Raw genomic sequence first — 72,089 nt, 5'->3', positions numbered from 1 at the left:
CCTTTTTATTTGGATGGGAGAAAAATTTCCTGTGAGACATTTAAATCTTGGTCTATCCTTCATATGGATTTGGAATTAAGTTATGGTGTCCTGATGGCTTATGAAATTCTAAAATGAGAAATAACATAAAAATGCATTGTAAGCTGTGACATGTTGGGACACATGGCTGAAGGAAAAGAAAACTACTCAGGAGAAATACTTCATTGACCTGTAGTGCACCATATTCTCTTGGGGTTGGGATGAGGAGGGAGAGTCATGCTTATGAACAAGATTAGAAAACAAGCTATAGAGGACAGGGATTATTATCTATTTTGTTCACTTCTACTGACCAGTAGGTAGAACTGTGCCTGGCATATAGGTGCCCAGTATATAAATGAATGAGCACACACATACACGTGCACACAAGAAAATCAGCAAGCCAGACTGATTCAATAAATAAGATTTATCTAAGAACTTGAGATAATAGTGCAATAATCTGTAAGGAATTATAAATATGTTTATAATAATCCAAAAGATAAGAAAATGGAAGCTATTGGGAAATAATAAGACAACTATGAAGGAAGAGGTAAAATTTCAAAATAGGATTTCTAGAGATGAAAAAGTATAGTCGCTAAATTTAAGAGTTGAAAAATAAGTTAAATAATAGATTGGAGAGAAAATGATCAAATTGGAAGACAGATTTGAGTAAATAAACCAAATAATCACAGAGAAACCAGAAAGTGGAAACTGTGAAGGTGAAAGTGACAGACATTGAAGTTAACAATGTTGAACATTGAAGTTCAACATTTAATTGCATACCCAGAAGGAGCAAAAGAGATGAGCTAGAGAAAATATTTGAAGGTATAATGACTAAGAATTTAGCAGAATTCATGAAGGACACAAAAAGTTTTGTATTTAGGAAGCACAATTAGTTTCAATGTGCTATATATAAATGCATGGATGTAGAACAGCTTGTATCTAACACTACATTTCCAATAGCCCTATACTTAAAAAATTGCTTTCTAATATTTGTCCTAAGAAAAATATTTTCAAACAAATTACCTAATGAAGCTCTGATTAGTGAGTATTAAAATTATTATAAAAACTTTCAAATATGAAAAAATTAGGAAAAATTGTTCAATGAACTTACTATATCCATCACTCAGATTATCAGGATTTTGACATATTTGCTTCGTCTACTTTCCTCCTTCCCTGCTTTGCCAATTTAAGGTACTTTCTACACATAACATCTATGAACTTTGGTATTCATTTCTGAAAGAAAAACTATATTCTCACAATAAACATTGAAAATAATTCTTCAGGGGGTGCCTGGGTGGCTCAGTCGGTTGAGCATCTGACTTCGGCTCAGGTCATGATCTTGCAGTTTGTGAGTTCAGGCCCTACATCCAGCTTGCTGCTGTCAGCCTGTCAGTGCAGAGCCTGCTTCAGATCCTCTGTCCCCTTCTTTCTGCCTCTCTCCCACTTGCGCTCTCTCCCCGATAATAAATATTGAAAAAAATAACTCTTTGGTATCATCTAATAAACAGTTCATAATTACACTTCTCTGATTTAAAAAAATCTCTCTACACATTTTTTAAAGAATATTCAAATGAGTTTATGCTTTTGGTGGTTGTTTCTGTTAAGTCCCTTTTCATTCAAAGGCATCTCCTCATTAGCTTTCTCCCCATGCCACTGACTTGTGGTAAGTGCCCTACAGGTTGTTCATGTTCTGGATCTGTTTGCTTTCTTTCAATGTTATAATTGTTCCTTCTTTCCACATACTTCCTATAAATCGAAGTTAGTGCTTGGCATTTGATTTTATTCACATTCAAATTTTGGCCAGATTATTTCCTAGGTGGTCCTTTGTGTTTCCTACTGCATCACATGTGGAGGCACATCAGGTTGCCCCACTTGTTATAAAAACTGAGACTGATCAGTGGTTTCTGGTGATGACAGCCTGTTGCCTTCCATTGAAAAGTTCACCATCAAACTGTTAAGTAATGGTTTCATCCATTAATGAGTATTGCTTGAATCAATTTTTCATTTGGGTTGAAAAATGGTGATATTCTAATGTTATCATTCCTTTGGTGTTTATTAGCTGGGATACTTCTTTTTTTGTTGTTGTTATATACTCTTATTATTTATTTATTTATTATTTTTAAATTTACATCCAAGTTAGTTAGCATATAGTGCAACAATGATTTCAGGAGTAGATTCCTTCATGCCCCTTACCCATATAGCCCATCCCCCTTCCCACAATCCCTCTAGTAACCCTCTGTTTGTTCTCCATATTTAAGAGTCTCTTATGTTTTGTCCCCTCCCTGTTTTTATATTATTTTTGCTTCCCTTCCCTTATGTTCATCTGTTTTCTGTATTCAAGTCCTCATATGAGTGAAGTCATATGATATTTGTCTTTCTCTGACTGACTAATTTCAATTAGCATAATACCCTCTAGTTCCATCCATGTAGCTGCAAATGGCAAGATTTCATTCTTTTTGATTGCCGAGTAATACTCCACTGTGTGTGTGTGTGTGTGTGTGTGTGTGTATGTATGTATATGTGTGTGTATATACTTGAGCATAAACTCCTTCAATATATACACACACATACATAGCATAATACCCTCTAGTTTCATCCATGTAGTTGTAAATGGGAAGATGTCATTCTTTTTGATTGCCAAGTAATACTCCATTACATATATAAATAAATATATATATATATATATATATATACATACACACACCACATCTCCTTTAACCATTCAACCATCGATGGACATTTGGGCTCTTTCCATTCTTTGACTATTGTTGATAGTGCTGCTATAAAGATTGGGGTGCATGTGTCCCTTCAAAACAGCATACATGTATTCCTTGGATAAATACCTAGTAGTACAATTGCTGGGTTGTAGGGTAATTCAATTTTTAATGTTTTGAGGAAGCTTCATACTGTTTTCCAGAGTGGCTGCACCAGCTTGCATTCCCACCAGCAGTGCAAAAGAGATCCTCTTTCTCCACATCCTCACCAACATCTGTTGTTGCCTGAGTTGTTAATGTTAGTCATTCTGATAGGTGTGAGGTGGTATCTCATTGTGGTTTTGATTTATATTTCCCTGATGATGAGTGATGATGAGCATTTTGTCATGTGTCAGTTGGCCATCTGGATGTCGTCTTTGGAGAAGTGTCTATTCATGTCTTTTGCCCATTTCTTCAATGGATTATTTGCTTTTTGGGTGTTGAGTCTAAGAAGTTCTTTATAGATTTTGGATACTAACCCTTTATCTGATATGTTGTTTGCAAATATCTTTTCCCATCTGTGGGTTGCCTTTTAGTTTTGCTGATTGTTTCCTTTGCTGTGCAGAAGATTTTTATTTTGATGAGGTTCCAATAGTTCATTTTTGCTTTGGTTTCCTTTGCCTCTGGAGATGTGTTGAGTAAGAAGTTGCTGTGGCCAAGATCAAAGAGATTTTTGCCTGCTTTCTCCTTGTGGATTTTGATGGCTTCCTGTCTTACATTGAGGTTTTTATCCATTTTGAGTTTATTTTTGTGTATGGTGTAATAAAGGGGTCCAGGTTCATTTTTCTGCATGTCACTGTCCAGTTTTCCCAGCACCACTTGCTGAAGAGACTGTCTTTATTCCATTGGATATTCATTTCTGCTTTGTCAAAGATTAGTTGGCCAGATGTTTGTGGGTCCATTTCTGGCTTCTCTATTCTGTTCCATTGATCTGAGTGTCTGTTTTTGTGCCATTAGCTGGAATACTTCTATAGAGAAACACTTTCTCTTATATTAAATAGAACTAACTTTCTTTCTTTCTTTCTTTCTTTCTTTCTTTCTTTCTTTCTTTCTTTCTTTCTTTCTTTCTTTTTACAAGAGAACAAATCTATACCTTTATGTATTTACTTTTCAGTTAGTTTAAATCCTTGAAGGGGGGGCGCCTGGTTGGCTCAGTCGGTTAAGCGTCCGACTTCGGCTCAGGTCATGATCTCATGGTCCGTGAGTTCGAGCCTCACGTTGGGCTCTGTGCTGACAGCTCAGAGCCTGGAGCCTGTTTCAGATTCTGTGTCTCCTTCTCTCTGTGACCCTCCCCCGTTCATGCTCTGTCTCTCTCTGTCTCAAAAATAAATAAACATTAAAAAAAAATTTAAAAAAAATAATAAATCCTTAAGGGGGACATCATCACACGGATTCTGTGGCCAATAGCTTTAGCGGGCAGGTTGCTTCGGAATTTGGCATGAACCATGCCACTGTTTCCATGAGCACGAGGTACTTCTTCCCAGATTACTCTGATTTTATTCGGTTTGCCACCAGGAGTCACTGTGTTGTTGTTTGCTTTGTATACATAAACACATCTTGCTTAGATAGAATTCAGTTTCCTCTTGAACATGAACTCCTTCAATTTAAAAAAAAATTTTTTTAACGTTTATTTATTTTTGAGACAGAGAGAGACAGAGCATGAATAGGGGAGGGTCAGAGGGAGAGAGGGAGACACAGAATCTGAAACAGGCTCCAGGCTCTGAGCTGTCAGCACAGAGCCCGATGCGGGGCTTGAACTCACGAACCACGAGATCATGACCTGAGCCGAAGTCGGACGCTTAACCGACTGCACCACCCAGGTGCCCCATAAACTCCTTCAATTTTAAGAAGAGCTTAAAGTCTGGTTCCAGAGACCCCACTTATAGCCACCAAAAATGGCTTTGGACCACAACCTTACAGACATATTTGTTGTTTTAGGAGTCCTGTTGTCAGTAGGCCTCCACAGATTTCAAGATGATGGAAAGAGCTTGAATAGAACTTTCATAAATATTTTAATACAATATAAAGGAAATATAATCTGATATTTTTTATTTCTATGAAAGTATCTATGTTTATCTTCAGATTCAACATTTAGATTTATGATGGAGTGTTGGAGACTTACCTTATCATGAGTTCAACTACACATTAATATCAGAATTTCAAATATGCATTAAAAGAGAATCTAGCCTTGTCACTTGGTATAGTGTTTTCCTCTGATTCCATTTTTAGAACTGTTCTAACTTTTTGCAAATCTATCACTTTTCCCCCTCTAAGATGCAAGGTGAAAAGCAATCATCCTTAGCTTATTGCCATAATGCTTATACAAAGGGATATGGAAACCAGATTAATTGGTTAGATTAGCATCTATCATTTTTCTCTTTTGTCTCCCAGCTGTCTTCTCATAGAGGGAAATATCCAGCATTTTTGCACCACTGCTTCTAAAACAGCTCTGCTAACAGATGGTGACTTGAAGGAATACCATAGTTCATCATTAAATGTGGATGTCAAAATTTCTGAACATGTTGTGAGGAAATTGTTTAATTTTTTCCATTCGTAGGTGCTAACTCAGTTAAGAAAGTGCTGTAGGTCAGTGCTGGGAGCATCTTAGGGAAAGAAGTGTGAAAAATATGCCACACCTCTGTTCAGAGACCTGATTTTATGATCCCAGCAAGTGCTGTCATTCATCCCTTGCGTGACTGAAGACACACTTTGAAGAAACTTCACTGTTCTTTGGAATCACCAATGTCCTTAAAAACAGGTGAATGGATGAGTGTTTGAAATGTTCCAATGATGTCATGGATAAATGATATTGGAGATAAGACAATACTCTACAAAAACTTTTTAGTGCATGACGGTAAATTATCAAAAGTCAAGTGAATGACCTTTTAAAGAAATGAAATGCTTCCAGATAAATAAAAGGCTTTAAAATGAAAGTTTATGGATATTAACTGCATTGCTTACTTTTGTGGCAGTGTTCTGCTCTTCCTAATTATCTGGGCTTCAATCATACTGGCCATTTGTGGGTCCTCAAATATGTCAGGCATTTTGTCTCATGGCTTTTGTGCATACTGTTTCTTTAGCTTAAAAGAAAGATGGTTTTGTCCAAAGCATGGTTTTTTCCCACATTTTATTTAGGTCAAATGTCACTTCCTTGGAAGTGGTAAGGTATTCCCTTACCTTATTGTTCTATTCCCCTGCTTTATTGTTCTTTATAACACTCAAAATCCTTCACTTGCTTATTTGTTGAATGTCTTTTCCATGAGAATGTGAGTTCTGTGAAAATGTTTGCTGTATGCACCGGAGTTAGGAAAGTGCCTGGAACCTGGCTAGCACATGTATGAGTTTGAATTGTCTTTTGATTCTGAGTTACAAAAAATGCAGCCAAGGGAGCCTTTAACTATAAGGACATTTACCTACACTTTACAAGACTGCTGAGTGTTGACTGTCACAAGGTTAGAGTGGACTTTTCCCTCTATATCTGCACTGCCATCTTTCATGTGTTGTTCTTTGGTCCTTAGGTTTTTTGACGGTCAGACACAAGATGGCTGCCTCAGTTCTAGGCATTATGTTTATAATCTAGGCAAAAAGAGAAGGAAAGGGGTGACACTAGCAACCTTTGTCACTTTTATCAGGCAGTGGAGATGTTTCTACAGACTCCCAGGTGACTTTTGCTTACATGTTATTGAACAGAATTGTGTCATATAGCCACTCCTAGCTGAAAAGAAGGAGTCTGGAAGGTAAATATTAAAAATGTCCAAATGCTTTAGCAGAGGTAAGCAAAGGGGAAGAGGGTCTTGGGAATGGCCTATGGGATAGCTAGCTAATAGCATCTACCACAGTAGTCAACAAAAATTCATTGAATGAATGTTAGTCAAAATGATAAGAGCAGGAGTGCAGTAAATGGCTAAATTCCTGTTTATCAATATTAACTTCTTTAAGGAACTTGGATTTTTGGACAGTTAACTAAACCTAAGGAGAGCATAAGTATAGAATCAAATACAATGAAAAAAGCAAATGAAAGAAAATGATAACAATGATAAAAGTGGGTAGCCATCATTTATTAAGGGCAAAACTTCCTCATAAAATTTCATAATTTAAACTATTAATTAGCTCAGGGAGGTCATACAGCCTAGTGATTAAATGAATCAGTAAACCTAAGTTTGAATTTTAGCTCATCTGGGTGAGTTGCTTAATTTTTCCAAGCCTCGGTTTTTTCATCATTAAAATGAAGATAATGAAGTAAGTCTTCAATTAGAAAATCCATGTGAACTAGGAGAGCCTAGCACTTAGCACTTTACTGAAAAAAGCCCAAAATTTACATATAAAACTAAGTAAAAAATGCATGCAATTACTCAGATTTACTTTTCACAATCTTAACTATTCTTTAGAAAATAGTATTCTGTTTGGTGTGGTACTTAGCCTTTTTAACCTCTCAAATAAAATCTGGTCATATTTCCATATTCCTCATATGCTTACTTTCAAAATGGCAAAAAACACTCGAGTAGATTATTGGACAGTCTCTTAAGGTAATTCTGCTTAAAAGAACAAATGGCTTGAATAGTTTAAATTATGAAATTTTATGAGACTAATACAAAACTGTAGTCTGTCATTAGTTTTTTGTGGTTCATTAGTTACAGTGCTTAGAAGTTGAATGCCACCTGGGTAAGGACGCATTAGATTATTTTCTGCAGGCATGTCTATCTTGATATAGTGCTGACTCTGTTATTCTTGCATCTAATGTATTCAAGTTGGCGTAGAAATGAAAGACATAATTCTCATTACATGTGCTAAGCCAGGCAGCAAGGGAAACAAGCCTGACTAAATGCTTGGATTTCACCCAATGGTGCAGCAAACTAATGTTGTTTCTGAAAATGAAAACTGTGTCTGTATTTGTCAGCTGGAAATGTCCAGGGCTTTGGAGAAAGTATGCAATAAATGGAGGACATTGTTCACTAAGTTAAACCCCTTTAACTCAAAGGCATTGAAATGAAGTTCTCTGTGAATAATAAAGGTGCTTGTGTTAATAACATAGAACACTTTGGTGATTTTATGCTGAAGGACACATTGTATGACATTTTTATTTTAACATGATGCATTCCTTGGCAGCAGCAGCTAATAAAATCAGATTTTTTTTTAAGTTTCAGAAACTGCTCAAATAGCTCTTGCAGGTCAATTGCATTGTCTGTAGTTTAAAAATTGGCATCTTTAGGGATTTCAGTTGTCTTTCTTTATTATAAACTTTGAACTTGACAGATTTTTTCTGTGATTAAAAAAATTAACCCACTGTATTTTGGTTAGATTCACTCTTATTTTAAGTACTAACCTGATTTTGAAGTAATCGCTTCACAATTCCACACTTCTATTTCCTTCTCTGCTCAAAGCTTTCCAACCTTGTTTCTCACTATCTTGTTCTCCATTCAGTAAGCTTGTAAAATGCATGATTATTTATTAGAATATGTGATGGGTCAAATGCCTGTTATTAATAATTACCTATTATAAAGTTGTAGGTTTTATTTATGATATTACAATGAAAACTGATTTCCATAAAAATTCTTTGTATTTCCTTCAAATATGGAACAATCTCACAAATGAATATTGTGTGAGAATAATTAACTGTGCATTAAGTAGCTGATGCTGGCAATAGGATTAAGACTACCTATTTCTTCAGGCAATTTTCATCTCATATTAATTTAATAAATCTTTTCTTTTAATGTACCTAAAACTCTTTTTCCTAAATAAAGTGTTCTGGGGTTTCATGCATAATTACTAACACAATGAACATTTCTATCTAGAAAATGGGAAAGACACAAATGTTCTTTGACGTGTGTGAAAAGAGTCCCAAATTTTATCTTTCATGGAATAAAGTGTTCATGGAATTATCATTACTGGTTGCCCATTCATTCTGGAAGGTTCTGAGTAAGTAAATGGAGTAAATGATTAAAGTGACTCATTACACGCCACTTTATGGAGTTTATTGAAAGTTAGGATCAACATAATTCCACTATGTCTGACTTTCAGTTGGGGCCTTTGGTGTGAAGGATTGTAGGGATTAATATGACTTTTGTAGTAGTACGTCTACACACTTAGAATTCAATAGTATTTTGTCAATGCTTCCAAAATCTATATTTCATGGTCAGGTTTAGGAATGGTTGTTAGGACTCAGGCCAGGCACATATTTAGTCACCTTTATTCAATCAACAAACACTTACTGAGCATCTACATTCATCTATGGACTCTACTGAACCTGGCACTCTTCTACGATTTCTCCCATCTATGCTTTCTCATTGTGAATTCATGGAGTGTTTATTTGGGAACTTGTGGTAAATTGTGCCTGAGTCCCACGCTTTAGTCTCTTCTCCCTTAACTCCACTGATAGGACAGTCACAGGAAGGAACTGGTAAAAATTATTGTAGATGGTAAGAACATGAGTTTTGAGATCAAATACTTTTTGCAGGTTTGAGGATTTTGGAGTTCCATTTCAATTCTTATTTAATATTTTGAGAAATATGCGTGTGCCTAGAATCTGCTGTAATTTAAGTACTCAAGAAAAAATAAAGCTAAAAAAATCAGAATGCCAATATCCTTCACAATCTCTTTTTTTGTTTATAGCTGTTTGCAGCAGCTATGTCAAAGCTCTGCCCCACCACATCTTACCTCCTCTGGCTCATGACCTTAGAGAATGCTTCTTGACTCTGCCACAGTGACCTAATCATCTGCTTTGGGATCCTTTGCAGCCACTTTCCTTCAGATGCAGTTGCTGCTTTCTTCAACCCAGAATTATCCTTTCTTCCCCGAGCTCACGTTCACATGGACGCATATTTCTATTTTCCTGGCAACCATGGTCTGGGAAAAAGACCTGGGCCTTCTCCTTGTCCTTGTGGGTCCATATCAGCCCCCAAATAAGCCTACAATGATGAACATAAATTAGAAAATGTATTTATTATGTACTTTTTGTGACTAAGAAAAAAATTTGATGAGTTCAAATATTACTTCAATGATTGACATTACTCTGGTGAGGTATTTAGGCTTTACCAGATTTTTTGGTACTTACCTTACAGATTGGAAGAGCTTAAAGAAAACATTTAATCGTAAAACATCTTATCTAAAATTTTAATATCTCTCCATCAATTCTGAAAAGAGAGTCTTTTAGAAAATGGCCTACCTGTAGTTTGTCTATGTGTGCCAAAGTCTATTAAAATAACATCAGGAATAAGCGTGAGGAGCCAAGTTTCCAAAGGCTTGTTGTTGTGCAGTATGAGCCAAAACACAGTCTTTTAAAATGAACAGATTTATTTAATAATAGGATAAACAGAACAATAGGAGTCTCAGCAGGAGATAAGTAGAGAATGGTGGCACTGAACTGTATGATCACTTCGCCAAATGAAGGTTGATGATCTTACTAAATCACCAGTATCAATCAGTGTGGGAGCCATTATAATCTGTCACACTCCTGGAGAGGGAAAAAACCCTGTTAAGACATCCATCTGAAAGGGATGTTGCTTACTTGCTGCATATCCTTTGGCCACAAAATATTGACTGCAATTGTCAGGGAACTACAGTGCTTTCTTGTTTACTTTTTTATAACAGCTTTATTCAGATGTAATCTACATGCTGTAAATGTTACCCATTTAAAGTTTACAATTCAACCATTTTTGTTATATTTACAGAGTTGTGCACAATTTTAGAATATTTTCATTACCCCATATAGAAACTCTGTACCAATGTAGCAGTCATTCCCCATTTCCTGCCAATGTTCCAGCCCTAGACAATCACTAAATCTACTTTCTGTCTGTATAGATTTACCTATTCTGGAAAATTCCTTATAACAGAACCATGCAATATGTGGTCTTTTGGGACTGGCTTCTTTAACATAATGTTTTCAAGGTGTTAGTAGAAGCTAAACCTGAGCAGTGGAAGGAACCCCAGTGACAGAGTCCCAAGTCCTTGAGGGGGAAAGATAGAGACGTGAGCATGAGGCAAGGACCGTGATAAATAAAGTATACATTAAAAGGCCGGAAGCAAAATCCTGACCTTGTGGATTCCAAAACCTTGGGGCTGACAGATCAAGAGCTACCTCTACCCTAGGGTAACCCCTAGACTCACAATGCATTTGCATCACAGGCACAGATCCCTGCCCTCCCCACCCAGCATTGAGAAACCACCCACTGTACTTCTCTTCTCCAAGCAACCCTGAGAGACCCAATTACATCCAATTCCAAAACAACCTATGGCCCAGTCCCATTTTGCAGATCCTGACAGCTCTCCCACCTGGAGAGTATACTTTCTCTTAATAAACGGCTCTGTGCTTGCTACTTTCCTTCTGGGCCATCTTTATGGCCCAAGTGAGGATCCCCTAAATCTCATGGGGAATCCAAGGATTGAGACTCCATTCACACAACGCTGGCACCCTTTCATCCATCCCTGACAAAGGGTCATCATGGTGTAGCATAAATTTGCAGTTTATTCCTTTTTATTGCCGAATAATATTCTATTGTGTGGATATATCACATTTTATTCATCATTTGATGAATGTGGATGTAAATGATGAACAGAGATATATTCTTTCTGTAGTAAATTGAAGTAAATGTTTAAAGTTGTGCTGTAGCTTGTACAGAAAGTGAAATGGTTGAGCAAAAGAGTGGAAAATTGGAACCTGAGTTGTAAAAAGTCAATGGATTTTTTTTTTTTGCAAAAACAAATGTCTAATACTTCATTTTAAATCTTCTGCAATGTTGATTATGTTCTCCCCTTCACTCTTACCTCCAACTGTCTGTTGAAAGTCAGTCACTGGCAGCTGACTCATGTGTTGAGAGTAGGTGGAAGAAATCAGAGAGACAGGCTGTATCCCTTGTTTGGGTTGACAGCATTGAACAGACTTATGGTAATCATAGAAAGCAGAGAAGAGAACAAGAATTCAGATGCAAGAAATGATTCAGAGGCACCTTAAAGGAAACTAAGCCTCTCAGACTTCACAGAACTCTTAGGGAGGACACTGGAAACCCCAAAGGCCACGAACAAGAGTTCTGATGGTATTCATCTCCACTTTTAGGTGCAGGGAACCCCTATCTGACATGCTTTGCTATGAAATATGACCAAAGTTTTAAAAAAACATTTATAAGTAAATGGGTCATTTAAAAAAATCGTGGTTTTGGGTTTTTTTTTTCTTTCTTTCTTTTTTGAGTAGATGATCTTGTTTGGCTTTGAGCATGCATAGGCCTGGATTTGGTTTAGGAAGAGTATGAATAAATGCAAGGAGAACAAAGATAGTATTCAAGTGTTCATATTTAAAAATAAGATTTTGCAGATTTAAAAGCTAAGCTATTATCTTCAGAAAGGATTCTCTAAATTCATTTATCTTTCTTTTTAACTTATCATAATCTAGGTCTGTGATTTATCTCTCTATATACAACTATTATCTATTATTAAAGTATATCATAGTTCTGATACGAATCAAATTTTCCTTACCAGGTATTTTGAAACTTTGTGGGGATATACCCAAGGAAAACCTTGGCTCCACTTTGTTCTGTCATTATATTTTCCTCTTCAATTTACTAATTGTTGTCCCTAGTTGTCTAGAGCCTAAAGAAACAGGTGGCTGGCAGTGCTGGTGTCCTGGGTATGAGAGGGGAATTTCATTTTTTTTTTTAAGGTTTTTTAATTTGTTTTTGAGACAGAGCAAGCGAGAGCGAGTGCATGCATGTGTGAGCTAACAGGGGAAGGGCAGAAAGAGAGGGAGAGAATCCTGAGCAGGCTCAGCACTGTCAGCACAGAACCTGATGTGGGGCTCAAACCCACAAACCGTGAGATAATGATCTGAGCCGAAACCAGAGTCAGACGCTTATGCTTAACTGACTGAACCACCCTGGTGCTCTGAGAAGGGAGTCGCTTTTCTTTCTTTTCTTTTCCTTTCTTTTCTTTTCTTTTCTTTTCTTTTCTTTTCTTTTCTTTTCTTTTCTTTTCTTTTCTTTCCTCTTCTCTTTTCTTTTTTCTTTTCTTCTCTTTTCTTTTCTAAGTGTATTTATTTATTTTGAGAGAAGAGAGTACAAGCAGGGGTGGGCCATAGAGAAAGGGAGAGAGAGGAATCCCAAGCAGGCTCCACACTGACAGCACGATGCGGAGCTCAAACTCACGAACCCGTGAGATCATGACCTGAGCTGAAAACAAGAGTTAGCTGCTTAACCAGTTGAGCCACCCAGGCATTCTTCTTCTTCTTCTTCTTCTTCTTCTTCTTCTTCTTCTTCTTCTTCTTCTTCTTCTTCTCCTTCTCCTTCTCCTTCTCCTTCTCCTTCTCCTTCTCCTCCTCCTCCTCCTCCTCCTCCTCCTTCTTCTCCTTCTCCTCTCCTCCTCCTCCTCCTTCTTCTTCTCCTCCTCCTCCTCATCCTTCTTCTTCTCCTTCTTCTACTCCTCCTCCTCTTCCTCCTCCTACTTCTTTTTAATGTTTATTTATATTTGAGAGAAAGAGTGCAAGCATGGGAGGGGCAGAGAGAGAGAGAGAGAGAGAGATGGAGAAATAATCTGAAGCTGCCTTCAAGCTCTGAGCTGTCAGCACAGAGCCCTACTAGGGCTAGAACCCAGGAGCCGTGAAATCATGACCTGATTGGACACTTAACCTACGGAGCCCCCCAGGCGCCGCAGCCCCCACTCCCAGAAGGGAATTTCAAATGAAATACCTCTCCATTCCAAGACTGACTCTTCATTTCCAAAATAGCTTGACCTATTATTCTGATGATATTAATTAGACTTTTTACTTTAGATTGCATTTCTGCCTTGTATTATTTTTTATCCATCTAGGATAAGTTTTTCCACTCTACCCTGTTAGTTTTCATTAGATATCTGTTGAGTTTTGTTGCGCATTCATATTTTGGAAACAGGGAGTATATGGATTCATATAAATACCTGGTATGGAATCTCTTTTGTAAAAGGTATATCTTTAATAATGGGATACAAGACTTTAGGCTGCAGTGGTGGCAATTGGTAGGCTAGCTTGGAACTGTCACAATTTTCAAAGCAGTGGAGATTTTACTGGGGCTGATATGGTAGTGATTGTATTGGTTTGTTACAGCTACCATAACAAAGCACCACAGAAGGCTGACTTAAGCAACAGAAATCTATTTTTCACGGTCCTGGAGGCTAGATGTCTGAGATCAAGGTGTTGGCAAGGTTGCTTTCTTCTGAGGTCTCTCTCCTTGGCTTGTAGATGGCCTTCTTTCCCCTTTTCCTTAACGTGGTTTTTTCCTCTATGTCTGTGTCTTGATTTCCTCTTCCTATAAGGACACCAGTCCTATTGGATTAGCGATCACCCATAATCTTAACCGAATTACATCTTTAAAGACCCTATCTCCAAATACAGTCACATTCTGAAGTACTAGGGTTAGGTTTTCAACATATGGGTTTGGGAGGGACACAACTGAACCCATGACAGTGATCTTGACTGAGTTTTTCTCCCAAGACAAACTGTCATCCTTGTTTTATTCTTGGGTACCTTGACTTATTTTGGGATTCTTGCAGACTTGCTCTGCCTATGTCCCCAGCCCAAACACTCTAACTAATAATCCTTCCCAAACAAATCTTACACTGTTTTTAGTGGAAAGTTCTTGCAGCTCCAGCTGGATGAATACTACAGCCCTTCAGAATGTGTATCTGTTTCAACAAAAAGCCCCCATTACAGCCTCCTCACTTATGTAAGCTGAACTGCTTTGGTTTTGGAAGACTGGGTTTATAAATATAACTCCTTTCTCTTTCCATCTTCCAGAAATTTGTGAAAATACCAGATTTCCATTAGAAAGCATCCTTTCTTGACTTCACAGGGCCATGGGTTTTGTCTTCTTCTTCTTCTTCTTTTTTATTTGTTTACCTTTGTAATTTCAAAGGGAATTTGGGAGGGAGAAGAGGAATACGTTTGCTTTGTATGGCACATTGAACTAGAAGTTAACTATAACATTTTAAACTATTATATTTTTATTTTCCATTTGTGGCTTATATGTATGTTGGCATATGTGGCAATGTTACATATGTTGTTTTTTTTATTAAAAATTTTTTAATGTTCATTTATTTTTGAGAGAGAGAGAGAGAGAGAGACAGAATTTGAGTGGGGAAGGGACAGAAAGAGAGAGGGAGACACAGAGTCTGAAACAGACTTCAGGCTCTGAGCTGTCAGCACAGAGCCCGATGCGGGGCTCAAACTCACTAATCGTGAGATCATGACCTAAGCCGAAGTCGGATGCTTAACCGATTGAGCCACCCAGGTGCCCAACATATGTTATTTCTTAATCCTTGGGACAATCTTGAGAGTTAGCTATGACCTGGCTTGCCCTCCTGGATTCCTGGAGATCTTCATTGACATATTAAAGGTGATGACCATGATGGTACTCATATCATAGAGATTTTAGGGTACAAAGAGATCAGGTATGTAATTTGGATTACAAATTACATGGCTGGCTCATAGCAGATTCTCTGAAAATATTAGTTTATTTGTCCAGTATTTTTAAGCTTCAGGCAACTATGTCCACAGCATAATTACGCAATTAGGGCAAACTGCAATGTCCATTCATTTTCCTTCCTGAAGTGCTTTTATGTATAGTTCCCTATGCTACTGGCTTATTTTCAGGTTACTAGTATGTAAAATTCCTCTCTTAAGGATTCACTTATATTAAAAATATTAATTATAGTTTCATATATTTATATTATATGTTAAAAATATTAAAAGTTCTGAGACTGGTTCCTGCAAGACATTGTTCAATAGAGTATGTTCAAATGTTTTTTCCTTATACAAATATATCCCTTTCAGTTGACTAAATGTATTGTTTGTGGGCATTAAACATAAGGGAAAAAATGTCCTATTTTAGTATTTTAAGAAAATCATATTTAATTCATATGGTTTCAATGTTCAGGGATCTTGCAGAATTGAGAATTGTGGATTCATAGTGCAATAAAATCCTTATAATGCCCCTGTGCCATTTTTGTTTCATTTGTCTCTTTTGCTTTTTTTCTCTATTACCCTTTATTGTCTGATGTGTCTCTTGGGCTTGAATTACAAATATGAGTGTACAGTGTGGATTTGGTGCATCAGATATTTTTATGTGTCCAAGTCACTGATCTGTTGCGATATGTGACTAGTATTTCCAGACCAGTTCCTAATCCTAGGTGAGGGAGAGATCTACGTTCAGGGTCGTTGAATTTCACAAGAATGGAGAATTGGATGAAAGCTCAAAGCACATTATCTGCTAGTTTTTAAAACCCTGAGAATTTCAAGGGAAACATAATCCATATGTATCTCATCTGTTTACAACTTTCCTTATCAAAATATTATGCTATTGAGCTCAGAGGTGCCCAGGAAGTCAGTTAAGCCTTTTGAAGACTCCTCACTTAATTATGTAACCGGATATCATGTTTTGGCATGGGAAAGAGGCCATGTCCCTTCTAAGTTCTCTGTCTTTCAACATTTAGTTGTCTTTATCATCCCAAAATTGAGGGATTTAAGACAGATTTATTTTTATGTTATTATGAAAAATGAGCTAATGGTATTATAGGTATATAAATAAGAAAAGAGAGAGAGGCTCTCACTGCTGTGTTGACTTGGAATCTTAAGGGGAAAGGAGAAGGCTGTAGAAAAAATAATTTTCCTTTATTTCTAAACGAATAACTTAATTTTTCAATTTCTAGGGACGTAGCTTTTATTGAAGTTGGAGGATCTTATTTAATAAGTGGAAACAGTGCTAGAAGGACCTTAAAATTTTTATGGTAAAATCAACAAGAATTTGCCTATGTTACAATTCAAAACTGATTTGTAATAATTTGAATGCCCACCCCCACTTTATGTTCTCGGATGTTAAATGAGACATGAGCTGTAGATGAAAGATATCCTGTAGTCATTGGGATTGCTTCCAAAAGGATTCTCTCATATCCACTGTATCTTACTGCCAATACAAGTAAAAAATAAATCAGAAGTAGAATTCCAGGAAACTAGTGGTCAGCTTTCAAAGTTTTACTATAAGTTTAGCCTACTCTTGCTACTTTTCTTATGCATAAATGATTTAAAATCTTTCAAATGGTAATGTAACATATGTGAAGGAGATAAATGGAACAAAGCTTGCTTTACATTGATGAAATTATGGTAAAAAGATATTACCTAAACTTTTAAATATAAAAATAAAATTCTCAATCATGTTGATAACTGTTTATCAGATGACTTTTGTAAAACTTTTTAACTTAGCTGTTTTATCCTGTGGAATAGTTCCTGTGTATGATTGTATTTACACTTCACAAAAATGGGTGTTATGGGTTAATGTTTTCACTTACTGTATTGTCCTACAAACTATGTGCTCAAAAACTGTACCAGAAGAGATGCGATTTCAACTAAGTGAAATATTTTTTTTAGTCTGTTGTTTTTGGTGAAATTTTAAGACTTCCAATGATACAGAGTTCAATACAGAATTCATTTGTCTGACTTTCTTCTTGCATTCAGGCCCTCCCAGTTGTATATGAATTTTTATTTTGGCTCTGCTATGTGACTTTGGGCATTAAGCAACCTCTCTGAACCTGTTTCCTGACACATAAAAAAGAAGGATAGGAACTATATGCCTCACAGAGTGTTGTGAAGATTAAATACGATTTCCAGTGTATACCGCCTGGGTCATTGATGCTATTACTGGTGATGATGGCAACAAATTTCCCCATTAAGAATAACTTATTAAAAAATTAAAAAAAAATTTCAGTGTAGTTCACACACAGTGTTACATTGGCTTCAAGTGTACAACATAGTGATTCAGCTTCTTTGTAAGTTATGCTGTGCTCTCCACAAGTGTAGTTAACCATCTGTTACCATACAATGCTATTATAATACCATTGACTATATTGCCTATACTGTACCTTTTATTCTGTGACTTACTCATTCCATAACTGTAAACAAATATAGCTATATTTGTTTTATTGCTGGGGTACCTGGGTGGCTCAGTCAGTTAAGTGTCTGATTCTTGATTTCAGCTCAGGTCATGATCCCACGGTTCATGAGATTGAGCCCTGTGTTGGACTCTGCACTGATGGCACAGAGCCTGCTTGGGATACTCTCACCGTCTCTCTCTACCCCTCCCTGTCCACGCATGTGCCCCCACACTCTCTGTCTCTTTCTTTCTCTCAAAATAAATAAATAAATAAACATAAAAAAATAAAGTTGTAAATAAAGTTTTTTTAATGTTTATTTATTTTTGGGAAAGAAAGAAAAACAGACCATGAATGGGGAGGGGCAAAGAGAGAGGGAGACACAGAATCTGAAGTGGGCTCCAGGCTCTGAGCTGTCGGCCCAGAGCCCAACACAGGGCTCGAACTCATGAACCATAAGATCATGGCCTGAGCTGAAGTCAGACCTTAACCAACTGAGCCACCCAGCCGCCCCAAAGTAGTATTCATTTTATTGCTGAATATACTGTTATCTGAAAGTCCTACTATTTATTGGAGAGCCAAATTTTGCCTTCCTTTCCAGAGATTTTTTTTTTAGTAACTGTTAATTGTTTTTACTTTGTTGGTGATGTTTAAAAAATAGCTTCTATGATAAAATCAAGTTGAAATCTATCATTATGATGAATAGATTCAAATATAGATGGAAAGGTGATACCATTTTTAAGAGTATCGTTTCCATATCTCTGGGCTGTAGCACAAAGTGTTCCCTGTCAATGTGGCATGAGTTCCACGAAGTTAGGGCCCTTTCCTCCTCTCATAACCAAAGGACGATTTAAAAGGAAGTGTTAAAGTGAGAATTTTTCTTTTTATAAAAGGAAAGGAAAAGAAAAATTGAATAAAAAATTGCTGCCAAGGGAGAAAGAGAATTGAAGAGCTGTGACAAATCCCTATGTGGTCCAGATTGTTGGCACAATGCGGAGAAGTTAGAGTGAATGGAACAATGGGAAATCATTCATGAGCCTGAAGCTAATCACTTGGCTTCTGAACAAAATGGGGGAAGAACCAATATTTTAGAGAGGGTAGAAAGCCCAGGGAGCTGGTGCAGAAGTAAGTTCCTTTATTCAAGAACAAAAAGTCAAAGAGAATTAATAGATGATTTACTGGAACCTGTCTGGCATCTGAGAATGACTTACATGTTATAAAGAGGCTTCCTTTTCCAGATAGGTGAAACACTGTTTAAAAAATATTGCTTTTAAGAAAATATTTGATAATATATTTTCAGCCTTTTGAACATATTATTTAATTTCCTTCACAATTATAAACACAGGGCTCTCTCTAAATCCAGTGAGTATCTCACTGAAGCTAAAGATGTGTTGTTTTCAGTACACCTAAATTGTATTAATTATAGTAGAGCTGGGTGTGTATTTTTTTATTTTCCATTTCCTATGCTGTGGGAGAGGAGATGTGATAAAATCTTTAAATTATTGCACAATAGTAAATAAACATAACTGTTGTTTAAAAGGCTGCACTGCTATTAGCTAACTTGAAAGGTGTGCATATCTGCTATAAATCTGAGTTCTATGAGTGGAAGGTGTTTTGAAGGGGTCACAGTATAATATAGGGAAGTACAGGTTGAATGAAAGTTGAAGAATACCTAATGTACTAATGTCCCTAATGTACTATAAAGCCCCTTTCCTACAAAATTATTGAGTGAATTCCTTGCTGGATTTCAAAATCAGCATTGTTCAGCTGCCAATAAAGCAAGATTTTCATTATGCTAACATCTAAATAAAATAATTGGCAGGGGGTTGCACCTGGTGGCTCAGTTGGTTAAGCGTCCCACTTTGGCTCAGGTCACCATGAGGTTTGTGAATTTGAGCCTCACATTGGGCTCTCTGCCATCAGCACAGAGCCCGCTTCGGATCCTCTGTCCCCCTTGCTTTCTGCCACTGTCCCATTTGCGCTCACTCTACCTTTCAAAAAATAAATAAACACTGAAAAAATTAAAAAAACATAATTGGGAAAGGGTAGGTAAAGATGAGATTTAAGTATCTGACTAGGAAAGTGTAGGGAAAGTCAGTGCTGAAAATATCAGATTTAAAAGTGGTCTTTTTTGGGGCGCCTGGGTGGCTCAGTCGGTTAAGCGTCCGACTTCAGCTCAGGTCATGATCTCGCAGCCGTGAGTTCGAGCCCCGCATCAGGCTCTGTGCTGACTGCTCAGAGCCTGGAGCCTGTTTCAGATTCTGTGTCTCCCTCTCTCTCTGACCCTCCCCCGTTCATGCTCTGTCTCTCTCTGTCTCAAAAATAAATAAACGTTAAAAAAAATTAAAAAAAAATAAATAAAAGTGGTCTTTTTTGTTGCTCAAGACAGAGTGCCCAAATTTAGTACCCCAATTTTTGTCATCGTCTTTATAGACTACTTTTCTCCTATTTATGGGCCAAAACAGAGGGCATGCTGGAGCAAGAAGAAAGAAAAAAGAGAAACCCAGTCAATTCATGGCTACCTTATGCTATGCCAGACATAATCATAACTTAAGACTTAGTTGACCATTCAAAAAGTTTGCCATGCAATATTTTTGTTACCCAAAATATTTAACCACTAATTCCAAATAGGCACAACTCAGTGTAAATAGATCAGGGACCTGGGATCCTGGATGGTGCCTGGCATCTGGTCTTTATGCTATATCTAACTCACTGCATAAATTGAAGTATATCACATAATGTTATTGGACCTCAGTTTCCCCATTTGCAAAGTAAGTTGAATGAGGCATTCTTTATGATCTCTTTGAATTCTCAAATTCTCTGATTCTGTTTTTCATATTCAAAATATTAGAAAGTGATTGTGATAGGCACGCCTGGGTGGCTTAGTCAGTTAAGTGTCCAATTTTTGATCTCAGCTCAGGTCATAATCTCATGGTTTGTGAGATAGAGCCCCTCATCGAGCTCTGTGCTGACAGTGCAGAGGCTGCTTGAGATTCTCTCTCTCCTCTCTCTGCCCCACGGACCCTCCCCCCCCCCCCCCCACTGCTCATGCTCTTTCTCTCTCAAAATAAATAAATAAACTTAAAAAACATTATTTTTAAAAAGAAAGTGGTTGTGATAAATAAGGTACAGGTAAGACACTGTGGAATGTCAGAAGAAATTGCTTCTAATTTTGAGCTTCAGGGAATTCCTTGTAGATACTAATTTCATATGTGGAGATGAAGGAACATACCTTCAAGTCAGAAGGAATGGCAATGATATGAAGCAGAAAATGGTAAGGCTATTCCTGAGAACAAGTGGTTAAACTTCTCATGAGCCTTGTTCCTTTTCTTTTCAAGAGAGGCAACTTTTATTAAAAAAACACAAGCACAAAACAAAAGACCTCTCTAGCAAAAAAGTCTTAGGTAAATCAGAATCAAAGATCAAAGTAAAAAGAAATTTTATTTCTGATATCTAAAAAAATATGATCTCATTGAGTAAAACTTGTGCAGCACAAAAATTATAAATATGGAAGTAAAACTCACATGTAATTCCAACATGCAGAGATAATTACTATTAATATTTTCATATCTTGGTGTACTTCCTTCTAATCTTTATTTTATGCATAAATATACATATATTTGTATAATTTTGCTCCTATTGTACACATGATTTCATTACCTATTTTAGGTCTTAATATATCATACAGGATGGTTCCTACCTGGCTCCTTTTTGGGAAAATATAATTCTGGGCTCCTTGGTCTGCTTTGTCAGGAATCAGCTTTGTCCTTAATGATACTCTAATCAGTCTCAGGAGAAAGTGCATGTTAAGGTTTGGTCATAATAGGAATATTTCTTAGGACAGGTATTTTTTTCCCTGGAGAATCTATTCATTTGGCATTATGTTCTAGATTGCTGGAGGGCAAGGGTGAGACTCTGGTACTGCCAGGGCACAGTATTAAACTTGACATGGAGTAAGCGCTCATGTTTGCTGAACTGCACTTTCAGTGTAAATGATGCTTCCAGAGGAAGGACGAATGCAGAACGTCTTCTAGGGAAAACTTTTGTGCATTTGGCAATTCCCGATCAAAGGCACCATTTCCCTACTTGCTGGTATTTTCCTATGTATAGTATACATAGTATATAAATAGCATAATATATATATAAAATATACTATCTAAACTATATATACATATATATGGTATATAGTACCTACAGCTATATATATATATATGTTTGTGTGTGTGTGTGTTCGTGTGTGTGTGTGTGTGCGTGTGCATGTATATATATGGTATCTACTGTGTATATATACACACACATATAATGTAAAATATAGGAAATATATACAATAAAAAATCTATATCTATATCTATATAGTATATATATAGGAAAAACAACTTAGAGAAAAATGTTAAGTAAATAATAGGACACAAGAATGATGAGGATATGGCAAAAACTGTGAAGGTTGAACCTGAATGACAAATGTTTAGGAACACAACTCTACCAGATTTCCTGGACCAAGCAAAGAGTGTGAGTTCCTTTTGTACTTTCTTTTTCCTTTCATGTGGGAAGAGGTACTCAGTATCTGTATGCGGATTATCCCAGATTGAAAATTTTCTTTGCATTCCAGGTTACTCCCATGTTACCATTCAGCAGATCTGAAGGGTTTGTTTTCAGTCTCTTCTGAGGACTCAACCAGTTACAGTCAACATCTTTTCAAGCACCATTTGCTGTTCCCTTGTTTTTATTTGTTAATTATGATACTGTAATTGCATTTGCCTTTTCATCAAGAATTGACAAGTGTTCTATGGGAAAGCTGTGCTGATCTAGTAGTTTAAACTATTTAGCAACATATTACAGAATCATAGGTTCTACTTTGTACCCTCCATTTAATAAGCTATTAGATTGGAGTTAGACAACTCCTCTATTGATAAAATGAAATAGATGATCTCTCTAAGGTTTTTTATAGCTTTAAAAATTTTTTTATGTTCCTGGATGTCTGATTTCTTTGTTTCAATATACTATGAGGTTAAAGTTGTCCTCCTTTCTACTCTATGGTCAGCCATACCAAGCTACTTAGAGTTTTCACAAGTCACTGTGATTTGTGTGATTTCATTTTGCTCCATTTACCCTGATCTGTGAATATTAAATTGAAATCCCATAATTTCTATCTAGAGCACTGGTTTTAGATGTGAGACAATTAACAAGAATGCACAATCACCCTGCTCATTCTGTGCTATGGAAGGTTCATTCTTAAACTTTGATAAAAATAGCAATCAGGGTTATAATTAACCCTGAAGTTTTTTTTTTTTTAATTTTTTTAACGTTTATTTATTTTTGAGACAGAGAGAGACAGAGCATGAACGGGGGAGGATCAGAGAGAGAGGGGGACACAGAATCTGAAACAGGCTCCAGGCTCTGAGCAGTCAGCACAGAGCCCGACGCGGGGCTTGAACTCACGGACAGTGAGATCGTGACCTGAGCCGAAGTCGGATGCTTAACTGACTGAGCCACCCAGGGGCCCCAGAAGTTTTTTTTTTTTTTTTTTTTTTTAATGTTCATTTATTTTTGAGAGAGAGACAGAGTGTGATCAGAGGAGAGGCAGAGAGAGGGGGAGGCACAGAATCTGAAGCAGGCTCCAGGCTCTGAGCTGTCAGCACAGAGCCAGATGCAGAGCTCAAGCCCATGAGCTGTGAGATCATGACCTAAGCCAAAGTCGGATGCTTAACTGACTGAACCACACAGGCACCCCCAACCTTAAAAATTATAATTCCCTAGGAAGGATCTTCCAATTTCTACACTACTAAATCCAAAATGCTGACATGAAACTTTTGGTGTTATTCAATATGACTTTTATGTGCACAGAAGATTATTCACCAGTTTATTTTTGGTTTAAAAAATACATGATACCTAGTTTTTTTGTTAGGCTTTTAAGTTTAGCTTACATATCCTATCAATTGGTTTGTACATTTAGAAAATGTGAATCACATGTAAAGATTCTTGATTAATACTTTGTCTAATTTATATATATTCAAGCATTATACAGTGCTTTTGTAATTTGATATACTTTATTTTCTTCATATATGTTCTTTTGACTTAATACTCCCCAAACACTGTTTTTTATAACTCTAATAATTCAAACGTGGAAATATGGTGAACCTAGGAAGTTCAATGCTTTGTATAAACTTAGTAATATATTAACTTAAAATCAGTAGTCTAGGGGCACCTGGGTGGCACAGTAGGTTAAGCGTCCGACTTTGGCTCAGGTCATGATCTCGCGGTTTATGGTTTCAAGCCCCGCATTGGCCTCTGTGCTGACAGCTCAGAGCCTGGAGCCTGCTTTGGATTCTGTGTCTCCTTCTCTCTCTGCCCTCCTCCAGTAGCACTCTCTCTCTCCCTTTCAAAAATGAATAAACATTAAAGTCATTAGTCTAAACCAATCATTATATATTTTAAATTAGAATCATAAGACTGTCACTCTATTAGGCCTAATTCTTTTAAACATTAAAAATACAGAAAATATTTTCATCCCTAGGATGAATCCTTGGTGTAAGAAAAAAATGTGATTGGTTGGGAGAGACTCCAGGCTAATAATACTTCTCCTCCCTTTTTAAACTGAGGCTATGTAAAACAAAACAAAACAAAACAAAACAAAACAAAACAAAACAAAACAACAAAAAAAAAACCTTTAAAAAAAAAAAGGTGTGTCTGGGTGGCTCAGTCAGTTGAGTGTCTGACTTCGGCTCAGGTCATGATCTCGCAATTTGTGAATTCGAGCCCCGTGTCGGGCTCTGTGCTGACAGCTCAGAGCTTGGAGCCTGCTTTGGATTCTATGTCTCCTTCTCTCTCTGCCCCTCCCCCACTTGTGCTCTGTCTCTCTCTGTCTCCCAAAAATAAATAAATGTAAAAAAAAAACCCAAAAAACAACAACAAAAAAAAACCTTTAAAGTGAGGCTATGTAGAAGCACATTGTCTAACTGAATTACTGGTCCTACACCAGGGCAATCCAGCAATTACTTTCCCCATTGTTTCTTTAGAATAAACTAATTAGAAAAAAATATAAGGATGTACAAATAATGAGAATGTTGTATGTTTCCCAGACTCTTCTTGATACTTAGTAAATGACAAATAAGATTGTAAAGGTTTATTTTGCTCTAACAATAATTAGCTGATTTATACACTAAGATGTTGTTTTGGGGTATTGATGAAGGCATTGGTGGTGGCATTGGGTCTTCCTCTCTTACTATCCTACATGTTTGGAAGGTGGTTGATATGATTTGGATTTAGTCTGAGGTTGTGGAAGGAACTGGCTGACTTGAGGCAGAAACATCCAGCCTTGATTATATAAGCATCAGGCTACCCAGCCAGACTCTGTAATGCAACCATCTAGTCCATCAGAACACAACTCTTTGTCTAGATTGATTTTCCTTCTTTCTTACAGTTTTCTATTCTTTATTTTATTATTTTAAGCCCTTGCATTCTTTGATTTTGTTGTTGTTGTTGAAGAAATCAACTTGAAAAATTTGTCTTTTCTAATTTGGGACTAATTCACCCCCATTCCATCCCACCCCCTATCCTTCAGAGAAAATATTTTCTGTGTTTTACTTAGTAGTTTTGATGTCTTTGAATTCACATTGCATAAGCATAGGAAAAATAGGATGTCTATGTAAAACCTCAATTACAGTGTATAAATTTACAACTTTCCTCTTAATTGGATAACATTTTGTTCTAATAAAAGGTAAGGCTTCATTCATTTCAAGGGCACTCTCTGGGTGATGCAGATTCTTGGATTCCTCTCTGTTTTGTTGAAATTCATTATGTGCCTGAATGACTAAAGGGAGAATGGATGTTTTTATATTCCTCAATGGGTGTCAGTTGTAATCAAGTTCAAGTAGCAAACAAAGCTCAAAGTGAATGAACACAAGGGTGTCATCTATCAGTGGCATCTTCATTTTTGAGCTATTGTGCCATTCACAATAAAAGCAACAGACAGACACTGTTGTAAGCAAACACTGAATATCTTAGTTTAGTTCATTCATATTATTGTGGATGTATCATTAACATAGGAGTGACCTGGAAAGGAGCCAGTTTCTCTGTTCTGTATCTAAAAATGGATCACTGTACTGCTGAGAATACTGTGAAAACATTGTAGAAAATCATTTACTTTGGAAAGATACAGTCTAAAAGGCTGAAAATCCTCACTCTAGGTATTAGACAGAAAATGATTGAGGACTTGTTTGCAAAGTCTCCTTGACTAAAGGACTAGTTTTCTTTCCCTGGTCTCTTTAACTAAATGATATTCTGCTCACTTTTTGGTGGGTATGTTCTTATTATGATATTAATAAGAATCAAAAGTAAACATGATCTTTATACCATTTTTTTCCAGAAAAGACTCTTAGTTGTAAGAAAAGTAACCTGTTCAAATAGCTCAAGTGAAAAGGGAAATAGTGTTCACTGGAAAATATTAAGGCCTTATGGAATCTGAGAAGAGTAAGTAAAGTGGAGATTCTAAATCTGAGGTCAAGAACTGAGCTTCCTTGCTCTGTATCTCTTTCTCTGTGGGTTTTGTCTCCATTTGTCTATCTCTGAGTCAGCTTCCTGAGCTTATTCATCTTGCACGGGGACCTATCTGGCCACCTCACATTGACTTTACTAGATCTTTTATCTCAGATGTCTATATCTGATGGGCTCAGATATCCAGTGCCTCAATTCCAAAATCTTTACAGGTAAATCTGATTGATTATTAGTAATATACTGGCTGGACTTAGTTCAGGGTCGCATTCCTGACTAATGTTCTACAATTGTGGAGTAGGGTCATGTAGCCTAGCGGGTGGTAGGCTGTAACGAAGTAGCTGTGGATGGAATAGGCTGTGAGAAGCATGTCTATTATAGGCTCCATGGTGTGTCTAGATCAATGGCCTTAAAACTTTTTCCACCATGGTCCATAAGAAGAAATAATATTTTTTCATTCTATCCCAGCATTCATCAATGTGGTAATTTTTTTTCTTCCAAAGTTTGGGATAGTCTTTATTGGAGCTTGGAATGTCATTCACCTTAATCAGAGGCAGACGGTGCAAAAATGAGCAGCAACAGTGGCAGACACCCAGCAGGCTCCAGCAGGGCTACGTTGGGAAGCCTGCTCGCCCGCAAGCAATACACAGGTACACGCACACATGCACGCATATGTGTTAATTCTTGAAGCAATACTTCCTCTTATTACGCGTGATACACTCTAGCATTCCCTTTTCTATTTCTGTCTATCCCAGCTCATTCCGTTAAATAAAGGCATGCTGCTCTGTCTCACTAAATTGATTTCATGCTCCACTAATAAGTTGCAACTTTAGTTTCAAAAGCACTGGTCTGTACTTTTCTTTATATTGTTTTCTTTTGTAGCACTTATTATAATTATAATTGGCTTCCCTGTTAAATTTTGTAGTTTCCTTTGTAGGAGATATCAGAATTAAATTGCCTTGTTTGTTAAATTGTAATCCACATTAAAGCAGAGACTGTGTCTGTCTTGTTTACTACTGCATTCCCAGCACCTAACAGGGTTCCTGGCACATAGTAGATGCTCAATTGAGTAAATATTGATGAATGAATAAGTGAAGACCCAAACAGATGGCACCCTTAATGGGCTCACCTGGTTCTTTGCAAGGAGATTCAGATACGTATAAAACTGGCTAATCTGATATAGCCCTGCTGATAGAAAAAGCAGATGGAAAAGCCCAGCAAGAGACTCAGTGGAGCAAGGAGGGCAGGCCAAAGAGCAAGTTTCCATAGAGTCACCGACAGCTGCCTGAAATTCTTCCACCAGGGAAAATTTACTATGATAGGGGAAGAATCGGTGTCAGGTCTGAGCTCAGATATCCTGGTTTTTCATCTAACATGTATACCACCATTTATGCCTTGTTGGTTAAATTTTCAAAATTTCATTTTTGGTATTTTCATTTTTATCTTTATAGCTCATCATAGGGAGAGACAGAGAAAGAACCACACAATATTTGGATATAAGATACCATGGTACCTGCTTTCCAATGAGACAAAGACATCTGGTTGGGAGATTAATAGCACAGAGAGCTCTACTCCCTCTCTTCTTACTAACCTCCTCCTGGCAAATCACTGACTCCCATCACATCAAGATTCATTTAACTCACTTCTGCAATTTATGGCTCCTACTGGTCTCTAGCAGTTGTTTCAAGAGCTATTTCTTATAAATGGCTATTTTTAATGGTGTCACATGCTTTCTTTTCCTGTTTGCCAAGAATCTGAATCTACAGGACAATTTAACAAATTACAATTACAGTGGTTTCATCTATAGGCCTATTGAATGATCCGGTACATAGCTGTATTTATATAAAAAGCAATTCATAGGGGCACCTGGGTGACTCAGTCGGTTAAGCATCTAACTCAGCTCAGGTCATGATCTCATGGGTCATGGGTTTGAGCCCCTCATCAGGCTCTGTGCTCACAGCTCAGAGCCTGGAGCCTGCTTCAGATTATGTGTCTCCCTTTCTCTGTGCCCCTCCCCCACTCATGCTCTGTCTCTCAAAAATAAACAAATGTCAAAAAAATTTTTAAAAAAAGGGAATTCATAGACTGATAAGCTTCCTATCATAGCTCTCTGGCATCCACAAAACAGGGCTGAGAGGACTATTATTTTAACACTCAGACAGTTCCATATGCTCCAATATATTAATTTACAAGGTGAGAATACTACACTTTTCAAAACAGTCAACCTAATATTGAGTTAACACTACAAAGTACCATTTAATTCATTATACATATGATCTGATGTATAAATTTAGCATCCATATATATTTACAATTTTTGAGATGGAGAATTTATATCTTAGCTCAGTTGTTGTTAACCCTTTTTAGTATGCTATATGCATTTGCAGGGCATAGTAGAGGGAGGAAGGAGTTTCCTTCTGCCGTATTCACCCATTCCAGCTTTAATCAAATTAATATGTAAACACATGCAGCAGATATGAAGTTTGTTCACAGTACTTGAATGAATGCAGTTCAAAGCTTTTGGGGAACAGTCTTTTGCTCCTCAGTTCAATCCCATTTGGATCCTTAAAGAGAGTGGCTCTACACATTTTGTGCCTACCTGAGGGTGGTGGTTTTGGCTGGGGCTGGAATGCTCGGCCTCTAGTGTTCAATCTCCCTAGAACCATCATGAAGCAATTTTCACCTGAGGTCCTACCAATTCTCCCGGCACTCTTTGGGAGTAAGGTTCTTTTCTGCTCCATAGATAATCCACAAAACTGCCAATATATCCTAAGACCTATTGGGAAAAAAAACCACCCACATTATTATTTATTATTCAGAATGCAATAAAACCTTGGTTTGTAAGCATAATTTGTTCTGGAAACATGCTTGTAATCCAAAACACTTGCATATCAAAGTGAATTTCTCTGTAAGAAATAACAAAAACTCAGGTGATTTGTTTCACAACCTGAATATATTCTTATATAAATGATTACAATATTGTAATATAATACAAAATATACAGAAAATACAAAATATACAGAAAATACAAAATATAAACAAAAATAAACAAATGAACCTGCACTGACCTTTGAAAATCTTCTTGGCTGGTGTCAGGGAGACCAGAGAGAGGATGACTTTCATTATCACTAACAGAATAACTGCTATCTATTGGCTCAGTGGAATCTTTTTCTTTTCATGCAACTTTAACAAGGAACCTATCCAGTGACTAGAATGAAGCAAAGCATTCCTAAGCTTACTCTTGAATGGAGAAGCAAAGGGCTATTCATAGGTGCTTTGAAGTGACAAAATATACACTAGTGCCAGTTGTGGGCACCTTCCAACCTTCTGAAAAATCACTGATTTCTGCCAAACATCACAGCCTGAGACTGAGCATCTGAGCATGGGAGATGATCACCCACAATCCTGCAGCGAGAGAGAGAGAGAGAGAGAGAAGAACCATTGACTCAGTTGTGATCGTGTGACGTTTGATGTCATGTACTACTCGTATTGTAAGACATTGCTCATTTATCACGTTAAAATTTATTAGAAACATTTGCTCATCTTGGGGGAACACTTGCAGAACCATTTACTCACAATCCAAGGTTTTACTGTATATTTGAAGTAAAGAAGTAATGACTATATAATGACTATTTCTATACATATACATACACACATGTACACTTTATTATGTTTTTTCTCTCCCTGTATATAATCTATTACTCGACAAAAACTTTGCCATTGAAGGTCTGTTTAGCTAAATGAGTTCTTTTAATTCATGAAAAAAATTCAAGATACATGTTTCTAGGAATTATTTGTTGATTATATCAAGCATAGTTATAGGAGTCTTGTAAAAGTTAATCTAATACTTCAAAAAATATTGTGATAATATTGCAGTTTATTTTAAAAACACCTAAATTTTAGAGATATATGCTAAAATGTTTATAGAGGAAATAATCTGATGTATGGGTTTTGCTTGAAAAATGATTGGGAGTAGGGGGTAACGAATGGGGTTATAGATGAAACAAACCTGTCCATGTTGCTAGTAATCTCTTTCTATATGTGTTTGAAAATTTCCTAATAAAAAGTAAAAAGCGTATATATTTGAAGAACATATACTTCTACCCTCCACCGCACACATAGGGGAAATTGTTGGAAATGAAATGCAGGTTTCAGGGTCATGGAATGCTGCCAATACATGTTATGCAGTGTAAACATGGGGGCCCTTGTGCCCTAAGTTGCCAAATCTGCCAATCACTCAGTGGCACTAAAGTGCATGCATTTATTTTCAGGAGTGTGTAGCCCATATTTCTATTTATTTCTTCATCATTAAATCTCAATTGCAATAGCACAGGGTGCCACAAGCTGAGAATCAGGTGAAACTTCCTATGAAAATAAATGCAGAGATTCCCAATTGTGTCTATCCTAATAAAAGCAAAAGGAACACCTAATTACCTATTTTCTTTTAGGAAATAAAGTCATCAACAAGGTTATAGCCCTGCTTTCCAACCTGCCTACCGATTACTTTGGGTACAAAGCAATTTTTTTTTCTCCAGCTAACTCCACAAGAATTTGCCTATACTGCCCTTTTGGATGTTGTTTTTATCACACTAAGCTTTAACCCGTGGAACCCATTCTTTCAGAGACCCCCTAGACTGACCATGTATACAAAACTGCAAATATTTCTGACATACTGCTAAATATGTGTACATATTGTTTGGTCATAAAAATTTTGTAATTGAAGACATGTTTACTAAAATGTATTTCATTTACAAATGTTTAAACTTTAGTTAATTGAACAAGAGGTTTGTTTTACATTTAACATTATTAGAAACCCAGTTTTCCACGTAGACTTTTTCACCTAAAATGTCACAGGGACTGAGAATTGTAAAAAGGAAACTTTCCATATTCTTTCACATCTTGAGTTTTCCACATGCATTCTCTTTGTTTTGTTTTTGTTTTTCTTTAAAACGTTTTTTTAAATGTTTACTTATTTATTTTGAGAGACAGTGAGCGTGAGCAGAGGAGGTGCAGAGAGAGGGGGAAGGAGAGACTGCCAACCAGGTTGTACCCTGTCAGCACAGAGCCTGACCTGGGGCTCAAACCCACAAACCATGAGATCATGACCTGAGCCGAAACCAAGAGTCTGACGTTTAACTGATTGTACCACCCAGCAGCCCCTCTCATGCATTCTCTTTGTCTGAAACCCTGTCTTCATCTCTCCTTTCCCAGGGAGTGAATTCCTGTCCATCCTGTGAGGGCTGACTCATCCCAAGTCACCACTTTTCTCATGTCTTTCCCAGATGCTAAATGACCTTTGCACTCTGGATGTCTCCACTATTATTTTTACCTCACTGTGTTGTAATAACAGTTTTTGCATTTTTCTTCTCTACTAGACTATAAACTCCTGGAAGACAGATATTTAATAACATTTATTAAATTGCTGCATTGAATTGGGTGTTTAACAAGCTGGTAAAATAATGGGGAGATTTCAAATAATAAACACAAAGAAGTAAGAAAATGTCAGGGTTGAGGGAAATGCTAAGTGAAAAATGACCTTCCCCCACAGTAACCACTAAATATAACTTGCTTTTTTGGGAAAGGGGGGGAAAGATGAAATAACCTTGAAAAGAATCATTGACAAGAATATTCTCCATGGTCACATCCAGTTGGAAAACTGCATCATAGTTTATATTCAGTACAAAACTCAGACTTCTTCAAAAGATAAGTTGATTTTCTTCTTTGCAACAAGAAACAAGTTACTTTAGTACTTCATACTAGAATAGAAAAATGATTCATGTTCACAACATGAAAATATGCTAGGAAAGAAGAAGATTTTACAGATAAACTACAATCCTCCACTAAAGCCAAAGCCTTACAAGATGCTCTGACCGGTGAAGGGTAATATGCTCCCTGTACTGAATGCAGTGTGTGCGGTTGATCAGTTCCAGTGGCATCATAAACAACAAAACCCAAGTTCAAATCACTCACATGAACTTGTAATTGAATTTTTCAAGACGTGATTTAATGTAGGAAAGAGAACAAGGATAAAATGTTTCAAATATAACAGCTATTGAACAAGTTAGAAAAATTAGTAGAGTGAATATTAGTTCTGGCTAGCCTTCAAGAATCTCAAGATAGCAAAATTCCTCACTTGCTTAATTTAATAGTGAGAGACAAATGGATAATACCATCCTTGGAAAGAGGACTAGTCAGCAAGGAGGACATGAGACAACTTCTTACATTTTAAACTGATAATATGAATGATATTGCTGAAAGCTGTAGGTATAGATTTTTTTTTCAAGAGTGCTAAATTAAAGCTTTAGAGAAAATAATGATGAAGCCCAGCTCATAGGTAGAGGCCTAAACAGGTCTCCAACCTGGAGACTCTCCTTTTATGATAAAGTGTCTTTAATTTCATGAGTTATTCAGCATCAGACTACCAAAAGGATTTATAAATTTGTTGACTTGTGAACTTCTTTTACCAAAGAATGAACTGAGGATTCTAGGAGACTAGCAAGTCTGTTTTTGTGAACGACCTTTGGATTTTCCAATGTTGAAGTTCAGTATTTGTTGTGGGATCTGGAGTAGAAGCTATTGGGAGTTTTACTGTTTTATTTCAATATGCCGGTAGCAAAGCAGAGAAACACTTGGTAAGACGAGATGCAATTGAACTCCATTAGTTCTACAATATCAAGTGCTTTTTAGTGGACCCTGAAGGCTTTGAATGGGGGTGTGCTAACGGGTGTGCTAACATTTCCATGTGTGCTGGATGAAGGTTTTTCTGACCTTTGGAGTTAGCTCTGAAATCTTACCTACTTTCCTTGGAGCTTAGAATTTGAATCTGTTTTCAGATATAGCCAGCAGATGGAGCAATTTACTTTATTTACACTCTTCATCTGGTACAAAAAGGCATCAAAGACTCCTTTATAAATATACACGTGTATATACACGTATATATGCAAATTTAACTGTGTGTGCACATTTAACGGCATGTTAAAACTGTTCGTATGTTTGGAAACAACATATTAAGCATAATTTATTTCACTTTAGAATAGCAACATTTATCTGTTGGGGTTTTAATCCAGACTTGCATTTTATTAGGTTTGTACATGTCTGTGAAAGGACGACATGAGAGGAGAACAGTAGTTGTAGCAAGAAGCACATCACTTTTTTTTTCATCAGTTCCCTTCTGCAATTCAAAACCACATATCCTGCAAGATGGGAGTGAAGCTGGTTTTGAAGTCACCATGGAATTCAGCAACACTTAGCCATAATTTTGACAGTCCTGTAATAACAAACTTGAAAATTCTGATTTGGATAACAGAGCTCTCATGTTGAAATTTATGGAATCATTTCAGGTATTAGACTATCCATCTTACAGCTTGTCAATAGAGGATGATTTCCTGTAGGAGATAACTAATAACTTTATAGAATTTGGGGATGTAATAGAATGATATTGTCCCCTGGAGTTCACACTTACCAACCAAAGGGTAATAACTTTTATTACAAGCATGAAATAGTCTATAAATGTTTCATTAAATCCTTAAAAATGTGCAGTTATTAATTCTCTCTCTTCTCTGTGATTTCTGGCTACCACACTGAGATGGACATAGTGTTTCTGGGAACCTGGAGACAACGTGATTTTTGGCAACTTACCACCTGTACTATTTCCTAGTGGAATTATTTGAATCCATGTGGATTTTAGTAAGAGTCTTCTCAGAAGATTTCACTATTATTTTAAATGCTAGGCCCTGCTCTAAGGCCTTGATCTTTCCCTCTTCCAACCTCTTCCTACTGATTTGCCCTGCTTTAGGCCCCAGGCAAAGTGGGGAGGGAAGACATTGCATCTTCTGGCCATCTCAGTCGATTCAAAAGCATTTACGGAGCACCGATCGGTGCAGGGCACTGGTGTGGTGTTGAGCTGATTGAGTTAAAAAAGACATAGACAATGTCCTTGAGGCAGAGAAGCTGCCAATCGCTGACTCCAGGGAGAAGTATTTTTATTTCTTCAATATGGGCAAAGTTGCTATGGAGGAGGTTATGTGTATGTCTGAACAGGTAGGGGATGGCCAAGTGATTCCTGTCTTTGTAGAAAACAGACAAAAATCTCACTTTACCAGACTGCAAGGAAAGAAACACAGTGTAAATTTATAAGAAATTAGAATTATAGAATACTTAAAAACATAATACAGTTTTGACTTTCAGGTTAACATTGTAACTAACAAAATATTGCAAAATCGAAGTCCCTTTGGGGCTCAATTTAGTGGATAGAGAATAGAATTTGAAAAGGTAATAAAACAGATTCTCACACAAAAGGTGCTCAGGTTTTGCGAGCATCTTTTTTCTTCTTGAACCGTGAAAAAGGACCTTGGCCTTTTGCTCTTCACTTCTCTTTAGCATCATGACTGCATAATATGTCATCTGTATAACATTTGTGCATTAGCAGTGAGCATGAGGATATTTTGGGTTTGACCCATTTACTTGAAGGAAATGTTCTATTCTAGGTTCTTTGGTTGCAAGGAAAAGGAACCCAGTCAAATGGTTCAAGAAAAAGTTATTTAAAAAGACAAGACTCCCATGGATATAAAATACAGGAACAACAGCCAGGTCTTACAACCAGTATCAGAGTGCTATTTTCTTCTTCCATTTCCTATATAAATGACTTTTAATAAGTGGCCCAAGGTGAACTTGAAAAGATAGGGTAAGGTCGGTCAAAGCCAGGCCTTGAGGACATGGTGAGGGATAATCCTGTGGTCATATGTGACAAAACCCTCCACTGAACTGAGCTGATTGGATTCGCTCTCAAAAATTTGACCCGAGACACCAGTTAGTTTGAGATTGGCTTTTGAAATACTAGTAATAATATATAATACTTGTCAGGAGCTTAGTGTATATAAGCTATTGTTCTAAACATTTTTTGTGTTCTAAGTCACTCATCCTCACAACTACATGATATGGGTCAGTGCCATTCCCATTTTACAGATGAAGAAATTGAGGTACTGAAAAGTAAAATAATTTGCACAAGTTGATAAAGGTTGTAGTAAAGCTGGTGTTTTAACCCAGATGATCTAATTCCAGAACCTATACTCCTAACCACTGCATAACTCTGCCTTCAAAATGTTGGTGCTTTTGGTAAGTGCCAACCAAAGAGTTGGTTCTACGGTAAGCCAAAACTACATGTGAGTCGAAGTTCTAGGGGGAGGGGAGCACAGAAATAACGAGTGAGCAGAAAGAACAAGGATGTGGAGAAGAACATGGTGCAGCTGTTCGTGTCAGTATCCCCTCTTTAGACTGAACAAGGCCTAGTATACAGCAGATACTTACCAAGTATGTGCTGAATAGGGAACGAATGTTTTCAGCTGGGTCTGTGGGTATGACATACACCCTGAGAAGTTTATATGTGCAGGGAAGGAATCTCCAAATGATTTATTTCTCTCTCTCTCTCTCTCTCTCTCTTTTTTCATTTTGTTTTTTGAGATAGAGAGGGTGCATGTGAGTGGGGGATGGGCAGAGACACAGAGAATCCCAAGCAGGCTCCATGCAGTGCAGAGCCCAACGCGGGGCTTGATCTCACAAACCATGAAATCACGACTTAAGCCAAAAATCAATAATCAGATGCTAACCGACTGAGTCACCCAGGTGTCCCTATCTCTTTATTTTTAAAATTAATTAAATTATACATATACTGCATGAATACATTGTCCATTTTTAAAAAGTAAAGCTTTACAGGGAGGGATAAAGTTCTTTTTTGCCCACGTCATTTCTATTTCCCACAAAATGTCCAGATTTTATTGATACATTTACATACATATATAGAATATATTGGAAATATAAAGTGTTGTTTTGTTATAATAATATTTATATAAGTATGATGGTGTTTAATATTTTCTTTCCTCAGTTAATAATGTATCTTAAAGATCTAGCTATATTGTTATAATAAACATTTAGACAATTTCTAAACTTCCTGCTATTATAAATTATGTTGCAATACAGATGTGTGTGTGCCTGTGTGTGCATGAGTGTGTGCATATGTTCTTTTACACATGCATTTCTCTTGTGTACTAAGAAGTGGAAATGGCCGAGTCATTGTCTACACACATTTATTATTTTAATAGACAGTGGGCATTGGACAATGGACATTGCTTTCCATATCCCCGACATTATTTATTGTCGAACCCTAAAATTTTGCTGAGATACCAATGAGATACCACCTCACACCTGTCAAAATGGCTAATACTAACAACTCTGGAAACAACAGATGTTGACAAGGATGCAGAGAAAGGGGAACACTTTTGCATTGCTTGTGGGAATGCAAACTGCTGTAGCCACTCTGGAAAATAGAATGAAGGTTCCATAAAAAATTAAAAAAAGAGCTACCCTCCAACCCAGCAATTGTACTACTAGGTATTTATCCAAAGGGTACAAAAATGCTGATTCAAAGGGGCACATGCATCCCAACGTTTATAGCAGCACTATCAACCATAGCCAAATTATGGAAAGAGTCCAAATGTCCATTGACTGATGAATGCATAAAGATGTGGTGTATATATATACAATGGAATATTACTCAGCAATAAAAAGAATGAAATTTTGTCATTTACAACAAAGCAGAAAACTAGAATGTATTATGTTAAGTGAAATAAGTCAGAGAAAGACAAATATCGTATGATTTCACTCACTTGTGGAGTTTAAGAAGCAAAAGAGATGAACATAGGGGAAGGGAAGGAAAAATAAGGTAAAAACAGAGAGGAAGGCAAACCATCAGAGACTCTTAACTACAGAGAACAAACTCAGGGTTGCTGGTTGTGTGTTGGGTGGGGATATGGTCTAAATGGGCAATGGGCATTAAGGAGGGCACTTGCTGGGATGAGCACTGGGTGTTATATGTAAGTGATGAATCACTAAATTCTACTCCTGAAACCATTATTACACTATATGTTAACTAACTTGGATTTAAATATAATAAAAAAAATAAAAATAAATTTTTGTGTGATGTAAATAGTTGAACCTCAATATTGTTTTAATTTCTAGTTGTGTTTGATGTTCGTCATCTTCTTAAATATCTACTGATCATTGATATTTTCTCTAGTCATAAGTTTTGACCACTTTGGTTTGTTTCTTTTTAAATTGGTATATATATATATATATATATATATATATATATATATATATATGAGAAGAACTTCTATAAGAAGTTCTATATATAGTCTCACAATGATATTCTGAAGTATTTTTGATACATATGCAATTTTATTACTTCTGAAACTTCTAAGATTGAAAGGAATTGAAGTATCTGAGATATTACCTAACCCAATGACTTTAAAGTAATATGGACATGGTGGGGTGGTAGTGGGTTTACTTAAACCACCTAGGAAGCTCTTTCAAATTATACCCTCTTTGTTTTCTGGAAGAACTCTGGTATGGCAACCATGTTATAATAGCAATAGGAGTGGGGAGTTGGGGTGAGTAAGGACCTGGGTGTTTTGATAAACTACTTTCCCACATGATTCTGGTGCATAACCCCCATAACTCCCCAAATACATAACTAATTGAAGATAAAACCATCATTCCATGCAAAAACTCTCTCTAGTTTTAGTCCAATCTTTTCCTAATCACACCAAGCAATTTTGTTTTGCCCCGACAGTTCATTTTAATGGAGTTTTCATGATACTTATTATGTCCAGATGAAAATGATCTTCTTCAATTTACTTAAACTGTGTTCTGGGAGCTCCCTTGCATTCTTCTGTTTCACTTAAAAACAAATAAGCAAATTAATGAACAAACAACCACACAAACTAAAAAAAAAATTAGGCAGAGATGACCAATTGTTCACTAAAACTCACTTTCTCCTTTCATATACTGGGTTTATTGCTGGTTTTCAGCTTCCTAGTGAGGTATTACATTTTTAGACCATTTTGTATCTAGCTGTGGCCATGTAGCCAGTTCCAACCAATAAGAGTGAAAGGGATGTATATCATTTTTAAGTTGGGGTGGGTTATTTTTCATTTTTTAATTCACCTTCTCCAGTTCAGAGAACCATAAGGCCTATGCCTAGATGATGGTAGAGCCTAGAGACAAGGATACTAATCTTTGCATCACCTCACAGAGGAAAGCCCGCTGACAAAAACAATCAAATACCCAAGGACCCCAACCATTACTTAAGGTGAAATCATGTTCTATTGTGTTTAGCCACTAATATTCTGGGCATATTTCTTATGGTGTCTAGGATTACTCTAGTTAATACTCTCCTCACGGAACTAAATACCAATCACCAATCAAGCAACTCTTCTTCGTGGCTAACCAGAGAAGATGTGGTCCTTTGTCGCAAGAACTAGCCAATCATTGAGAAGGTGTGTAGTATAAAAACTCTGCTTAGATAGAGATGAGCCTGACAAATAAAATTCTACCTTACTGACTGTTTGAATGTGAGATATATACAGAGTTGTCATTTGGCTGTGGGGACAGAAACAAAAAGAGAGACCTGAGGTAAGTTTATATATTTATTTTGAGGGAGAGAGAGAGTGTGAGAAGGGCAGAGAGAGAGAGAGAGAGAGAGAGAGAAAGAATCCCAAGCAGGCTCCGCACTGTCAGAGCAGATCCTGATGTGGGGCTTGAGCTTACCAACTGTGAGATCATGACCTGAGCCAAAATCAAGGGTTGGTCGCTTAATCAACTGAGCGAGCAGTGGGATATTTAGGCCTGGGAATGTGTTGGAGCATTTTATGAGATGCATTCCATCCTCTGAGAGACTCAGTCAAACTCTGTGCAGGATTTCTGTGTGGTTTCCATTTCCTCTGCTTCCATGTGTTTCTTTACAACAAATCTATTTTTCTTGAGGTAGTCTGGGTGAGTTTCTGCCAACCAAGCTTGCAGGCAGAAGAGCCTGACATATTTTTCCTTCTAAGTTTTCATTAATTAGTATGTATTAGATTTCCAATATAATTAAACATAAAAAATATTAATTAAAAAGTAGGCATTGCCATTGTGAGAGATTTTGGAAATATTTTATGATTATAAAATTAGGTTCAGTTTACTATTTTTTGGTCTTTAATTCTTTCAACAAACACATTAAATATTTCCTGTTTGCTGGATTGTTACAGAACAGAATAGAGAGTGGGAATCAAGACTGGATTTGAGTCATTCCATTTTTAAGTTCAATTATTCTCCCAGTATACTTCTTATTCATTATGCCTGCACTTGATTTGGAATCATCCATGTGTATGCTTACATCTGTCTTAGGTTGAGTCCTCCAGAAGCAATTTCAAGATGCTCTCCCAGGATGCTCTCCTGGATTCCCCTGGTACATATTAGCCATGTACTGCAGCACTTTCAGTGAACAATCTCTTTCTTCCTTTAGCAGGGCCATGCTAAGTTTTGACTCTATTATTGGTCTTGATTAGGGAGGAGAAATGGCCCAGATCTTGAGGAGGACATATACTGTTTTGTGAGGCGTCTCCCTCAGTTGAGGCCTCAGCATGATCTTCAGGAGAATGTAGTAGAGTCTATCATCCTCTTACAAGGGGGAATGGGCTTCTTATGTAGGCCCTGAAGGTTCTAGAGGAGTCTAAGAGTAATGTTCTTGAGTGTACCCACCTGGATATCCCTACTTTTAGACACCTTGGAAGGTCCCATTCCTTCCTGATGATGTAGAAGGCTTGCTGGGGCTGTGATTTCAGCCTTATCTGACATTTCCTACTCTTACAACTGGGTTCTGGCCCTGGTCTTCTGCATGGTCAGTCCTGTGCCTATAGAAGAGAAGGACCTCCATGAACACTGCCCTGGGAGCCTTCTGACTTTCACAGTTTTGCCTTAAGTTACTAATGGGTGGAACTGAACCTGTCATTTTCTCTCTTCAATGCATCAGTACTACTCGACAATAACCAAATAACACCCCCAGTCCCTGTAATTACTATTTTCTCCACATTTCACAAATGCCAAAGATACCACAGAAGGCATTGCATTCCTCTGTTATGTAGTCCATTCCAGGTCACCACAGGTGAGATCCTTGGTCATTGCCAAGCTGCAGCATGCCAGAAGCCTTCAGTATTCACTTAACCCAGAGACAGAGTCCTTGCTGCCATCTAGCAAGGGAGTGATCCAACTTCAGAATCACATCCCAGCACTGCTGGCTCCTCCTTCTCTGCCCAACAATTAATTTGTGGTGTGCTAGGAGTGGATAGGTGGTGAGGAATTAGAGCCAGCTTGGTCTTGAAAGGAAGGTAAGAAGTAGAGAGGTGGATAGATGGGAAAAAGGGAGCAGGGCCTGAAAGAGAATTGATTAAATTTATGGGAGAGAAAACAGGGCAGAAAAAAGGGAGAAGACACAAGACCCTGAGCTGGTGAGAGTAGATGGAATGCCAATTCATTGGAGTGCTTCTTTTGAGATGCGAGAGGGGAAAAGAAAGAAATACATATAGATGAGATTGTCAGTGGGAATAATATAGAGAACTGAGCCCTCACTGTGTATTTGGCACGGTTCTAAATGCATGGACAGAATTTGGTTTTAATTTAATAACATCAAAGATTATTTTTTAAAGCTTTCCACCAGGTCTTTGGCATCATTGAATACAGTAAAATGGGAGAAAACAACTCAAGTGTTAACAATATGCCATTTCTTGCTATTAAGCCCCATTTCTTTCTGTACTTTTCTGAAAAGAGTTGGGATTTATATTTTTATATCTTATGACAATATCCAAAAAAACCACTCATTTTATAAAGTTCCTGTTGTTTCGATCCTTTCTTTCCATCTTTATCCCTTTACTTTTAATTTAATGGGCAGACCTGAAATTAAAAGTCATCTTGTCTGTGGCACGTTGAATATAGAACGTGAATGAAAAGCTGGGAATGTTTGTTTTTCACAAGACATCTTGATTTGATAGCCTAGTAGGCAGCGATTTATTGCAGTAGTTTCAGCAGAGATCTTAAAAATGGTGAGCTTTGCCCTGAGCAAAAGGGCAAAGTTAACAAGAAGCTATATAGTGTCTCACCACTGCAAATAACGGTGGAAGGGTACAAGAGATAATGTCATGGGGCTGGTGCAGATTGAGGGGTCTTTGGAGTGTTCTGTTGTGATGGAGATCAAGCAGTATCTTGTCATTCCCTATATCTCTATGTAATTCCTTTTAACCAAAGCCTATGAGAAGATCTCTAATATGTATACTACTCCTTTATTTGATGAATGAATAATCTCATGCTTATTGCAACTGAGTTATTGCAAGTATGAACGTTTTTCACTAAAAAAGGCAAAGGTTCTGAGTCAACTGCAAGGGTTTTGCTCTCAATCTTACCTAGCAATATTATTCAGTTGTTTCTGATTTTGAGATGATGGAGACTTATAAGTTTTCACTGTACAAGATGTTTTTCTTTACAAATAGCAGTGGTAGCCAATTTTAGCACATTGAGAAGAGATCAATTAGGTAGGAACACTTGACCTCAGGATAATTGCATTTCTTATTTCAAGCAGCCTTAACTGATAATTTAATAAAATAGAACCAGTGGGATGTACATTTGCTCATTAACATTATTAACAATTTTCAAAATCAGTCCATACTTTGTACTAAAAATTTATCACGTACCATAGTTTAATGTATAGCTGGTCAATTTTGAACTCTGTTTGAGGAGGTTCAGTTACTGAATACTTTCTTATAAAGTTTAGTCTGCAGTATTGACTCTGGGAATAGCATTAGAATAAGGTTTCAGTTTATTTCCTTTCGTTCAGTCGATAGATGAAAAAACTTCTGTAAACAATTATATAAGGGAAATAATTAAACATGGTTTGAATTTGTGTTCCCAAATATATTAATTAATAGGACTAGGGAATGGGTCTTATGTTAAGGAAACTTGCAAATCTGCTGCTAGGCATTTTCTTTAAACCAGTGAGTATCACCCACTAAAAGACCAAAGACCGTAAAAGGATTTAGGTAACAAAAAAGTTTATATCAAACACTTTTAGCCAATCATTTGGAATCAATCAACTTGGATGCTACTTAACTATGCTCACTTAGAATTATCATTATGCTGTGTTCTTTTAATTTAATGATTTGATGTTAGTGTACTTAAGGTAGCTTTTAATAAGATCAATTATTAGAGAATGTACTAGTCAATACCTTGTTGGCTACAAATGGCAAAAGCCGAGTTAAGAGTTTAAGTGAATTTAGGAATATGGCAGCAAGTGGAAGCATTGTTGTGAATATCTTCATAGTCCCAGATAAAAATAGAGGATCTAGATAGCAAAACTAATAGCCTATTTAAAAAAATTTTTTTTAATGTTTATTTATTTTTGAGAAAGAGAGAGCATGCAAGCAGGAGGGACAGAGAGAGAGGGAGGCACAGAATCTGAAGCAGGCTCCAGGCTCTGAGCTGTCAGCACAGAGTCCCACGTGGAGCTCGAACTCAGAGACCAGGAGATCATGACCTGAGTCGAAGTTGGATGCTTCACCCACTAAGCCACCCAGACGCCCCAAAACTAATAACCTACTGACAATATTTACCACAAAACTTTATGACAAGCTATCCCCACAAACATGAAAGATGGTAAATGAGAACAAATCATGTGACTCACAACCTGCACAGCGTCTCAACATCCCTGTGGCAGAGAACAGAAGGAAGCAATCCAGCATCTAGCAGCCAAGCGTAGAACCCAAACCCTGTAGGAATTCACTACAAAGTGCAGCAGGCCAATTTGAAACAGCAGGTATATCTGAGAGGGGTTTTGTCCAAACCAATATTGGGTGAGTACAGGGGAACCATGGCAAGTAGGAAGGATCTGGAACAGTCTAGCCCTTAGATTCACACTTGAAACTGATCTGCACAGATTCTCCGCCACAATAGGGCCCCACTCTGAGGAGAAACTCCTTGGAATAGAATCAAAACAAGTCAACCAGGATAGAGACACTTGAGACAGAAGACAGAAGGTCTAGGAAAAAGTGCAGGAGAGGAAGAGAGACAGGAAGTGTGAGAAAGCAAGCCACCATGTTTCCAAGCATCATAAAGAAACATCAGAAGAAGAACCTCTGGGATGTTAGAAAAGCTATCCTGAAACTTTCATCTTTCTAAAGGCTCAGGAAAACATGAGTGACCAAAAAGTATCAAGGCCAAATTTCATACAAAGTTATTAGAAGAAAAAAAGAATAAGGAGCAGAAAAATATTTCTGTAAAAACAAAAGCACATCAGAATAATACACCCACAGAATAAAGTAAAACAGTAACCATTTATTTCAAAACATGATATCAAGAAAATAACACATGAAAGAGTAAGAGTCAGAATTTGAAAAATTCAGAAGTGAGGTGATGTGGTCATAGAGCTTATGTAAGAATTAGAAATAAAAGGGGCACCTGGATCAGTCAGTTAAGCATCCAACTTCATCTCAGTTCATGATCTCACAGTTCAAGGGGTTGAGCCTTGTGTCGGGCTCTGGGCCGACAGCACAGAGCCTGGAGCCTGCTTCAGTTTCTGTGTTTGTCGCCCTCTCTCTGCCCCTCTCCCACTTGTGCTCTCCCTCTCTCTCAAAAATAAATAAGCATAAAAAAATTAGAAATAAAAAGAAAACCCTTTTACTGTTTTGTTTTTAGCAATGAAGACTAAACTGGAAGCAACACAAAACCAAATAAACATAATGGATAGTGCCTTAAGGGAAAGGAGGTATAAAAGAAGAAAATTTTAAAAATATGAAAGGAATAAAAAAAAAGACAAAGTGACAGATATTGAAAATGGAGAAAGAAGATCTGACATACAGATAAAAGGAGTTCCTGAAAAAAATCCAGAGCAAAGGAACAGAATGATTACTAAGAAGTATAAGTCTAGAAAACTCTCATGAGATTCAAAAAAAAAAATTGATTATCTACTTAAAAAATAAAATCGAGACTTCATATTGAAAGAGTGGCCCATGTACCTGAAAATATTGACCCCAAATGACCAATACCAAGACATATTATAGTAAAATCACTGGACCTTAAATCAGCCCCTTTTAAAGCAAAACAACATCTTGGTGCTGGGAGGCAAAAACAGCCAATGGCTAATAAAGGAAATGATTAGATTGTTATCACATTTTCAACAGTGATACCACATGCCGGAGAAAGTGGAGTAACATATTTTAGATACTTAAAGGAAAAAAAAAAGTGAGCTAAGGATTTTATATCCAAGGAAATCATTAAGTATAAAATGTACAAACTATTACTAAAATGTAAAAGCTCTGAGTTCTTTCTTTCCCCTGAGCCCTTCTTGAAGAATCTACTGCAGATTTGTACTTCAGGGACCAACAGGAATAAAGAGGCATTGACATTGACGTAAGAGTTGGTGGTGAAGATGGCACAGGTGGTTTACTCGTAGAGTTAAAACTATATGAGAGTTAAAAGGAGAGAGTATGGTTTGTACTGGGTGGGTGCTTTCAGAGAATACATAATATACCTGGAAAGATGAATGGACGAATGTGGAGAGCACCCACAAAAGTTTTTAACAGTCTTTGCAACTATTGGGGGTATTTGTATTGGTATTTTGAGACCATTATGTATGCAACTTGGGATAAAGTAAATGAGTTACTATGGGGTATTGTAATTCTAGTATGCCCAGTGCCCTGAGAACCAGGATACTCAGTGGAAAAGAAGGCATACAGATGTAATATAGAAAAGATTAAGTGAAAACCAAAATAAAACAAAACTCCATTATCCCAAATTTGAATTGAAAGTGTCAGTGTGAATTCATGAATATGGAGAGAGAGAGCAAGACCTGATTAGGTCCAAAAACAATGACCAGTTTAGGAGCTATGATATTCCTAATGCCAAAGATGAGGTCTTGAAACAACATTTCCCATTAAAAGAAACCAGAGAGAAATGGCTGCTTCCAAGATGAGATGTGAGTTCAATAGCTTCTTCTGTCATAATAAGAAGACAGAAGCAAAGTTTCAGGACTGGAGTATATTTTATACATCTACATATGTATGAAATGTATATACACATATAGACAAAATTCTCTTTGTCTTGATTCCTGACAGGAAAGTGCATTTTGATTTGTATTTTTAAAAACTTGGTCTTAATTTAGATATTGAGGTAAAGCTATGAGCAGATGAAGAGCAGGAACAGAAATTCCAATTTATAAAGATATTTCAAGAATTAGTTTCACAAATCCTATTCTGCCCATACCAACTGTGATGTATTCCAAAAGTTAGTTGGTAACATGTAAATGCCAACTTGATAAGCAACTATATCTATATCTATATTTGTAGGAATGAGTATTTAAAAATGCGTACCAAGGGCTTACCCTTTTATCCCTAGACACCTATATTCTATATGCATATGGAATACTCAGTGAATTTAAATCTTCAATGGCAGTTAATTTATTTTGTCTTCTGTGTTCACGGCATTTAAGTAAATCTTGGGGGGAAATCTCCCGCAGGATCACAGCAGGATCTCAATATGAACATACTGATTTGGGTGACATATAAGTTAAAATTCTCTTACTTGCACCTGGCAGAAACATCATTCAGTATAAAATAAAAGGATGCCTTTTTGGGGAAAGATTCTTAGGTACAGCCAGAAAGGAATGAATGATCAAGGAAGGACTAGGATTCAACAAATCTTTAAGAAGAACATGTTTTGAACTGTTGGAACCTTTCATCTCCCATCTGTACCACTCAAGTTTATCTGCATCAGTATTTTGCTCTCAGCAAATTGAATTCTTTTCATTGTTCTGCTCACTGGGCTACTGACAGCTTTCAAAATCAGCATATTAAAGTTTCAGGCACTACAAAGAGGTAAGCTCAATCTCTTGGAAAGATACTCACTGGCTCTCCTTGGATCAGCTGTGAACTGAACCAGTTAACAGTGGCAGTTCATATAGAAACCACAAGAATAGAATGTGAGTTTGTGTTGGGGAGAATGGACACTTCCCTAGAAGACAGTGTTTGGAATGACACTCTCAGAAGAACAGGATGGTGCTAGAAAATAAAAAACAAACAAACAAACAGTAGTCCACTATAGAAATGAAAAATAAATACCAACATTTAACCTCAGTATTGCTGGAAACACCACTGTGACTCTACATATGATTTTTATCTGATTTATTAAGGTATAGTTTACATAAAGTACAATTCAACATTTTAAGTGTACAGTTTGATGGGTTTTAACAAATGGATATACTTGTGTAACAACCACCATGATAATGATGTAGAATAATTTCAGCACCCCCCAAAATTCCCTAGTGCCCCTTTGCAGTCAATCTCCTCTAAATTGTTGAATGTGTTGGCCTGTTTATAATATCACTTTATTATTCTTTTAATGCATATAATATCTCTGGTGATGGTCTCTTTTTCATTCCTGATATTGAAAGTTCTCTTTTTTTCTTGGTAAGTCTGACTAGAGATTTATCAATTTTGGTATTTTCTAAGAATCAGCTTCAAATTATAACTTTAAGAATAAATTAATTAAAACCTTTAAATTAAAAAAATTAAAAAACCTTTAAAATAAAAAAATTAAAAACATTAGGCTTTTGAAATTATAATTGTGATAGAGATATTTGCTAATATGTTTGTAAAATACAAAAACAAAGTTCCATAGCTTCATCCTGTGTACCTGGCAAGGTTAATTTTTTGAAATTTTCCCACTTTTGCTTATGTAATCATCCACAGAAGTGAAACATTTCTTCTTCTTGTCCAAGATGTTGTGTCTCTTCCTCTTTAAAACTCAAGCCAGGCTTAATTGAATTCCTTGTATGTGCCACAAGTAATTCAACTTTCTTTTGAAACCACCAACAAAATCGTTGACTCATTTCATTTATTTGAAATTCTTCTTACAGTGGTTGGTGCATGTATGTGTTTGTGTGTGTGCACATATGTACATATGTCTATGTACAAAACAAGGGTTTTCCCCACTAGATAGCCCCAGATATATTGTCCTGGAGAATACAAGGGATTCTCGTAAGAGTTCTTTCTTATAAGTAGTAATATCAAGGTATTACTTAGGTCTTTTGGATTAAGGGAAGACGTATTTAGAGATTACCACTTTTAGTAAAGAGGCCCTTGGCAGTCCAATGGAAATATTTTAAAGGGAAGCAGAAAGGAGTGAAAGGAATAAATATGATTTTGTATGATAATGTAAATCAATAACTCCATTGTGAAAGGAGAGTTTTAAATGGAGAAAACTCCTTTTCCTCCTCTTTATAGGAATATTCTGCTTTTAATAATTAATACTTCCCTGTGAAATATGTGTTTATATGTGTTGTGGGTGTGTGTGTGTGTGTGTATCTATGTGTAACTTGCATCGAGACAGAACTGCATAGAAAACCAAACCTGGAGTGCCCGTACTGATCCAGGACTGTTTTGGGAGACTTGGATAGTCCAACATCACCATAAATTGTCCTGTTGGAGCACCAGGAATGTCTACTGGATTCACTGAAAAAAAAAAAAAAAAAAAGAACATCTTGAGAGAGAAGAACAGATCATGGAATAGTTTGCTTCCAGTGGGTATTAGGTAGAAGTTTTCTGAAAATAGAAAAGGTTGTGCTACTCTCTCAGCCAGTAGCATAGACCACATGACAAGGAAGCAAGATAGAGAACTGGGGATTGATGAATGTGACATTTTGTTTATCTTTTCCTTGTACTATGGAAGAAGTGATGTTCAGCATTCATTTTAAATGGTTTTAACATTAATTAACCAACTCAAGCCCCATGTTGGGCTCTGCACCAGGTGTGAAGCCTACTTAAAAAAGATAAATAAAAAATAAAAGCTACAAACTCTGTCTTTAAGAATTTTGTAATCCAATAGAAGGGATAAAACACTAAGGCACATAGTTCAATAAAAGCATGAGTATGCATGTATGTGCGCGTGTGTGTGTGAAGAGTAAAGCTTCCCACCCCCCGTTCTTCATATACTATATGACCAGAGAGCATAATGTTCTTATAGCCTTCATGGGTTGTCTACCCTAAAGTTAGTCCTCTAAATCATACATCCCATGTGACAATAACTATGTCATGAACCACTGCTCACTTTACTGACACCTCGAAATTCCTGAACACAGCATTCTTAGAAGCTGCTACCCTATCTGCATGGCCCCTTACCATGGCTAAATGGAGGTAGACCTTACATCCAATCAAACCCATTCATTTATTCTCCACAAATTTGCTATACACAATTGTATAAATGAATCCCTTCTATTGGATTATGAAATTCTTAAAGACAGAGTTTGTAGCTTTTATTTTTTTATTTATTTAAGTAGGCTTCACACCTAGTGCAGAGCCCAACACAGGGCTTGAACTCATGACTCTGAGATCAGGACTTGAGCTGAGATCAAGAATTGGATGCTTAACCAACTGAGCCACCCAGGCACCCTGTAGCTTTTATGTGTAATACAAATACTGCATACAGTTCTATATAACCTGAGGTATTTTAATAAATACCTGATTATCGAGTAACTGTTCTTTATAGTATTTGAAGGAGCTGCTTAGTTCCTATTACTGCAGGATTTCCTCCCTTCCTTCCTTCCTCATCCCTCCCTCCCTGCCTTCCTTCTTTCCTTCCTACCCCCTCCATCCTCTCTTCTCTCTCTCCCTCTCCCCACCTTCTTTCTAACTTTTCTACTTAGAAGAGTTATATGTTGATTTAAATTATGTTTTGTAGAATTAGCTTTGTATTTCTTTTTTGAGTTTTTATGTCCTAGTAAAGGATAGCATTTTAAAAGTCTTTTCTGAGAGGTTGTAGTTATGTTATTTTCGAGTTCATCCCTTGATTCAAGTAAATAGAATTGCCTTTATTTTTTTTAATGTTTATTTACTTTTGAGAGAGAGAGAGAGAGAGAGAGAGAGAGAGAGAGAGAGAGAGAGAGAATGATCACAAGTGAGGGAAGGACAGGGAGAGGGAGACACAGAATCTGAATCAGGCTCCAGGCTCTAAGCGCTCAGTACAGAGCCTGACACGGGGCTTGAAACTCATGAACCGTGAGATCATGACCTGAGCTGAAGTCAGACACTTATCCGACTGAGCCACCCAGGCGCCCTTAGAATTGCCTTTAAATAGGCTATTATTTGATATCTGCCAAAGGCATTGAAGAGTCTTAAAATTATAGCTCAGTGAACTCTCTTGCCTAATATTACACCAATGTTAATTCATAGAAAGTCAGGAGGTTTCCATGTGTAAATTTGATTTTAAATGAAGTTTTACTGAACCCACCTCACTCCAAATTTCTTGGCTTGTGAGATACCACATGAATTTCTTTCCCTTGGAAGAAAATGAAAAGAGTGCTCTGAACGAAAATAAATTTATTTTATTCTTCGGAATCTTACTTGCTGCCCTGTGTAGTAAGGGCCATGAACTATTGTATTCATTACTTGTATGGTTTGATATTTTTGTGAAGTAAAATCTTTTCAAGACAAAATTTACAAATATTTTAACATTTAAATTCAAATATTAAAAATTTTAGTGTAATAACATTTTAATCACTACTTTCCTTTACAAAAAATACATTTATATGGTTGGTGCAGACACAAGGAAGTGTGGGAAAAATGCTTACCTCAGTGCTGGCTCAAGCAACAGTGGTGAGTAAGGAGAAGGTAACAACATAATATTAAGTTCAGGGCTATGAAAGTTAATGAAATACTGACCCCTGTTAAAAGGAATTTCACTCCTGAGGGTTATTGCATGGCACCTGCAGGTTGGGGAGCTATTACTTGGGTCATGGGTGTGTGTGTGTGTGTGTGTGTGTGTGTGTGTGTGTGTGTTTAAGTTTACTTGTTCATTTTGAAAGGGGGGGTTGAAGGGGTAGAGAGAGAGAGGGAGAGAATCCCAAACAGGCTCTGCACTGTCAGCGCAGAGCCCGACATGGGGCTTAAACTCAGGAACTGTGAAATCATGACCTGAGCCCAAATCAAGTGTCGGAGGCTTAACCGACTGAGCCATACAGGCACCCTTGCTCTTCCCTTCTTACAGATCTCAGGGACTTGATTTCCTTTCATTTTAACATTTAGAAATATGTATCTTTAAAATTATGAAAGAAATTCATGTTTAATACTAAATAAATGTAGAGTAACTTGAAGAGTATTGAGAAGAAACTGGAAAAAAAATTTACCACAGCTCCACTGCACAAATTAAAAAAAAACCCTCTGCTGACCCTTTTTTTAAAGTCTTTTTAATACGCTGAGAAGCTGCAATTATGGTAACTTCATTAGGGCACAAATAATAAATTAGTAGTATATCAGCTTTTGCCTTAGGCTCTATGTTCTTGGGATCCCATGTAAGGACACATAGCTAATTTCAGCAGAAAAATAATTTTATTAAAGCTATTAGGTCATTCACAAAGTATCTTGGAGAGACAGAGAATCAGACTTGGATGCTACAGTTGCAAACAATGCTCATACCATACTCCTGGCCCTTGTTTTAGAGACTGTGGGGCTGCCGCCAGGCATAGACACTGCAAAGTTTGTCACTGAACCTGTGTCAGTGTTATTTCTACAGCTGGGTGTGGCCACTCTCACCTTACTGGAACAGAGCCTATGAGATGCCTGTGTCTTCACATTGCATTTGAATTAAAGACTTGCAGTAGTGATTCTGAGTATTCATAGACCAAGTCTATGCCTGTACCCTGACTGCAAGGGGAACTGAGAAAATGAGTTTCTGGCATGGACTCAGAATATGGCAAATTCTCCAAACATAACAAGACCTTTAGAAAGTACCAGTGAACTCAAAGCATGAAAAATGTCCACAAGTTTCCTCCTGGCTGTGCAAGATCAATATACCCTCTTTCCTATTTTCTAAACTTTCAAACAAGATCAACAACAGCAATGACCAAATGCTTCAACCTAACTTAATGCAACAAACTCTTGAATGGATAAAACCTGATGCACCCTCTCTCTAAAGGCAAGACAACATAAAATCTCATTGGTCTTTGCATCCAGTTTCATATCCAGTGTCTCTAGCTTATAGCATTTCTACTCTAGTTTCATCGTGATACTATCTTGGTGGTCTATAACATGGACTAAATTATTAAGTAAAATGCAACAATATGCCTTAGATAAAAGGGCAGGACAAAAATGGAAGAGAAAAAAATGAAAAATTAAAACTTTAAATATCACAAAGCATGGGAAGATATTCTGAATGTATATATACCATAGTCCTCATTTCTGCAAAAGAATTTGAGGCAATGATATTTTGATATCCTACTTCCCCACACATTTGATTTTTTAATTAACCACCAATAGTAACAATACCCATTTTGTTTTTGAATATCACCATTAAAGTGGGAAACCAAGCCCTTCTAATCTTCAGAATCTAAAGATGATTCTGAATCAGTTTTAGCATTTTACATCCTGGGGATGCACAGGGAATTTTGCCTCTGAATGTTCTCTGATCTATTCCAGAAATAGGTGTCTAATCTTTTTAATTGCAGTCCTGATGTAGGACTATCTTCAACAGCTAAAAAATAACTTTTACTGTTGCATCATGTGTGATTCTTTGAAGACAGAGCAGCAACAATATGGGGTCCACATAGAAGTTAAAACTAAACCTGCTGTGGAGATACTAATACAAAAAACTCCATGGAACGTGATCATCAGAAAACAGATATACTTGCCTGCAGGGCTCAGGATATGTACTGGGACTATTTTAATTTATCCTTAGTGATATTGGGCAAATTTCCTTTGAAAGGAGGTTATGATAACAATGCCAAGTTAAGATAGTTTAAAATGTGGAAAGCATGCTCATAAAGAAGTTAACTAAGGCATCATTAATATTAGTCTGTTTTACCCATCCTTACCTCTAACAAAAATTCTTTTTATTTATTTTAAAAAATGTTTATTTTGAGAGACAGAGGGAAAGAGGGAGAGAGTGAGAGAGCATGCACACATACGCTGGAGAGGGGCAGAGAGAGAAGGAGAGAGAGAATTCTAACTAGGCTCCTCACTGTCAGCTCAGAGCCCCTCTGAACCATGGGATCAAGACCTGAGCCTAAATCAAGTCAGATGCTTAACTGACTGAGCCACCCAGGTGCCCCCCAAAATTCTTTTTAAAATAAAGGGTTCAAAGTCCACATAAAACTTAATTTTTTTCCTTTTTAAAAAATGTTTATTTTGACAGAAAAAGAGAGAGAGAGAGAGAGAGAGAGAACGAGAGCACTTGAGTGAGGGAGGGGCAGAGAGAGATGGGCGGAGAGAGAATCCCAAGCAGGCTTTGCACTCTCAGTCCAGAGCCCAATGTGGGGCTCAATCTCATGACCCTGGAATCATGACCTGAGCTGGTAATCAAGTCTGACGCTTGACTGACTAGGCCACCAAGGTGCCCTCATGTGAAATTTAATTTTTAAAATAAAGCCTGTTCCCGCCCCCCCCCCCCCCCCCCCCCCCGCCGTGCTCTCTGCCCCAGCCTCCAATAGCTATATGCCTTTGGGTGAGGTATTTGACAGCTGTAAGTGCCAGTTTCTTTCTTCCTTCCTCCCTTCTTTCATTCCTTCCTTCTTAATTTTTTTTTAGTGTTTATTTATTTTTGAGAGAGAGAGAGACAGAGCGTTAGCAGGAGAGGGGCAGAAAGAGACAGAGACGCAGAATCCCAGGCAGGCTTCAGACTCTGAGCTGTCAGCACAGAGCCAGATTTGGGGCTCAAACTCACGTACTGAGAAATCATGACCTGAGCCGAAGTCGAATGCTTAATCAACTGAGCCACCCAGGTGTCCCCCCAGTTCCTTTATTTATAAGATGGAGTTATCATGTTTTGTTTGTTGGTGGGTTGCAAACATCATACGAGGCAATCGTGTATGTATAATGCCAGGAAGAGTGCCAGCAGCTTACATGACAGATACTTGGACAGGATAGTTGCTGGTTCCTCATTTTCTTGTGTGTAGGCCCTAAATTGTCTATCTCCCAAGGCTGTTGTGAGGGCAGTAAAGAGATACTACAGAGTATGTATATAGTATTTGGCCTTCAGTAAATGGTAGTTATTAGTTAGTGTTGTTATACCCCAGATAGTCTTTAGGGAAAAAAAAATGCTACCTCCTTTTTTGTCTAAACATGAGAGGTTAATTGTTTATTGTATATCAATGCTGCACAATTGACATTATCCAAGTTAATTGGAAAATGGCATAATTACCTGAGGAGGGGAAGGGCAAAATGGAGGTGCCGCCAGATACAAAGAGTTAATATATTAACTTTGGAGAAAGAGTGATGAATGTGAAAGAGCCAGGCTGGAGAGAGTCAGGGAGGAATCAGACTGTGGAGGCTGATTGGGCAGTGCTATTCTTTGAAGGATCAGTAGAACCACAGTCCCACTCAAGTAGGCCCTGATGATGAGTAGCTGTCTTTGTGAGAATAACTATTGAAGCCTTATAAAGATAACTGGGTTAATTTAGTCTACAGGGATTCTAGCTTGTTCCATGCTCTCTTATTTTTCCTGGGAAAGTAACAGAGGATGGCAGGATAACTTTCTCAGCTGACTCAGATGCCTCATTTGTTAGAAGCTGATACTTCTGATAAGGAAATTATCCATGTACTTTTGGGAGGGGGTGAAGTATTGAGTCTCTGTCCTCTACTGGGTTGTTACTAAAAAGAGAACATATTCCAGTCAAGCAACAACAGGTGGGTTCCCAAACATCATCCCCTCCTTCACCACATCCCTTCTTCCTGCTTGAGCATTTCCCCCGTCTGGGCCTTCTTTGTAGGAGGGATCACTCATTGTATGAGTCAGGGCTCTTTTGAGGATAAGTGATAGAAACTCAGTTTGAATTAAGTGGGCCCAGAGGTGAATTTGTTGGTTCATGAAATTGGAAGGACAGGAGTATAACTGAGGATGATCAGAACCAGAAGCTATAGCACTAATTTTCTCTCAGCGTATGTCTGTTTCTCTATAGTTGTTGATTTCATTCTCTTCCACTGCAAAGAGGTGAATGCGAGAAAAAGTTTCTCCTTTCATGTCCATTTGAAAAGTCCTTGGGATGGACTTTGATTTCTGCCACATACTTAGGCTACAACTGAATATTATGTGGCCATGGGGATGAAGTTAGTTCTGATTCGGATTGTGTGACTCAGGGTGGGAAGACATATTGCCCAAAAGTAGGGACTAGGTGACTGGTGGTCATTTCCTAGAAATGGCCTCTGGGAATTTACTGTGAGTTGGGCAATCTGCATCCACAGTCTGTAATTTATTACCATCTTGTAGCTAATCCTTTTTTTTCTAATTTCTCATTCCCTGTACATCCTGCTAGAGATGAGCCTTACTTAGAAGGCTCCCTTTGTATACTTATTGGAATAAACAGTTGAGTACGTATTGTGTGTCTGGCTTTGGAAGGGATTTTGGAGATACAAAATTGTTTCCACATGATCTCTATCCTCAAAGGACACATGCACATGCATTCATAAATGAGGAAGTGCAGGCATTATAAAACCATTACTGCAAGACTGTGATTAATATTTTTAAACTTAACTGTGTAATTAAACTACTGTAATTGTAGCTTTAATTTATTGGAACTTTCCTTTCAGTGTTTCTCTATCTAGTACTCTATAGATCAAATTAGACTCAACTGAGCTTTAGAACTGTGGAAGCTGAATGTCTGAATTCTCTGCTTCTCCCATAGCCTCAAGAAGCTATATGTACAAGTAACAATCTGTGGGCTAGTTGCCCTGGTAACATGTATGCATTTTGCCAGACCCTCAGAAAGATGTGATCTCTAATTAACCTTAAAATTAACAGGCTAACAGCAAAGATTTCATAACAACTCAGAAGAAGAGGCAGCAAATATTCTGGAAAATGTAAATCTGAGGTGACACTTGTAAACCTGCTGAGATGGTAAAATATTATGGGATTTCAAAAGGCTAAGAGACTACAAAGCACCAACATCAGAACAGTAATTGAGTGTATTTTTTCCTCAGTCCAATTCCTCACATCTAAATGCTTTGAAGGAAATTAGAAAAAAAAAAGTTTAAAAATGTATTTAGCCCAACATCTTTTAGAGTAGATGTTAGGTATCACATTAAAAATGGAATCTACTTAGGGCTCCTGGGTGGCTCAGTCAGTTGAGCATCTGACTCCTGATTTTGACTCAGGTCATGATCCCAGGGTTGTGTGAATGAGCCTTACATCTGGCTCCACACTGAGCCTGAAGCCTGTTTGAGATTCTCTCTTTTTCCTTCTGTGCCTCTCCCCAACTCGTGCTCTCTCTTTCTCTCTAAAATAAAAAAAAAAAAAAAATGGAATTTGCTCTTAAGGAATTATTAATTGCATATTTTGACCTGTCTCATTTCCTGTCTTGGTGATTCATTCTTTATTCTCTAGTGAATAAATAAGAAGAGAATACTTTTTCATGCATGACTCATCATTTTGTGTTGCAAAATTGGGTGGAAGAAGCCATATTTTTTTCTCCCCAGGTTGGGACTTAATTGACATATAACGTGGTATAATTTTAAGGCATACAGTGTAATGATATATTTTGTATATTTTGCAAAATGATTACCACAATAAGGTTAGTTAACACATCCATCACCTCACATAGTTACAAATTTTTGTGTGGTGAGAGCTTTTAAAACCTACTCTCTTAGCAACTTTCAAATGTACAATACAGTACTATAGTCACCATGTTCTGTATTACATCCCCAGAGCTCATTTTATAACCGAAATTTTATACCCTTTGACTACCTTCACCCATTTCCTCTACTCTCCCCTGCACCACCCATCCCAGCAACCACCAATCTGCTTTCTGTTTCTATCAGATTGGTATCTCTTGAAGATCCTGTTTTGGCTACATGCCCAGAAGTGGAATGGTTGGGTCATATGGTAGTTTTATTTTGAATTTTTACAGGAACCTCCATATTGTTTTCCATGGCTGCTGTACCAATTTACATTCTCACTACAGTGTGCAAGGTTTCCCTTTTCTCTAAATCCTTGCCAGCATTTATCATCTCTTGTCTTTTTGATGATAGCCATTCTAACAGGTGAGAGGTGATATCTCTTGTGGTTTTGATTTGCATTTCTCTAATGATTAGTGATATTGAGCACCTTCTGGTGCACGTATTGGTCATTTGAATACCTTTTCTTTTTTTTTGGAAAAATGCCCTTTCAAGTGTTTTGCTCACTTTTAAATTGGACTATTTGTTTCTTTGCTATTGAATTGTATGACTACATTATACATTTTGATATTAACCCCTTATCAGAAATGTGGTTTGCAAATATTTTCTCTCATTCTGTAGGTTGCCTTTTTTATTTTGTTGATCATTTCTTCTGCTGTGTGGAAGCTTTGTAGTTTGTTGTAGTCCCACTCATTTATTTTTGCTTTTGTTGCGTGTGCTTTGGGTGCCAGATTCATGAAATTATTACCAAGACCAATGTTAAAGAGCTTTTCCCCTATGTTTTTTTCTAGCAGTTTTACAGTTTCAGGTACTACATTTAATCCATTTTGAATCAATTTTTGTGAGTGGTGAATTATATTTCATTCTTTTACATATGAATATTGAGTTTTCCCAGACCCTTTTACTGAAGAGACTATCTTTTCTGCATTGACTATTTTTGGCTTTCTTGTCAAATATTAGTTGACCGATATGCATGGGTTTGTTTCTAGCCTTTTGATTCTGTTTCATTGTCTATTTGACTGGTTTTATGCCAGTACTAAACTGTTGTGATTACTATAGCTTTGTAATATAGTTTGAAATCAGGAAATGTGATGCTTTCAGCTTTGTTATTTTTTCTCAGGATTGCTTAGGCTATTTGGAGTTCTGTATGGTTCCATATGAATTTCAGAATTGTTTTTTATATTTTTATGAAAAATGCCATTGGAATTTTGATAAAGATTTCATTGAATCTGTATATCACTTTTGGTAGTATGGACATTTTAACAATACACATTCTTTCAATTCATGAAAACAGGGAATCATACCATTTGTTTGGGTCTATTTCATCAATCTTAAAAAAATTTTTTTAATGTTTATTTTTTGAGAGAGAGACACACACATACACAGAGTGCTTGCTGTGAGTGGGGGAGGGCAACAAGAGAGGGAGACACAGAATCTGAAGCAGGCTCCAGGCTCTGAGCTGTTCACACAGAGCCTGCCATGGGGCTCGAACTTATGAACCATGAGATCATGACCTGAGCCAAAGTCAGATGCTTAACTGACTGAGCCACCCAGGTGCCCCATCTTTCATCAATCTTATAGTTTTCAGTGTACAGATATTTCACCTCCTTGGTTAAATTTATTTCTAAATATTTTATTGTTTTTTTACTACAAACACATATTGTAAGTGGGATTGTTTTCCTTATGATTATTATCTTTTTGGGGGGATAATTTGCTGTTAGTATATAGGAACACACTGACTTTTGTATGTTGATTTTGCATCCTGCAACTTTATTGCATTTATTGAACAGTTCAAACAGTTTTTTTAATGGTGTCTTTGGAATTTCTAAATGTAAGATGATATCATCTGCAGAGAAAATTTTATTTTATTTTTTGTGACTCAGATGCCATTCTTTCTTCTTCTTTCCTAATTGCTCTGACTAGAATTTCCAATACTCTGTTGAATAGGAGTACTGAAAGTGGGCCCCTTATCTTGTTCCTTATCTTAGAGGAAAAAGTTTCAACTTTTCACCATTGAGTGTGATGTTAGTTGTGGGCTTGTCATATGTGGCTTTATCAGGTTGAGGTACATTCCTTTTATACTTGATTTGTTGAGAGGTTTAAAAAATTTTTTTTAATGTTTATTTTGAGAGGGAGAGGGAGAGAGAGAGGCAGCGAGCAGGGGAGGGGCAGAGACAGAGGGAGAGAGAGAGAATCCCAAGCAGGTTCCTGCTGTCAGTGAAGAGACTGACATGGGGCTCGATTTCACTAACTGAGAGATCATGATTTGAGCAGAGTTAAGAGTCAGACTGACTGAGCCACCTAAGAGTTTTTTTTTTTTTTTAATCATAAACGGATGTCAAATTTTGTCAAAATTTTGTCACAATGTGTTGCTATGTATCTGTACATTTAAGTAGATGGTCTCCTCTTCCGGACTTTATAGATTTGCTTTGGCAGGAATGGTCCTTCACCAATTAGCCCTGCTTGGGGTTCTGATGGGTCAGCAAGGAGTGTTCTTGGGCAAGTAGGGCTTCCTATCTGGGTCTCTATTTGGGCAAGGCCACTGCCCATGCTCAGAGGTCAGGCAGTACCACTGGTTGGGCTCAGCCTTCAGGTAGGGTTGCTGCACGGGCTCCCTAATTGGATAGGCTACTGGCTGTGCTCTGTGGTAAGTTGGGGCCACTAGATGGGCTGGCTCTGCAATCACCTCTAGTCTGGCAGGGCTAGCAGCTGGCTTTATTCATTGGCATCACTGTCACTGGTGAGATTTCTCAACAGGGCAGGAGTATAGGGCTCTACAGTCCTTCTTGCTCAGCAGTCTCAGGTTGTGATCCTCAACTAGATGGTGCCAGGGGATGGACTCTGAGTTCAGGCGGTCAGGGCCTGCTCCCAGGTTGTTCAAGGTGGTCAGGCTCTGCTCTGGGATCAGGTGGGGATGAGTACTGTACCCTGAAGCTGGGGAGGGCTGCAGGCTGGGCTTCATAAACAGGTAGACTTCTGACTGTGCTGCCTTGCTGGGCAAGGTCGTTGGCCAGGCTCTTTGGTCTGGAGGGCCTTCCAGCTCGATTCCACAGTTCGGTGGGTTTAGGGACTGAAGTCAGGTAGGGTTGTTGTCTGGCTCCTTTGTCTGGTGGTCCTGCAGATATGCTTCATGATTGGACGTGGTCACTGGCCAAGCTTCCTGCCTGGAAAAGGGTGTAGGCTGCATCGAGCAATTGCTCCAGGCTTAGGCTGGGCTCAGCTGCTGGCTGGGGCCATAGACTAACCATAGATTAAGCTCCAGGCAGCCAGGGATTCTCTGGTTAGGTAGGAGCCCTTGTCTGGCCTCGCGGGGCTGAACCCTATACTGAGCAGTTAGGCTGGCTGCAGATTTGATTTCCTGCCTCTCCGGGGTCACAAAGCGGGCTCTACCTCTAGTAATGCCTACTGGCTGGTGACTTGAATCAGGCCGAACTGCCCACCAGCCCCCCGGCCAGGCAGGTCCACTGGCTTGGCTCTGCGGATGCAAACATCCGCTGCCTGGGCTCTGTGGCCGAGGCTGCTAGCGCAGCTCTCGGACGCTACACAGGTGCCTGTGTTTTCTGGCCAGGCTTCCTGGTAGGGTGGGACTGGAGGCTCTATGCGGCAGTAGGTGGAGCTTCAAATTTGGTGGTGTGCTCAGGCGGGGACTGGAACGGGCTCCACGCAGGCCCGGCTTAGTGGCTGGAGATCTGCACCAGGCCGAACTGCTCGCCGAGCTCCCTGTGCAAACTAGTCCACCGCCACCGCTCTGCGCACGGGCTGAACCACTGGCTGGGATCTGCGCTTGGTCGCCGCTGGGAGGAGGAACGCAGTAGGCCCAGGTCTGAACGCCCGATGCTGTTAAGTCTTATCCCCTCTACGTTTCTGTTTGATCCTCAGTGGGCCGGCCCCGCACATTTCCCCCATGATTCCTGTGAGGTGACACCTAACTGGAAGTCCTGGGAAATGCCCCACAACTCTGGAGGGGCTGCATGTCTGTGCTGGGCTTTGTCTTTCCTGCTGGAGAAACCGCAGGCCCAGGATAGCCCTCTCGGTTCAGCTCGGAGCCAGCGTGGGGCGAGGCCCGCAGAGGGCGGCCGCTCCTCTTAGCGTTCCAACGCGGGCCTTCTCCGTCTCTGTGGTCCAGGCCCTTCAGCCTCCACTCTGGGTGCTAGGATTTTCACGGTGGTGCCTGATCTGTGGATAGTTGCCAAGTGGTCCTCTCCTACGGGGGACTGAAGTCAGAGCGACCTGTGCCGCCATGTCGATGACGTCACTCTGGACGGACCATCTTCTTACTCTAGTGTGCATTGGACACGTTTTGTGCAGCAGAAACAGGGGCATAATGCTCAATTAAAGGGGCCAGCGGTCCCAATGGAGTCCCAATGCATAGAATTGTTGTGAACAGATTTAACTACTGCGTAGTTTTGTGACCAAATGTAAGAGTGACAACTAGGCATTGAAACTCTCCAGGTCAGAAGTGAGGAAACTACTCCAGGTAAGGAGACCCAGGGAGCGTTGCAGAATGGACTAGGGAACAGATTCTGTGAAGAAATGGATTAGTATACATAAATATTTACGAGGATGACAAAGACTCTTACAGGGAATCAAACATTTGAGGTTGAAATTAGCTGGCATGGCATCTCCGTGACTTCTTATCTGTTAACTGGGCTTCCCTCTTCCTTTGGTTGTTTCTGGGTAGCTCAGCATAAACACCCAGGAAGTAAAATCTCTGAAGGGTTTGTTCCTATGAAGAGACAAGATTAAAGTAGATTCTTTATGCTCTCAAGTCAGTTGGCCTTTTAATACGTTGCCAGTACAAAAAATTTATTCAGCCTTCAACAAATTTTTCAAGGCTTCCTCATTTCCCCTTCTTCCAACATAACTTCTGTTTCATGGTGAATGAAATCTTGCTTTCAGCAATTTCAAAGTAACTTCACCTTATCCACATGATTTTAGGGATCAGAGAAGAGGCCAGATTAAATATTAACCTTTAACTGTGTTGTTCATGCTGACACTCAGGCAAATCTGACTTTTCTGGGCTGATGTTTGGCAGGGGGTCCTATTTTTTGCAGCTGTAGGCTAGAAATTATGGAATTTATGCAAAGTTAAGGTCTGCTTTGTGTGAAATTAAATGATAAAATGAACACTGGAAACTTGGCAAGGTATTCTTTTTTATTAACCAAGTGAAGAAAACTCCTTTTATTATAACCTGCAAGCTTTTCTGTTCTTTGGGTTTTTTTTTTTTTCTTCTACCTTTCTGTCACTCTGTCTTTTTTTTTGCTTTTTCATTTTAGTAGTGATAGGGAGAGGGGAGCAGGTGCTCCTAACTGTAAATCCTACCTCCCTGACGGGGTGGTTAGGTTCTGGAAGATTTTCTGACATCTTTGTGGACTGTCTCATAGCTATAGGACATTTTTTTCCCTTTGTGACATATGGGTTGTGAAGTCATTGTGTCGACTATATTCAACACCCGGGGGTTATTGTGGGTTGTAGAAGAGCGTGTTATGACCACTGGGTACAATAGAGTAGTACTGACTCAGATTATACTGACAGGTAGAATTGCATATTATGTTTGAGCGATTCGAGTTAAGATTATTTTTTAATTTTTCTACTGTAATTCACATATGCCTCCCTTTTAAAAAATAATATTTTATTCTTCCTAGCTGGATCTGAAATTGCCTTTTTGTACAGAGCTCAAAGTTTATAGCATATTATTGTCATTTATCCTGAGCTAGTCGTAGTGTTATTTTTACTTTAATCACTGGGCAGAGCTGGGGATCAGAGTTTTGGCACAGTTTCTTGTTTCACCATATCATTTCGTCCTCTTGATAGGTTTTTATAGAAGTTAATTTTTTCTTTTTTAAGTAATGTTAAATGTTTATTTTTTTAGAAAAAAGATCTACCTACCTTTTTCATAGAAGAAGAATGAGACTATAAAAAATTAACTTTAATAAGCTGGTGGACTGACAATTCTAAACTTCTCATAGGACCATATAATCATTTTTGCTGGCTTTTTTTTCACTTTGAAAGACAGGCATTATTGCATTTCTGCTCTCTTAGAGTTTGGGTACTGTCTCACAATATTCTCCAGGCTTTCAGAAGTTTGCTAATGATTTAATTCAATTGTTTAATTACCCCAAAATTTAAGTTAGAATTGAAAAAAAGCAATTTTATAATCTTTAACTAGATACATTCCAATTTTATAACAATAGATTCTTGGTTCACGTTTTGGCTGCTTTTATGTTCAGAGAAATACATGACCTCTTAGTGAAAATCAGAGTTAATCAAATGTTTCACATTTAAAGAATTTTATCCTACTTCCTATTTAAAGTTTCTTTTCCTATAAGGTACACTATCATTCTGAAGTGTTTTTTATGCCTAACATTCCAAGATTCTCCAATCCCCAGAGACGCTTCCTGCTGAAATCTGTTGTGCTGCAAAGGGGCCTATGAGAAACACAGTCTTTAATTCCTTATCTGTACTCCTGTCTCCTCTCCTGCCTTCCTTTTCACCTTTTCCTTTTCTCCTTGACCCTGAATTCTTGTCTTAGCTGGCAGAACTGCTAGAATTCCTGCTGATAAGTCTCAGCTAGAGATTCTGTTTCCTGCAGAGGGCAGGAAATGTTGCTGCTCCTCCTTGATTGATAAGAGGTGCAGAGTCCTGCAGAGCAGCTGCAGTAAGCAAATCCCTGCTTCCGCAGAAGTGGGTGTTTTTAAGACATTGATCTCCACCTGAGAGTTTGCCTTCCTTGTGAGGTGTCAGGAAGGATGACTGGGTGTACTGACATGGTCACTGGCCAATCTGTGGTTGTATCCACTGTGTAGTGATCATGCCACGCTGGAAGGGGAACACGAGGTGCTGAGATTACGGCACTCAATCATGATTTATGTTGATAATAAGCACAGCTACATTGCCATAGTGGCCTTTATATTGAGTTGTTTTTGTTATGACTATTATTGTTCAAGAACTGCATTTTCCAATTAATGGAAGTACTTTAGGTACATTATCCATAATAATCATTTTTAATGATAACAACGAATATGGAAATTAGGCCAGAGCATAAAATTAAGGATATTTGAATAATTATAGTGCAATCAAGTCAAAATTACTGACGTCTTTATTTGATGCTGGATTATGTGGAAAACAGCACAAGAACATACGTGCTTTGGAAGTTGAAAGTACATCAGATTTTGACAGCACATCTGCATAAATTACCAAGTAGTTTGGATGAATATTTTTTCCTCCATAAATCTTCAAGTAAAAAATAATAGTTGTAAGGATGAGTTTTGAACTAAACTGGAGGGAGTAAACCAACATTGCAAATAACTTCTGAAATATGTTTGTTCTTTGAAAGCATAGTTGTGTAATCTATGTTTGACACAGTGCCTAGGCAGTAGTGAAACATTGTTCTTAATGTTAAAAGATGTGCCTTTTAACCAGTAGAATTGACTAGAGGGAAATGTAATGAATTAAGTCAATGACTAAGCATATAAAATGTATTTAGGGTGTGCCTGGCTGGATCAGTTTGTAGAGCACGTGACTCTTGATCTCTGGGTTGTGAGTTTGAGCCCTGGGTTGGGGGTAGAGTGTACTTAAAAAAAAAAAAAAGTATTTGGTTGAAGGGGTCGTTAGATAAAACAAACGTAATTTTACGTGTCAGAAATACTTCTTTATGCCATGTTAGCATTGGAATGCAATAACTCAGTGGATTTAGAAGCATATGCATTGGTCAGTAATATACATGATCATACAGATGAAATAAGGAGGAGTAGGTTTTCTATGAATATTTGACTTTCTTGAGACCACAAACATGAAGTGAGTCAAGGACATGTTTGGAATAAGACCAAGTAGGATAGAAGTCTAGGCTAAAGATGATCTGCACAGGCTTGCTCCTAGATTCTGTAGTATAGCGACCTTCTTTTCCTGTTACTATATTAAAAAATTATTGGAGATAACTGTGGTTGTTCAAATAATTCCCTTTTCTCCAAAGATATCCACACTTTAATCCCCAGATCCTGTTTAATGTGTTACATTATAGGTTATAAAGGACTTTGCAAATGTAATTAAGGTTATGGATCTTAAAATAAGGAGATTATATTGGATTATCCAGGTAAACCCAGTGTAATAACATGAGTCCTTTAAAGCAAAAAAGAAGGTAGAATAGTCAGTCAGAGAGATGTGGCAGAAGAGGAAAGCAGAGGAGAGGCTGTAGAAGGTGAAGTCAGAGAGATTTCAAGCATGGGAAGGGTTTGATATACTGTGCCTGGCTCTGAGATGCAAGGGCCCCTGTACAAAGATGGAAGGAGGCCCCAAGAGTTAAGAATAGGCCCTAGCTGAGAGCCAGCAAAGAAATGGATACTTGAGTCCTAAAATAGCAAGGAACTGGATTCTGCCATCAACCTGAATGACCCTGGAAGAGAATTCTTCCTAGACCTTCCTGATAAGAGCCTAGGTTGCCAACATTTTGATTTTGGTCTTGTGAAACCTAGAACAGAGAAACCAGTTGAGCCAATTTGGACTTCTTACCTACGGAACTGTGAGATAATAAATTTGTATTGTTTTAACGTTTTAAACTTGTGATTGTTAGAGTAGTGATAGAAATTAATACAGTAACATACAGTAAAATACTCAGATTTTAAATTTACATCTTGATGAATTTTTCTCCATCTGTAGTCCCATGCAGCCATCAAATCAAGACAGAATATTTCCAGATCCTTAAAAAGCTCCCTCATGCTCCTTCCCTGTCTATACCCTCTTGCTTGCCCAAAGTAATCACTATTCTGACTTTGTTACCATAGGTTACTTTTGCCTGTTTTTGAACTTCTTCTAAAGGAATTGCATATATACTGCTCCTTAGCTCACACTATACACAAATTGGATGATAGAACTAAATCTATCACTTCACTAAAAGTGAAGCTTCTAGAAGAAAATATAAAAGAATATATTCATGACCTAGAGGCAGACAAACACTTCTTAAACAGGATATAAACAACCTAATTCATAAAAGGAATAGTTGATAAATCTGATTTCATCAGTATCAAGAACTTCTGTTTACCGAAAGACACTATTAAGATAGTAAAAAGGCAAGTCTGAGACTGAGAGAAGATATTTGTAATGCATATATCAATATAAGACTTGTATCCAGAATATGTAAATAACTCCTAGAAATCTATAAGATAAGCAATTAAAAAAACAACAAGCAGTTCAATACAAAGTGGGGAAAGACTTGAATGAGCATTTTACAAAAATAGATGTACAAAAGGCCAGTAAACCCACAGACAGGTGCTGACATCACCAGTTACCAGTGAGATGACACAGCACAAGAAGATGCTACTGCACAGGTAGCAGAATGCCTAAAATTACGAAGACAGTGCTTTTAACAAGAATGCAAAGCAACTGAAGCTCTCATGTATTATTGGTGGGAGTTAAACTGGTGCTACCCGTTTGGACGAATGTTCGGGCCATGTCTACCAAATGTAATCACGTTAATATTTTAGTGGGTCAAACTTCACTAGAGGAGTCAAAGTAACCAGGAGTGGTGCTGTGAGAGATTTTGTGAACTCTCTGAGGAAAAAGACTGGAGAGGTGACGGGAGCTGTATAAAAAAGCACGTGAGGTAAATAAAGGGTTGTATTGCGTCTGTGTGTTTGAGAGGAAGTCGGACACTGTGTAAGCTTATTTCTTCTACCAGCAGGCTACAAGTATAATCAGACACTTGTGAATAAATCAAATGTTTCTGAAGCTGTGTGGCCTCACCTACCTGGCTTTTCTCCTTTGCCACAAAACAGGATCCAGAATTGTGAGATGGTCAGTGCGCGCTCTTGTGGGCTTAGGCTGTCACCCATTGAGGCAGCTCCTGCTCATTTGCTCTTCTGACCCTGCTGCTGTTGCTGGAATGGGCGGGGTCTGCATTGTCATGGGGTTTGCTAATCAGTGATGTTTTGCAATAAAAATATGTGAAAGAATACCAGAGCAGCTTCCCATTCCTCTTAAATACTCTCTAAAATTATCAGTGTGTTTTAAATAAGTACATAATAAAAATGTTAGTCTGTCCAGAGTTAACATTTTCCTTCCAAAACCAAGTTTTGGGTGTTTTAATTTTCAAGAAGACATTTCCAAAGCTAGAGTTACTTGCATAACAGGATTTCTCTTTTTTTGTGTCCTCTGCTAAGAGGCAATTAATACTTTTCTTCCTTAGGGCTGTTCTTCATCGGGTGTTCACAAAAGAAGTCCATTTTGATGACTAAGTGGGTCCCAGAGAGATGAGGACAGCATCTTTAGCCGCTACTGGCACATACTATCCTCTTTGTCTTGATGCTATTGATAGATTGCCCTAATTCCTTCTTGTTCATCATCACTTACTTTTGTCTTGTTATAGAAACCACTTTCTGGCATTTTAATATTGAAGACCTTTTGTTTTCCCCCATGTCCATTTCTTCTATGATATAGATGAATACAGACTCTAATACTTTTCTGTTGTTCTTTATTGGCCAGAGGAAAGTAAACAACTTGATTGTTCTCAGAACCTGTCTCATGCCTCATTAGGTCCAGGGGGTAAGCAGACGGCAGCAGCATTACATGGCTCTGCTGAAACATCTGATTTATTTTTATGAGCAAGTTATAGTCTTTAAGACATGAGCACCAAAGTCACAAGTGGTGCCATATACATCATAAAAATGAAAGATGTTTTCTTACATGTCATGAAATAACCCATGCATGTAATTCCTTTGAGGGGAAAAAAATAAATAGTTGCTTTGAACAAATTGATTTTTTTAACCACGTTATACAGTTGACTTTCTAAAACCAATGATTTGGTTGCCTTGGCAAAAATTAAAAAGCACAAAAAATGTTAGCGTCTGTATCTCAGAAGAGTGCAAAAATTCAGATTTCCCTGGCTTAAAGTATGAATTTTTGATCCAGTTTTCATAGAAAAGCTTCTCCATTTGGAAGATTGTACCTGTTCTCCCTTCTGTGCAACAAAGTTCTTTTGTTTAGAAATATGTATCCTTAAGCGATTTCACTGATGACGAGTGAGCACAACCAAACCTTTGTTAGCAGAAGGTCTGGGTGGTTGAGTTTAGTCTTTGTAGACCTGAGAGTAAGTTCAGGACACCTTTTAGATTTATTAGACAATCATAATAACCTTGCACTTCCCAATATTTTATCATTTACAGATTACTTTTTCTTAATAAACTTGGCAGATAGTTTTCAGTCCCTATTTTTCAGGTAAGAAGATACTCATCAGAAGTTAATTTATATGGCTATTAAATGACAGAAAATCACCTTAAAATTCAGTATTCCTATAATGGGGTCCTAGAGTCTAAGTCTTAATTCTAATACTGATTTTAGTTACTTATAGTTGCTTTTACAGAAGGCTGTGAGAAGAATTTTTCCTTGATGGGTTAGCATACTTAGAGCATTTAACTCAGAGCTGGGCATCAAAGGCTGTGAGTTCTAGTTTGGGCTCTTTTAATTCAGAAAGCATGCTACCTTCAACAGGTTTCTTACTCAGGAATCAGCAAAATATTTCTCAGGGGCATACAGAATGCAAAGTATGATATTAGGCACCGTGGCACCAACAAACAGAAAAAATTCTTTTTCTCTAAAACACTTAGAGTCAGCTTCTGGAAATAAGGTTTATCACAAAGTTTCAATTCACACTCAAGATTAGAGTTTTATAAGGCAGGTCAGTCATTGTGTCTTTAAAGCTGAGATCTGTTTTAGTCCTTGCCTCTTTTTTTTTTTTTTTTTTTTTTTTTTTTTTTTTTTTAGGTTAGAACCCAAAGTTTGACAAAGAAAAGTGTCTTGTAATGGGAGCCCATAGGTAGATGAATAGCAGAGTTGAGCTTAGATTGGAATGCTTTGGTGCGTAGTTGAGTGTTTTCCTGTTTTACCATTCTGAACTGTCCCAGGAGTTGGGCAGACTGTTAATGCAATCTATTCTTTGAAGGCAGAGTCACTGTATTCTGAGAAAAAGCTATGGAGGAGGACACATCTGAGTTGGCCTTGAAAGCTGTACAGGATTTAGGTAAGGGGTGTGGGAAGGGCTTTCAAAAGGGACCAAATAGGATGGATTAGTACTTTGGGGATTTGACAATAAGAATGAGGTAGGTACTTTTTCCATTTGGAAAGTATTGGGAAGGGAAGCTTGGAAATCTAAAGAGTGAAGCCATGGTGACATTTTAGTGAGGTTTGTTTTATAGTGGAGAGCAGGATTGATTATAGTATGTGAGAAACTAATATAAGTGAGGGGAACCTCACTGAGTGTGGAGCCTGCTTAAGATTCTCTTTCCCTCTGCCCTTCCTGCTTTCTCTCTCTCTCTCTCTCTCTCTCTCTCTCTCTCTCGATCAAGTTGGAGGTTATTGAAGCAGTTCAGATATTAATGATGAGAGCCCAATAGACATGGTAGTTATGGAAAGGAAAAGAAGGGTATAGACGTGAGAACTCTTTATTTTTAAAAATTATTTATTTTAAGAGAGAGAGAGAATAAGTAGGGGAGGGACAGAGAGACGGGGAGAGACAGAATCCCAAGCAGGCTCCACATCAGTGCAGAGCCCTATGCAGGGCTCGAACTCACAAACCGTGAGGTCATGACCTGAGCCGAAGTTAAGAGTTGACACTTATCCAATTGAGCCACCCAGGCACCCCCCCCTCTTTTTCTTTTAAGTTTATTTTTTTTATTTTTGAGAGAGAGAGAAAGAGAGAGAGAGTGCATGAGTGGATGAGTGGGGGAGGGGCAGAGAGGGAGAGAATCTCAAGCAGTCTCCATGCTGCCAGCACCACGGGGAGCTCCATGTGGGGCTTGATCTTAAAAACCATGATATCACGAACTGTGAGATCATGACCTGAGCTGAAGTCAAGAGTCCCACACTTAACCGACTGAGCCACCCAAGTGCCCTCATGTGAGAACTCTTGAAGGAAAGAATGAAAGAAGATGACAGCTGGGATCGGGAGGTAGCAGAGAAGATGCAGGCAAAGGAGAATGAAGTTTGGAGCCTTAATGGGGAAAACAAATGAGAAAGGAACTATTATGAGCAGAAAAAGAGAAGTCAGAAGGAGAAGACAGTTTTGAGGGGAAAGTGATTGTTTTGTTGGTCTTTAGGTGAGAGGGTAACATTGAGACAGGAAACTTTACAAGGTAGACAGACACCTTATGTTTAGTAAAGAGATTGTGAGCTAAAGACACAGATTCAACAATTAGCTGCATAGAAAAGTGTTAGCTGAGATCTGGAAGTGGAATTAAACGGAGGACTGGAGTGGAGTGGGAGAGTTTTGAGAAATCCCTGCCTCTAGGGGGAAGGAGCAGGGGGAAAAGTGTGGGTAGTCTAGGCCCTGAGGGCTATGGGCTAGCCTGGAAGCAGGGCAATCAGAAAAGTATAAGGCAAGAATTCAGTTTTAAAAAGAAGGAGGTGGCTAATTTTAAAAGTGTTGTATTTTTAAAGTTTTCTGTTGAAAGAGGAAGAAGTGTAATAATCCTTTTAGAATGGGCCCAGGAAATCTCTTAAAACTTGTTTCCCAATTTTGTAGGGGTGTGTGGGTAGGAGACATATCTAGAACTTGGTCTGGTGGTTTTCAGTATTTCCTAAAAAGTAAAGAAACAAACCCAAGAAAACAAACAAAACTCAGCCAAATAAACAACCTTAAATAGAGGTACAAACAGATAACTTTTTACTGACGGAAGTATCAATTTTTCTTTGATTTGTTTCATCTTCATTTTTTTTTTTATGGTGTTAAATTTTCAGTTACTATTTTTTCCCAAGTGATTGACATTTAATTGATTAATTTGAATTCCAGCATAGCTAAAAATAACAGGATTATATTGATTTCAGGTGTACAAGATGGTGAATCAACAATTGTATGCATTACTCAGCGCTTGTCATGATACTTTCTTTAACTCCCATTAATCTCCCCACCCACCTTCCCTCTGATAACTGTTTGTTCTCTATATTCACTGTTTTTTTTTAAAGTTTATTTATTTATTTTGAGACAGAGATGGAGTGACTAGGGAAGGGCCAGAGAGAACAGGAGAGAGAGAATCCCAAGCAGGCTTCATATTGTCAGCGCAGAGCCTGATGTGGGGCTCAATCCCATGAACCATGAGCTCATGACCTGAGCCGAAGTCCAGGGGGTTAACTGACTGAGCAACCCAGACACCCCTTCATTGTTATTTTTCGAGACAGAATTCCTAATAAGAATGTAAAGGAATTAGATGAATGTTCTTTAATTTCTCTAGGAAGTATCATCCCAAATTAAAAACAAATAGATTTTGACAAGTAGACAAAGAGATTTATTTTCAGAGAGGACTGACTTAGTAATTCTAACTTAGATTATTTGAAGCATACACAGTGTCTTCATTTCCTAAACTGGTTTGGAAAAAAAGAGTCTTTAAAATAAGCATAGAGTGTTTTTTTTTTTTCTTTTTTAAATTGGTAAGAGTAGAGACAGGTGTGAAGTAGGTTATAGCTTTAGATAAGTGGAGAATTTAAGGTTAGTAGGGTTACTGTCAACTCTTGACATTCGAAGTTAACATAATTTTTCATTTTCTTTTTTTAATGTCTGTAATTAGAACATATTTGGAATTAATTTCTACAACTTTGATTGCCTTCAAGCTTCCTACTGGTTTTTACATGTCTTTATATTGTGAAATGATAGAAAATATTTTATACATAGATTATATTAGACATCATCATGTAAATCAACAGAAATGAAGTTTATTTTCTACATTTGTAAATAACTTCTTAAATTTTATGGACTGCTTGTCAAGACTGAAAAGAATATAGATCTGTCAAGAGTTTTAAAGGTAACATCTAAGAACTGTTTATTACTTAAATTTTTTAAAGTTTATTTATGTTTAAGAGAGTGAATGGAGTGGGGGAGAGAATCCCAAGCTGATCTTATGCTGACAATAGAGTCCAATGCAGGGATTGAACTCACGAATGGTGAGATCATGACCTGACCTGAAGTTGGATGCTTAACAGACTGAGCCACCCAGGCACCCCTCTAAGAACTTTTAGAAGCCCAGATACATTTATCAAATATTTTGTTCCATTTTTAAAAAATTATATTAGAGTTCTTTTTTACAATATTGATTCTTATTTTTGGTGATGAGGTTGAATAAATGTTTTTAAGTACTTAACTTTTTTTGGAATTAGTTTGTAAGTAGATAAACAGGTCTGTAGACTTGAAGTCTGGACCCCTACATCTAATGGTAACTTTTGTCTTTTATATTACCATAGTTTTCTCCTAGGATTTCTTAATTTTTGTATCTCAGAGCCTGTGACATCTATTTCTTTTATTAAATGAAAATGGAAAAAGCCAACAGTGGAGATGTTTAGAAAGAATTTTGCCAGGAATGTTTATTTGGCATATATTTAATACCTGCACAGTAAGCGTATAGCAGGATTGAAACACAACAATATCTCCCTAAACATGAGATCCTAATATAAAAATCTGAGACCAGATGAAGTTACTTTGTAGCTCCTTCCAGCAACTAAAAGATTTGGGATTTAATTGTATGTGAATTATGAGCAATAATTTTAGGGATAATTAGATAAAAGGTAACTGGCAGTTGGGGCTGTTAAAAAGAGATGTAAAGCTAATGACAGAAAAGGAACAGACATTTTTATAACAGCTGAGAAAGTCACTAAAAGATATATAGTAGAAATACTGGGCTTTAGAAAATTCCCCCATAGCCTCTAGGAGGAAGGGAGGCTCCTTGGTTGAAGCTTCAGTGAGCTAACCTTCTGAGGCTTGGGAGCCTGGAGAGACCAGAACGCTGGCGGTGGAGGTCTGGGAGTCTGTTTTGAGTCATAGAATTGAAAGGACCATGATCATTTAGATGTAGTCACAGACAAAGAACAAAGATTCTTCAAAGTATTTATGTTATCTGCAACAAAGCTAAGTTAATTTATAAGCATGTCATTAATACTGGAGAAAAGAGATGGGGAAAAGAAGATTTTGAAAACTTACAGCATGCAAGGGTACAATACCTATCCTTGCTAATTCATATGTGTAAAATACATGGTGAACATCATGGTTATGCTGTTTTTGTAATTTTATTTTACAAATATAATGTTTTTTTTTTTTTTTTCTTTTTGGCTTCTTAAAGATTTAGCTATGCTATTGTTTTCCTAACCCTGTTCTTTTCCTGTGACTTTAGTTTCTTGTTTGTAAATTATCACACAGAAATTTTTCTGGACATGAACATCTGTGGTTTGGGGAAAACTATTATGTTTCAAGAAAAACAGGTACAAGTTTGTATAAAAGGATTTTGAATAGTAAAGCTGGACATGCCTAAAGCAATTTTGGCTGATTTCTTCTGGTAGCTATAAAATAATGCAATTTAAAGTGGGCATGTCTAACCTAATGAACTTTCCAAAGTTAAAATTGCTACCTATTAGATATTGAGATGATCTATTTCCTTCCAAGATCCAAGTCTTATCATCTTAAAAACTGAAAT

Source organism: Panthera pardus, unplaced genomic scaffold (assembly GCF_024362965.1).
Source record: "Panthera pardus isolate Hobbes unplaced genomic scaffold, ASM2436296v1 HiC_scaffold_10, whole genome shotgun sequence".
NCBI lineage: Eukaryota > Metazoa > Chordata > Mammalia > Carnivora > Felidae > Panthera > Panthera pardus.
This window is presented reverse-complemented; position numbering follows the sequence as displayed.